This window comes from Desmodus rotundus, unplaced genomic scaffold (assembly GCF_022682495.2).
Source record: "Desmodus rotundus isolate HL8 unplaced genomic scaffold, HLdesRot8A.1 manual_scaffold_176, whole genome shotgun sequence".
Classification (NCBI taxonomy): domain Eukaryota; kingdom Metazoa; phylum Chordata; class Mammalia; order Chiroptera; family Phyllostomidae; genus Desmodus; species Desmodus rotundus.
In genome coordinates this window covers 1-57,834 of record NW_026527232.1, presented here as the reverse complement: position 1 = coordinate 57,834, position 57,834 = coordinate 1, and the positions used below count along the sequence as shown (strand labels likewise).

Here is a 57,834-nt window from a genome sequence, read left to right as displayed (position 1 = left end):
TATGACTTGTCCTCCCTGGCCAGGGTCAGCGGTGGGGACAGCAGGTTAAAAAGGGAATCTGCTGGCCATGGGCTCCTGCTTGCTGCTCCTTTGGCCTCAGTTGTCTTGTCCACCACTTGCCCTTCATCCTCCCTGTTCTTGCTCAGGCTGAGAATCTTCAGCCCAGGCCTTCACCATTGTCCCTCAGTTTTCCCATCTGTAAAATGGGGATATGAATGGTACCTCCCTCCCAGGGAGGTTATTTGAGTTAAGTGAATTTATAGAAATTTAATATATGTAAAGATAATAACACAATAGCACATAACAAATACCAAGGCATCTGCTATCATTATAGGAAGTTAAGCAATTTGTCCAAAGTCACATAGTAAGCAGCTCGATTTGATGCCAGCCCAGGCTACCCTGCTCCAGAGCCCCTGCACTTGTCCTGTGCTGGTGAGACTTTGCACTAGCAGGATTAGGAAACCGTATTCATGTACATAGCTCATCCGTAAAGAGGGGAAACAGCAGCTGCTAGCGGCTAGGAGACATTTCTAGGGAAGAGTCCATTCATAATGGTAGTGCCTGAACTCGTTCCCACTTTGTGGCTATTAGAATCACTTGATAGTTTGTTCGTTTGTTTTTTTAATTGCATATGTCAATCAAGAGAGTGATGAGAATCAAATAATCACCTTGACTGGAAAAAAAAAGAAAAGAAAAAGCAAACTCCAGGTGCTTCCAGCACTGATGGGAATCCTGCATTTCTTCGTTCTGTATTTCCCTCTTGCACTGCACCCAGCGCTGTTGGGGATGCCGGTGGGGCGAGGGGCAGGGGGAGCACTCTTAGCAGGGAGACACTATGTGCGTCCATGGAACAGTGACACCTTTGGTTGCCAAAAGGAGTAGTTCACTTAACTCACGGTTAATATCTGACAAGGACTTTGGTGACAGACTCTGAGATGGTCTGTGATGCCTCCTCCTGGCCTTCCTGTCCTGTGCAACCCCACCCCTGCGTGAGGGTGGGACCTCTGTGGGCGGGACCTGTGAGAGGGTAACTGGGTTGGGATGGATGGGATTATGTGCACTTGATTATGTTACAAAGAACTGGAACCACGTCCTTGCCAGCATACCTCCCCCGCCGCCCACTGGCGGCTCTGAGGAAGCAAGCTGTCATGCTGGGGTCTGCCTGCGGAGAGAGATACTGAGGTACCGGCTGACACTGAACAAGAAACTGAGGCCTCTCCCTGCCATCCAAAGGAACGGACCTCTGCCACCCACCACGTGAGCTTGCAAGCAGATCCTCCCCCCATCAAGCCTCAGATGAGACCTCAGCCCTGGCCAGCACCCTGATGGCCGCCCTGTGATGGCCGCCCTGCGGCAGCCCCCGTCCAGCCTGTCCAAACTGCTGTGAGAAACTGTGGTACAATCAGTGTGTACTGTTTTAAGCAGTGAAGTTTGTTATGTTGTTTTACAGCAACACAGAACTAACATAAGGTTACTAACACTAACATGTTAGGTGAACAGTCCTGCATGGAACCGTTAAGGGATACAAAAAAGCGTAAGGAACCCAGCACTTCAGGAGCTTTCTGGCGACAGTCAAGGTGAGAAAGGAAACAGCATGGCTTCACTCTTTGACAAAAAGGAAAGTAATCTTCTAAAGAGGCAGCTTGGCTCCTCATTCTAAAACTCATGTGGACTGTAGAATCTATGAACAGAGCCTAGTGTCTGTAGCGTCTGGACCGACCTGCAGTTCCAGGTCCCTCCCCACCCTGCCTTCCTTCCTGCCTGACCTCTTGCCACATCATGCCCTCCTGTTCCCTGCCCTCCTCCTGGACTGCTCTTCTTCCTGCTCTGTCTGTTGACTCCTATGTTTCAAGGACCAGCTTGGACCTGTCATCTCTTCTGCAAAGCTTTCTTTAGTTCCCTAGCAGAATTAACAACCTCCTGACCTCCCAAATATTTGTTAACAAAGGTATTGTGTCGTGTTATTCGTTTCTGATTTTTTGTTGAGCACCTACTAAGTTCTAGGCCTCCTGTTAGGTGCAAGAGATACTGTCACAAATACAGCACAGGGCTGTCCTTGGGGCCTCCAGCCTGGGGGTGGCACCATAGTCATAGGCCCACCTTCTCCACATAGGGCCAGGCCCTCTCTGCGTCCTTGGCACTCAGTACCCCACACAGCAGTCTCAGTGCTGGTTAAGTGAGTGACTCAGATTACCTCATGACGGGCTGCTGGCTTCTTGACAGGCTTTTGGTGATGAGTTAGCTGTAAAATATTCCCCAAGTGGCTGAATTGGTTGGATATTATCAATTAGTGATGTCATGGGAATTCACCGCTCAACACGTAAATGCCGGCGAAAACTGACTTAGTTTGCCCATGATGGATAAAGGGCCTGGGGCACGGGCTGACCATAACTGATCAATGGGTTCAGCAGCTTTTTCAGGTGGTTCCCAGCTTACCCAGTCTCAGCCGCATGGAAGGAGACGGAACAGCCTGTGCCAGCGATAGGAGATTCACGCATCTAATCGATGTGAAAAAGGAAGGACTTGAGCCGCAAGTTAAAAAGAAAGGGGCCAAGTCATGGCCCTGTTCTTTCTGGTTGCTTGGAAGCACCCCTAGGTGTTTAGGAAGTGGGATACTCCAGCCCCTCGGAACCAGTGGCAGCCCCATTTGACAAGCCTGCGAGGGTGCTGCCGGCACTGCCAGGTGGTGTTGGAAATGTCTGAGGGTCCTGGAGGGCACAGGCTCTATGGCACTTGCCTGTTGCCACGGGGAGCAGCCCACTCCACCCTCCCATTGCGCACCCCCCTGGCAACTCCCTGGCCATCCTAGGCAAATATATGGCCCCCTGTGCTCGGTGTCCAGGAGAGTCTCCCTCCCAAGCATCTTGACCTGAAGGGAGGGATGGGACGCTGCCACAAGGTCCCCCAGAAGAGGGGTCCTGCCAGCCTATTCTGAGGCCACCCTCCATGTCCTGCATCTCCCTACACCACAGCTCGGTTTTCCTGGCTGTGGCCCATCTCTGCACCTGGGGCCTCCACTATCTCGGCTCAGATTTCCAAGCCGCTCCAAAACCCTCTGGTGGGAACCCCTGCCCCTCCCCCAGACACTGCCCAGGCCTCAAGGGGTATGAACGAGGGTCCTGGAATCCTCCTGGAGTTCTGCTTCGTTGCCTGGAGCTTGTTTACTGTGGACTGTGGCCTCTCCCTGGGGAGTTGCGGAGAGCCTTCTCCCTGGTCTTGGGGAACCCGTCTCTATTTATTTCCTCACCTCCCCCATCCAGTTTGCCCTCCTTCCCTGCTGGGTGGCGCTGATGTCCCCTTTTAATTTAAGCTGCAGGGAAATGGTCTCAGGAACGTCCTAAAGAGCCACCCAGTATAGCCTATGACCTAAAATACCTTCCTGTGAGGCAAGCCCCTTGTATTAGGTCTCTGCCTCCCCCACCCTCCCTAGAGATGCACCATTTCTGGTGTCCTATCTCATACCCATTTTTCTGTTTGGTTCTTGTGGTTTGGTGACCCAAATCTTGGCCTGACATCTTGGCTGAGGGCCCGGCACTACTTTGGCTCCCTTTTCAGACCCGGACGAAGTTCGGGAAGGGCTACCCACTGCTGCACTCCCCACTCCTCAGGTTGCTGGGGGCGCCCTGCCCTGCCCAGCCCCCACTCCTGCAGGAAGTCTGTGATCTTTTTCTTTTTTTTTAAAGACTTTAATTTATTTCTTTTTAGAGAGAAGGGAAGGGAGGGAGAAAGAGGGGGAGAGAAACATCAATGTGTGAGATAAACATAGACTGGCTGCCTCTCGTACACACCCCAAATGGGGTCGGAACCCACAACCCAGTCACGTGCCCTGACTGGGAATCCGACTGGCGACCTTTCAGTGTGCCAGGTGATGCCCAACCAATTGAGCCACACCAGTCAGAGCAAGGATTTGTTCTTAAAAGTTCTCTTTTTAAATAAAGTTATGAACATGATAGAAATTTTAAAACAAAATGACTCTCTCCCAAACCCTTGCTTTCCAGGCCCACTCTGCAGAGGTAACTATTTTTGGTTTCTTGTTCCTTCCAGATAGTATTTTCTAAACACTGACCACCCCCACCCCCACCCCGCCACCCAATGAGAAGCCCTGATTCATCGTGTTTGCCGATTTTCGCTGTGTAAGTGCTCCCACCATGGCTGATTTCCAGCTACCAACGTGACATCAGTGAATGTGGCATTAAGGAGGAAGGCGGGCATTAGCTAGGGATGAGAGCCAGCTCCGGCACACCATGGTAAAATTGTGTGTATGTCATTAAGCACACAGCCAGACACACACAAATGGAATCACAGGGCCCCCTCCCCTTGCTTCTGACCTTGCACTTGACCAACTTGCAGGGCAGAAGGATGAAGGCAAATACAGCAACCACAGCAGAATGGATGCGTCGGCCCATCTGTTACTCATATGAGACCGCCGATTGGAAGGGTCTGTCCTACTGAGAAGTGAGCAGCAGAAAACTATGACACGTCATCAGGTAAACTATGGGGCAAAGTGATTTTAAGAGCTAGTTACGTGGGATGACATTTTTGAACAATGAAACCGTTGGTCTGAGTAAATCCTATCTTGAAGAAACAATATCTTAATTTCGAATGGAGTACTTAGGAGTTAAGAGAACACTGATTCAGGACAGGATCTAAACTGTTCTGCCGCCGGGGGGAGAATCTTCACCTAGTTCTCTTTATAGCTTCAGATGATTGATCAAATTTCCCATTCTCCCAGCCAGGGAGACTTCAGGAATCCACAAAACCTGGAGAGAGGAGTCTAATGAGAGACATCAGGTGCAGGCGTGTGACTGTGAGCGTCCTCAGTCTCTTCAGAAGCCATGACATCCACCCAAGGATCCGCCTTGGTGGCTGCCCAGGAACCCCTCTGAGTTCCATTAGGAAACATTTGTTTTGAACACGGGCACAGGGAAGAGGATTTCAACTCCCTGGGTTTCCGGGTGACTTCCTCTGTGGTTGGCTTGTCACTCCGCCTCCTGGCGCCTCGGCAGGTACTTTGCTCTCCCAGCAGTCTTTATCAGACAGAGGACAATTAAGGCTGGTGTCCCCCTGTGCTCTGTTGGTCTGGGTTATTCTCTGGAAAGCTGCTTCTGATAGGCAGTTGAAATGGGGTTTAGCACACTCTTTACATGACAGAAGGTGACCTCGTGACCCAAAAGAGCCTCAGGCCACGCTGGCCACTGTGAACCTCTCATCTCTGCTGCAGTCCCGGACTGCTTGGACAGGGGGCACAATGTTGCGCACTAGAACCACAAACCACTTGTTAACAAGAAAATGATAGCTCATCTCGCCCTGACCGGTGTGGCTCAGTTGGCTGGGCATCATCCTGCAAAGTGAAAGGTCACTGGTTCGATTCCCAGTCAGGGTGCAGGCCTGGGTTGTGGGTTTGATCCGTGGGTTGGAGTGCGTACAAGAGGCAACCGATCGGTGTTTCTCTCCCTCTTTCTCCCTCCCTTCCCCTTTCTCTAAGTTTAAAAAATAGAACCTAAAAAAAAATAAAGTGCCCATCCATGCCTAGAGCCAACAAGGGATTCACTGCGAATGTGCAAGTCTCAGGGTCCTGGACACTTCCCACGGCAGGTCCTGCAGCAGGAGGCCACAGACCACTCAGCAGCAGCCCCTGGGGCTCTCCTTGAAGCAGGGGGCCTGCCCCTACCTTGGGAAGCCATCCCGAGGGCCTCATCTTTGCCAGGGGTGCATGTCAGGCAAAGCCATCGCTAATGGGCATATGAGAATATACAAGATGGGTGTACAAAGTTCAAGAGACTATCAGGTTGGAACCAGATAGCTGAGAAATCTCTTCGCTTAACACAGATACAGGACACCAGTGTCATTTCGTTTGTTGAGGGACCAGTGGGAGGAGAATGGACCCTTGGGAGGGCAGGTAGCTCAGAGGTGATGTCCCTGCGTTTAAGCTAGGTGATGTCCCACTTAAAGGGGGGCTGAAAACCTAGAACGTGAGACTGAGACTCGGAGTCTAAAAGCCACAGCTGATAAAGAACCGAGGCTCCCTGGGAAGAAGGGTCACAGTCTCTGGACGCGTGCCTCTGCCCTACCCTCAGGACAGCGCTTTGAGTCACTGGCCGGTGTGTTTCAGAACACCCTTTGGGATGGGAGAAATGCAACTTTTCTTCCTTTTGGAGTTCAGAACCGAACAATTCTCTAAGGGGTCCACTCACATCAGGGTAGACGTGCCTCATTCACTTAGGCTGAGGGGCAGTAATGCAGAAGACTCTACCCTCCCAGTGGGAGGGTCCTCATACATTCCAGGGCTTTCTGTGGGGGCAGCAGGGGGCTCCAGAACAGAACTGGGCAGGGGGAACTCTTCTAGGGCTGGTGCAAAGGAACCAGCATGGGCAGAAGCAGAGGGGAAATCCACGGAGAGGGAATCTGGGGAGGGGGTGCCCTTTGGAGCACAGAGGTTCTGGGTGGATTTATCAGTCAAAGTCAAGATGAAGGAAAGGCCCAGCTGCATAAACATCAAGAAAAAATTGGGCCCTGGCTGGTGTAGCTCAATGGATTGAGCACGGGCTGTGAACCAAATGGTCGCCGGTTTGATTCCCAGTCAGGGCACATGCCTGGGTTTCAGGTCAGGTCCCAGGTGTGGTGTGCAGGAGAGGCAACCACACATCGATATTTCTCTCCCTCTCTTTCTCCTTCCCTTCCCCTCTCTCTAAAAATAAATAAATAAAATCTTTTAAAAAAAGAAAGAAAAAATTGGGAGCAGAGCAGATTGACCAGAAAACACGTAAGGAAAATCAGTTTTTTAAAAAAATAGTAAACCTGAAAGTGCCGGATGCCAGTGAGGATGTGTGGGGAAACGGATACTTTTAGGCACTGTGGTTGGGAAGTACTTCGGGGCCACTGGCTGGGTGTCTCCCACTGAGGTGTTGGCACAGGTGTTCCAGAAAAGAAGTACAAAGATGTTTATTGAAGCACAGTTTGTAACAGCAAAAAAAAGTGAAAACAAAGGAAGGACGAAATGAACTCCGACTTGCTCGGGGAGGCAGTCCACACTGCAGTTCAAAGGCACGGGCGGGGTCTCCAGCGGTCACGTGGATAGCCTCACAAAACGTAGTTTTAAAAGCAGGCTGCAAAACGGCCCACACAGTGATTCCTTTCACATAAAGTGTCAAACACACACAATGCCATTACTCCGTTTAGAGATGCGTTCATGGCACGTAGCAAAGAACAAACAAGCGTGGGGGCTATTTTCACCAGTCTCAGGGGAGGGGCTACCGCTGAGGACTAAGAAGGAGGGAAAAGCACAGAGCTTTAGCTATTTCTATAAAGCTTTATTTTAAAAATCTGAAGAAAATAAGGCAAAGTATTAGCATCTATCAGATGGTGGTGGTGGGTACAGATGCCTACTCCTATTACATTTCGTACTGTGAGAGGCAGAATAACGGCCCCGAAGATGTCCATCCGTGTCCTAATCCCCAGAACCTGTGAATATGCTGCCTTATGTGGTGAGAGGACTTGCAGATATAATTAATTTAAGGATCTTGAAAGGGGGAGACTATTCTGAATTTTCTGAGGGACCCAATGTGATCACAAGGGTCCAAGTAAGAGGGAGGCAGGAAGGTCAGGGTCAGAGAGCGGACACAGGACAATGGCAGTGGAAGTTACAGGGATGCGCTTTGAAGACAGAAGGGGCCACCAGTCAAGGAATGCAGAATGTCCCTAGAAGCTGGAAAAGATACTTCTGACCTAAAAGAACAAACCTGTGAGGGGTTCTTTTATTGTTGTTTTGTAAAGATTATTTATTTATGTATTTATTTTTAAAGAGAGGGGAAGGGAGGGAAAAGAGATGGAGAGAAACATCAACGTGTGGTTGCCTCTCCCTCGCCCCCCGCCGGGCCTGGCCGGCAACCCAGGCATGTGCCCTGACTGGGAATCGAACTGGCAACCCTTTGGTTCACAGGCCAGCGCTCAATCCACTGAGCCACAACAGCCAAGGTCTAGTTTGTTTTGTTTTAAGTCACTAAATTGGTGGTAACTTGGTATAGTAGCAACAGACAAATAATGTAGTACTTTTTTAAGACTGTTCATAATTTTAAATCGTTTGCCTTTATTTTATGCCGTTAAGTTAAGAGAATGGTGGTAAGGCCTACAGCCCGTCTTCCTGTTCCCCCTCCTTCAGAGGAGGAAGAGCTGTCCAGGAGCACCACTCTCAGCCACCGCTGTACTGAAAAGGCCGCACTGCATGCCCACCTCCAGTGGGCCCTGGGATGCTGGGAGCCCTGGTTGTCAGAGCATGTCCTCCTGGCTGTTGGGGTGAGCCACGCCCAGGAGAGCCTCTGGAGCTGGTCCCTGCCTCCCTGGTAGGTCAAGCTGCCAGAAGCTCACGGAAGTCCGAGGGTGACCACAGGGACAGACTGGAGACACTATGCGAGGGGCTCCCCTAAGGACACTTCTCACCCCTCCATCCACCTCCTGATAAGGCCAGAGAGACTGCCTGGGGGCTCAGCCTGCAGGGAGAGTCCAGGTTCTGGATGGGCCAGGCCCTCTTCCAAGGCCAGAGCACCTCAGTGACCAGGGAGGGGCAGCATTCTGCTTGGCGGAGCCTGGACTTGGGTGGGTGGCCTCCCAGGAGGATCAACTGGGGGGCAGGAGAGGGGGGCGGGGAACAGCATGAGCTGTTGCAAGTGGGAAGTGTCCAGGAAGGGAGACCATTTGTTGAAGAAGTTGGGCGTGAAGGGAAGGAGGCTGATAGGAGAGGGGAGTAAAAGGCAACTAAGGATCCTGAGAGAGGTCAATTCAAAAAAAGAAATATCTGTGTATTTGTGTGAGTGTGCGTGTGTGTGCGCGCATGGGCGTGCAGACGGATGCACACCCACGGGCTCCAGGTGAAGGGCTGTGGCCGGGAGGGAAGCGGGAGAGAGGGGGGTGACCCAGGCCACAGGCTCTGGAGGAGGCTGCAGGGCCCAGAACTTGGCACAGACAGAAAGGGGTGGTCTCGGGCAGGAGAAAAGGTGGCTCTTCTCTTCCCAGACCTGGAAACTAGGCAGAAAATACAGAGACCAAGGTCTGGAAGAGCACCCCACCTGCCCCGGAGTCCCCGCTGTGGGAGTGGGGGACGAGGGAGAATGAAGGGCTTCACTCCACCTGGATTACCTGTTTTACAAGAGCGGTGTATTCCCACATTACTTGTGAAATTAAAAACGGACTCCAGTATATCAGCCCCTAAGAGCAGCGCTGACAGTAAGTGCTGCCAGAGTTGTTCAGCAAAGGCTCAGGCAGGTGTGGGGCTCGCTGAAGAGTGTCTGGGACGGGGCTTGACTGGTGAGGGAAAGAGCTGAGGGTTAAAGGGAAGGGGTGGCAGGTCTTGAAGGCACAGAGAACCCCATGGCCAGAGCAAGGCCCCACTGAGGAGGAAGGGGCAGCTGCGGAGATGCAGACCAGCTGCTTCAGAGCCTCCTCAAGGCCTGTTGAAAGCCCAGCCCCACCACCCCACCCTCCCGCCCCCGAGTCTGAGTCACGAGGCCTGCGGGAGGCTCTGGAGCTCCCATGTGCTTCAAGTTCCCCAGATGATTCTGATGCGTAACCAGGTAACGGGTCCACCTGAGGAAGGATTCTGTGGGGGCCGGCGTGGGGTGGGGTGGAGTGGGGAGATTGCAATGTGAGGAGAGGGACCTGAGGCCTCACCCCCCTTCAACCAAGGCAGCTCAGCACTGATGTTCTGCCTGGGAGCACCCCAAAACCCGAATCAATCATTGAAAAAATAAAGTGTGAACACCCCTAGACTAGAATAAGAGAATGGAAGTGACGTCACTTCGAAGGAAACGGGGCCATACCTGGCACGACCATGCTCCTGACCAGCCAGGCAACTCTCGAGGCCCCAGGGTGAGGCGGAAGAGAGTGGGAAAGAAGTGGTGGGGCAGGGGCTGTGCTAGGAGGGGAATCTGAGGACTGACTCTCGGGGCGGCACACGGGGGAGAAAGAGAACCACCCCTAGGCCTGCGCCCCACAGTGGGGCTTTGCCAGGGGGACCTGGGGTGCTGCAGAAGCAGCCACATTGTGGGAAGGGTTCCCAGATAGAGGTGACAGCCAGGGTAAATCTGCTTTCATGGCTGCCTCGAGGACACAGGTGTCTTGCTGGGGAGAGGGCTGGAGAGCCCCGAGCCGCCTGACGGAACTGCGGGAGGAGAAGGGAAGGAACAAGCTCAGTGAGCTAATGGAGGAAAGTTCTGGTGAGGTGGCAACCTCCTCACGAAAGTGTATTCTCCGGGTCCCCTTTCCCTGTGGCAATGGTGTGGGACAGCGTAGCGCCAGGGCACCAGCAGGGTGGGTGATGGGGGAGGCAGAGCAGTCTGTTGTCCCGGTCCCCTCCTGTAAAGGATTTCTCACCCCAGACATATGGCTCAGCATCTGGGCTCTAGTTACCTGTAACCCAACCTCCCAGCTACTCCCCTGGAGCCTGCCGCCTGTTCCTCTGCCAACTTCTCTCCACTGTGTCCTTGCCCACCTCCCCGGCCTCACTCAGCCCAGGTCCCACACACCTCAGAGCAGGGAACTGAGGGGAAGGAGGGCACCTTCTGTGGGTCACATGGCTGGGGAGGGGCCGAGTTAACTCACCCTCAGACTCAGCTCAGCTCAGAGTATTTCTTATCAACTGCAGGGTTTTTTTTTTTTTAAGGTACTGCAGTACAAAATAACATTCTGGCACAGTGTGTTGATAATTTAAATAAATATAACATAAAACAGGCCCAGCCCTGGCTGGTGAGGCTCAGTAGATTGAACACTGGCCTGTGAACTGAAAGTTCGATTCCCAGTCAGGGCACCTGCCTGGGTTCTGGGCCAGGTCCCTGGTCAGGGGCGTGTGAAAGGCAACCAATATCTCACACGATGAAGTTTGTCTCCCTCCCTTTCCCTCTCTCTAAAAATAAAGAAATGAAATCTTAAAAAACAAACAAAACCAAAAAAAACCCAAGAAGAACAAAACAGGCCCAGAAGAATTGGGCATATTCTCAAGAAAGAGGGAAAAATTAGAAATGCATTTTTTCTTTTTGTTTTATCAACAGTAATGCAATGAGCACTTTTGTAGCTACGTTTTGGACACCTTAAAGATTCCTTTCAGTAACTTCTAGACGTGAAATGGACAGGTCAAAAAGTACTGGTAATATTAAGGCTTAATTTTCTTCCCAAAGGCTGCCCTGGTTACCGTGCATTCCTGGAAGGAGCTCATGAGAAGCCCTGTCCAACGCTAGGTGTTCAGCTGCCAGTCTGACAGGCAGTAAGAGGGAACATCACCTCGAGTGGCTTTATTTCGCCTCGCTTTGCGCATTAAGGGGCTGGAATTTTCTTCTTACTAACCCTGGGTCTCATCGCGTTGATTCACCTGGCTGCTCGCACCTGCCACCTTTCTCTTCTGCGCTGTGCTTTACAAAAGTCACTTGACACTGAGGACATTTGCCTCTGTTGCCACATCTGTCTTCCCTTCTGTCTGGGAAAATGTATTCTCTCTCCCATGCTTGTAGTCTGCCTTTTCAATTAGTTTTGTTTGTGGTTTTTGACATATAGACATTTTGTATTAAAAAAACTGAATCTAGTAGGCTGTTTTTGTTTATTTCTGTCTTGGGTGAGGCACCCATTAATCTTTTCAGTCATAAACAGTAAGAAAAGAAAGGAATGTTTTGGGGGGGTGGGGGAAATTTAAGCTCTGGGAGGACAGGCTGACAGGCTGAGCACGTGAGGCCCCAGCTCACTGAAGGTGACTGGCCCAGGTCTACACTGGAATCCCTGTTGGGGGCGGTGGGGGAGGGAAAAGGGACACGGGCAGAAGGACCTGCACAGCCAGCAAGGGCCTGGCCAAACCCAGGTGTAGAGGGAAGACGTCTCTAGGTGGGTCCTGTCTGATGACAGCATTGGAGAGCAGCCTGCCATGGCCGGGGAGACCATGTTATCTCACCCAAAAAACCAACACAGTGTCTGAAACGCCCAGAGAAGGGGACAGAAGCAACACAAAGGAGCTGTCCTTGGACCCGACTGAGGTCCCAGCTGCCACTAGACAGACAGGCAGCCTGAACACCACGCCTCGAGTTCTGCTGACTCCCACATGAAGTCAGAGATACCAGGTCCAGTTTATACCCTTTCCTAGGAACTGAGGACTGCTGCCAGGGGGCGGGGTGGGGGGCATCCGCTCCTGAAGTTCAGGCCAAAGACTCCGAAGTTGCTGTTGGCCCTGCTGGAACTTTAAGAATCACGGAAAGGTTGATTGACTTGCCTTTCTCCTACGTCGGAAGTGCAAAAGTCCTCCAGCGTGGCTTGTCCTTGAAATTTTAAAATGCCCTCGCAGTTTTCACGTTGTGTGTTTAGTGTTTGCATACTGAATTAGAAATCGAAGGTCAGAGGCATCCTTGGTAACTTACTGTGGACATTTCAAAAGAGCGCTCTCTGGCTGATAGGAAGTAGTGACAGAAATAGACTGTTAGGTCACCGGCTGATTGCGGTGGAAACGCAGAGGTTTTCCGAGAGGAAAGAAAGGGAGGTAGGGAGCCAGACTGACCGCCAGAGAGAATGAGTGTGTCGCTGAGCGGCCCGGCACCAGACGGGAAGTTTGCCTAGCCGCTAAAGCTGGGTGAGCAGGCGCCTGAACTACACAGCTGTTTTGACTTGAAGGCTTTTCCTGGCGGGCCTGTTCGCACAGGAGACCGAGAGGGTCTGCACTGAGCTGCCTGGGGCGGCCCGGCATTCGGTTGCCGGGCAACCCGGTGTGTCTGGGTGTGTCCCCTTCGTGCTCGCTCTCCTGCTGAGCAGTCTGTGTGCCGGCTTCTGGGCGGTGACCATGCCCACATGCTCAGGTCTGTGCCAGCCCCTGGCCTCTGGGCTCCGTGCACACACACACAGACACACAAGCAATAACGTCGCTGCGGTTCTTCCAAACTTCTGCCTCGGGAGGCTGTGGCTGAAACTGCAGTTTCCGTCTGGCGGATGGTGCGCAAGTCCCTCTGTGACTGGGTGTTGGACTATTTAAGGCTCTAGGAGGACCCTGCTTGTGTCTGAGGGTTTAGAGAGGGGAACTGGCCCCTCCAGGAGCCGCACGCCTCTCTCTGGGGGCTGGCCTTGGACATCGGTGGCTTGGCAGTAGTGATGACGCCTGCCGGACACACTTTACACTGCCCTCACAGGAATCTTGTGAACTGGGTATTTGGAACCAGCCCGCAGTATCTTGGCACCAAGGACAGGGACCCCTCTAGGCACAACGGAAATGTCAAGGACTGGAACACTGCCCACGTTGTGAGCGCCTGACACTGAAAGGGGTTTCTCAAAAAAATTTTTTTTAAATATTTAGAACAATGAAAGCATCTTTGAAATAGAGAACTTTCTAGGGGGACTCCTTTAGAGTTCTGTTTGGATTTTTAAGAGATCTATTTTAATACTGTAAAGGTGAAAAAATGGGTTATTAAGGGAGATATTCGCTCAGGCCTCTGCTCCGGCAGGTGGAGCCAACCGAGACAGACCTGGGCCCAGAACCGGCTCCCAGGCCCCCGGGGTTTCCCAGCCTGTTTGCATTTCTGTTGACATCTGTGTGTCTAAGGGCGTGTCCTCCCTGCTTTGTGCACATGCTAGCTCTAGGTGTGTCCCAGCAGCTCGGCAGTGGGTGTTTCTCCACCGCAGGGAAATTCCAGGGGCAGATCCTGCCTCAGCTGCTGTGAGACAGAGTTTCCTTGGGAGGAAACCGGCTCTCAGAGCCCAGAGCAAACGAGTTTCCACTCCTGGTGCTGGGAGGGGGGAGGCAGGAGGGAGGAGGCTGGGGGAAGGAAGAGGGAGGAAGGAGGAAGGTGGAGCTCTCCTTATAGACAGCCCCTGCAAGGGAGCCGCCCCAGGGCCCATAGTCCCGGGGCACCCTGGAGCCTTCAGACACAGTTTAAATTTAGACCTTCTATTCCAGTCCTTGCAGCTTAGCCTCACCCTGTATCCAGGCAGCCTGCCACTTTCCCCAGACACAACTCCTCCTGGACCCTGGGGGACCTGGGGGTAGAATGTGGAGTCAGTTTTTCTCCCAGGGGCAAATTGTGCCCTAATAATTATTTTGTGCGGCTGTGGAATTGTGATGGAGAGAGGTCTGGAAAGAAGATCAAAGCCAGAAAAATCCACCACCCTAACTCCTATTTCCAAACCTGGGGCCTCCCCCCCATATCCACACACCCTGAAATGCACCCGTCCTGCAGGCGTCCGTGCACCACTGGAGCAACTGCGATGGGACCCAGGCAGCCCCATTCACCATTCAGTGGAAATTCAGACAGGAGACTGGTTACGTGGTGGGGAAAGTGCTGTGGAGGGTGCATGCCAGAGGGGAGGTGGCTGGGAAGCTGGGTGAAAAGGTGAAGGGATGAAGAACTAGAACTGGTAGTCACAACATAGTCCCAGGGACGACAAGTACAGCACAGGGAGTGACACTGTAATAACTATGTCAGTGCCGGGTGGGCACTGGAAATATCAGGAGGACCACCTTGTAAATTGGATCATTGTCTAACCACTATGCTGTACACCTGAAACTAATACAAAATAATATTGAATGTAAACTAGCTGGAGAATAAAATTTAAAAAGAGGTTAAAATAAAAAAGGAAAGAAAATACTCTGGGGACAGGCAGGGAGCATATCAACACACCGTAACCCTAGTAATTCTCTGGAAAGGAAGATCCAGGAAAGCACGCTGCTGCATTCCCCCGCCGAGAGCCGAGAGAGGTTGGCTGTATTAACTGAACACTCACTATGCACCAGGAACTGTACCCAGTGCTTTAAATGCATTATTGAATCTTATCCTCACACTGTTGAGTCACATTTTTCTGTGAACTCCCATGCATGTATGTGAATAAAAAACTCATCTTTTCTCTGGATAATCTACATGCTGCCAGTTGATTTGAAGGCCCCCAAGTACTGCACTTAAGAGGGTAGAGAAAAAGGTCCCTCCCACAACCTGGAGGGAGAAACACTGGTGGCGCCATCCTCCAGGTGGGAGGGGACCTGACCCGTTGGTGGTGGTCAGGACCGATTTGTGCTGTTTTTTTCTCTACTTGGTTGCTGTGCATCCAAGGACACTATAATTCTGCAACTGCGTTTCTTCCACACGAAGCAAACATACACTGGAAACTGCTCCTTAGCCTCATCAACACGCTTCCAGCTGAAAGAAGGGCCCTACCAGGAAGGGCCATGGCGAAGCAGTGGCTTGGCTGGCCTTAGAGGGCAAGTGGGGGCGCTTACTCTGGGGAATGCCCCGTGGTCCGCAGTCCTGCCCTGCGCTCTGTGGGCCAGAGGGGATCCCTTCAGGCAGGACTGACTCACAGTAAACACACCCATCAAGCACTGATGTAAAAACCAGAATGCTCTCTTGGTATTTTAGAGAGAAGCCTGTCTGGCCAAGCAGATACTCACGTTGGCGGGACAGTCTCTGTCCTGGTGTGTGAGTCCGGTAGGAAACTGCACACTCTAGTGGGAAGGTTGCTGGCCTTTGTTGGTGTATCTTGGTGGCCCAAAGTGATGAAGGGCTGAATTTTCATGACAAGAAAGCCCCTACTAGCCCTGTGGATTGTTGGGACAAAGCACATGTTCTTCAGCTGAAAGCTAAATAATGATAAACTTGGAACTGCTCTGAGTGGGGGGAGAGGGAAGCCTGCCTACCCAGCCCGCCCCAGGGCACTCTGGGGAACAGTTGGAACTCTTCTAATTCTTACCATGATTCTTTTTTTTTAAATAAAGATTTTATTTATTTATTTTAGAGATACAGGAAGGGAGGGAGAAAGAGAGGGAGAGAAACATCTATACATGAGAGATACATCGGTTGCTCTCACATGTCCCCAGCCAGGGACCTGGCCCACGACCCAGGCATGTGCCCTGACCAGGAACTGCACTGGTGACCTTTCGGTCCGCAGGCCAGCGCTCAATCCACTGAGCCACACCATTATGTGGGTTTAGCGTCATTCTGAGGTGTCCCTGGCTAATGTCTGCTGCCCTGCCCAACACATCTCGTGAGAGAAGCTGGGAGGAGAGCTGCTTGGTTGCAGGAGGGTTCAATATTAGGAAGGTGGCTTTTTTTTAAAAGAGACCTCAGGTTAGCTTGGGAGGGCAAGGTGGACAGAGATCCAGAGATCTAGAGCCTATTCTGGCTCTGGATAGACAGAGATCCTGGAATTCTAACACCTGGATTTGGGGACACCACAGATCAAGTCTAGCCAAAGGCCAACCTATCTCTGATGCCCCTGCTCAAAATTCTACCATGTAGTCCTTTTTTGGATTAAGATACTATAGTCCTGTGAGGCCCCTTCTGAAATGCAAACCCACCTAAAGAGGAATACAGAACTACCTCACCCAGTATCCCTGGAATTTTGGAGGTGAGGAAATGAATCCAAGAGTTATCCTGAAATTTCTGGCTATGTCTGGGTACTCCTGTTTCTCTGGAGAGGCATTCTTTTTCAATAAATTCCTTGGAAATGACCAGAGAAATAAATATAAAGAACAGTAGTAGGGTAAAGTTATTTATATATAAATAAGGAACAATTTCCAAGACAATACTGTTACATTAAAAAAGCCAGGTGCAGACCAAGTGCCTAATATCTTAGTATTTAAGTAATAAAAGGCAGTGCCCCAGGGCACCTTCAGTTTGGCTGTAAATGTGCACAGCTCTGGAAGGAAAGCCTCTGCAAAGTCTGAGGCTGAGGGGCAGGGAGGGAGAGAACTTTCTCATCATATTCTCTTTGCAACTTTTCAATGTTGTCCCATGTGCTCATTTATCAATCCAAAGAAAATTTTGTTTTCCTGCTCCAAAAATCCAATCAACATGTTGTCCTCAGATAGAGGGTGCATCAGACACTAAGCTGATAAGAACAGATACTACACTTGATCTGGGCCAAAAGGCCGATAACAATTTGTTTTTAAAAATGCATTTGGCCTGATAAGAAACTGCAGATGCTCCAGCTTTAGCTCAACCCAGTTCTGTGCTCTGCCACTGCCCTGCTCCCAGGTCCTCATCACGGGCCAGGAAGAACCGCACGGCAATGGCCTTGGGACCAAAGGACGCTGGCAGGGGAGCAGGTGCCCGTGGCAGTGGCCCATGGGATCCTCTGGCAAGAGTCTGAGACGCTATCAATATCTTCATTTACACCCCATAATGGCCAGAAAGAATAGAAGGACCACAAGCCTCAACCCCAGCAGATGGTGCCAGCCACATACAGCAAAGGGCTGGCAGGGTGACAGTGAAGGCTCGAGGTGCCCTCGGGAGGGCTGGGCAGGCTTGTTCATCCTCTCTGTACCACAGGCCCCTCTGGAGTCTCTTGAGGCTTCTTAACTCTTTTCAGAGTGAGGTTTTATTTTATTTTTTAAAATTTTTATTTATTGATTTGAGAGAGAGAAAGAAGGGAGAGAGAGAGGTGGGGGAGAGAAAGGAACATCGATGTGTCGTTCCACTCATTTATGCATGCACTGGTTCGTTCTTGTATGTGCCAGGACAGGAGATCCTATCTGCAACCTCGGCACATTGGGACGACGCTCTAATCAACTGAGCTACCCAGCCAGGGCTCTCAGGGTGAGGTTTTCAATGCATACAGCAAAACACCCAGGATTACAAAAGAAGCAAATTATACTGAAATACAATTGCTATGTATGACTGGTAACTCTATTAATGAATTAAATCAGGACAAGATCTGGCAGCAGGCCTGATAACTACTGATTTTGAAATCACGGTGAGTAACAGAAAGCAGTTTGCCACTCCAAAATATGCCTTTTAGGATACTGATTATTTTAAGATATTATTTTCAAGAAACACGAAGAAACTTTGACCTCCCCCCAAGTGCCTAAAAGAATTTAGATGGAGGACCTGCTCCGGGAAGGGGGCTCTCATCACAGGTGACTATAGTTTAATAGGAACTACTGTGTAACAGACAGGGACGAGCCTAGCAAGGTTCCTCTAATCAAAGTCCTCCTGGTGTTCCCTCGTTAAAGATGGCCCCGCAAACATTTGATTACCAAGCATTTGCTTTTCCATCTCCATGTGAATTACTTCCTACCTTTCAAAGTCCCAAACCACACTCCTCAACCCCTGTTCCTTTTTGGCTCAAGGGGGCTTGTAAGCCCCAACTGCTAGATTTGTCCTAGGGTCTCACATTCCTATGGGACCCCCATATGTACATAAGTAACAAATTTAGACATTTTTTCCTGTTAATCTGTCTCACGTCAATTTGAATCATTAGACAAGCCAGAAGAATTTAGAGGGATAGAAAGAAAACTATTTTTCCTCCCCGACACAAGTGTAGATGAGATTTAAAGTATCTGTCGCAACTGAGGTGTGACATGAAAGCAGCTGTGACTTCTGTTGGTGACAGAATCCCAGGAGCCACCTAGGATACTGTGCTGTGATACCTGTGCACACAATAGAAGGAAATGTCAAACTTCACTGAAAGACTGGGGACAAGAGGCGTAAATTCTTCCCATCCAAGTTCACCAACTCCTGGAACCTTAACTGCAGGCGAAGAATCTATGGAGTGAATGTTTGAAGCGGCACCAGCACCAAGTTGGGTGGAAAACATGGATTTCTCGACCATCTCCCCAGACCAGTGTTTACTTTTTCCATTCCAAGTGGGTGCAGCGGGGAGCAGGAGCAGGGGGTGCAGGGAGACCTGGGTGCTAGTCTGGGACACTGTGCCCTGGGAGAAAGGCCTTTCACAGGAAGGAAGAGGAGATGTTTGGAAAACACAGGTTGTCCTGTTAGGCAGATAAGTTTCTCAGGTAAAAAGGTATCTATGGTAACAGCTCTCTTCCTGGTGCAGGCCTCCCTTTCCAATGTAAATTTAGACAGATGAGCCTTTCCTGAACCTGCTGGGTTTTGATGGCCTTTAGTTCAAATAATTCTCATACCAAAGTGACATATTTTGGGGTGGCAAATTCTGTTCCCCTTCAGGTCCTACATATTAGGTGTGCCTCCCCCATCTGTGGAACAAACCAGTCTGTCAGGAATTGAAAAATGGGAATAAATGTTGTGGAAGGTACATGGGGAACCATACTCTTCTATTTTTTTTTTGTATGTTGAAAATTTACTTAAATTAAAAAAAAATTAAAGCAGCTTGTTCTCAAGGTAATGATCTGAAAAGTACATGTATTGGAAAAGTCCCTGGCTCACCATCACAAACATGTGGAATGCTGCCGAACTACAAAACCCTAAATGCCCAAGAAAGGTGTAGAAACCACCATTTTCAATTCATTCCCTCTGAGTCAGACCTGATTGTAATTTCCAGTTTTAGGAAGTAGCCATGCAGCCATTGGAAGATTCTAGAATAAAGGTCAGTGTGCTCACTAAGAAATCAGTAGGGGGTTCTGCATCTGCTGGCCTTTTTCTTCCTCTGTGGTGACAACTGAACAAGCCCTTCTCCAAGCCTTTTAAATCTACTAGCTCGTTTACTCATGGGTCCTGGAGAATTACTACTGTTGTCCCCATTTGTGAGAGGACAGCGAAGGGTAAAGCAAGCGATCCATCCAGGTTACACAGGCCGTGATGGCAGAGCCAGGTCGCCCGTGGACATTGGAAGCACAGAGCTTCTCACACTGTGGCCAGACCCCAAGGCACATTCCCATCACAGGTATGAGACTCCTCTTTGTAAGAGTCTTCTGAGACACTCACACAGTGGAATATTATTCAGCCATAAAAAGGAATAGAAAAAGGATATATGCTACAACCTCGATGAACCTGGCAGCGCGGCTCGGTTGGTTGGAGCGTTGTCCTGTACGTTAAAAGGTTGCGGGTTCGATTCTCAGTCTGGGTACACGCCTCAGTTGCGGGTTCCATTCCCAGTTGGGGTGCATACAGGAGGCAAGTGATCAATGTTTCTCTCTCACACTGATATTTCTCTCTCTCTAAAAATCAATAAAAACATATCCTCAGATGAGGATTTAAAAAAATGCTAAGTTTATTGTGGATTCCATTCATAACAACATATGGAGTCCAGAATAAGCAAATCTGCAGAGACGGAAAGCACATTAGCAGTGGAGCTGGGGAGAGGGACAGACAAGGAGTGACTGCTACTGAGTTCGAAGTTTCTCTTTGGGGGTGCTAGAACATTCTGGAATTTGTGGTGATTGTGGCTCAATTTTGTGAATATGTGAAAAACTATTGAGTTAAACATACTTTTAAAGGGGTAAATCTCATACTACATGAATTACGTCTCAAAAAATAGTCTTTTGAGGATTCTCAATAATCTGCTCTAATGAGAAGAATATTTGATTTTAGTAAACCAGAGCTAGTGAAGAATAGCAGAATATACCACCTGCAAATATGCCCCTTTGGCATAAGGATGATTCTGAGTGGAAGGCAACCGAGAAGAAGCAGATACGGGAAAAGCTCTCTGCCCTCCTCCTGTTTGCCCAAAATCAGGATGTAAATTTACATAAAGTGTCCTTCCCTCCCTCTCTAGCAGGAAGGACAGAAGTTAATCACCAGAGAGTAAACCCTATCAGCCTGGAGATGGCACCAGAGGAACCTACATGACAACCCTGTGAAAATGAGCCCTTCCCTGCATCAGTTGCCCAGTACGTTTACACTCCCATAATTTGCCACCCTTTTGTCTAGTCACTTCTCTGAAAATGCGTTGTTCTTTTGTTAAGATGTTATATCAGGGGGAACCAAAATACCCAGAATATGTTAATAAAAAAATTTATATTTATTCTAACATGTTTAAACTTCAGTCACCTTCAAAGCACTCTCCATTTGATGCAATACACCTATCAAGACTTTTTTTCCACCGCTCAAAACAGTTTTTGTACTCGTTAATTTTGATGCCTTTTAGTTCTTCTGCCATTTTTTGTTTCACCTCTTTCTCATCAGCAAAACGTTTCCCTGTGAGGATTTTTTTCATCTGAGGAAACAAAAAAAGGTCTCTCAGGCGAGAGATCATGTGAACAGGGAAGGCTGGGACATGGGGGTCATGCTGTCTTTGGTCAAAAACTGCTGAAGATGCAGCGCTGTGTGGGCAGGTACATCCATAAATCACCTGTCATGAAAAGGGCAAACACACTGAAGGAGTCTTAAAAAAAAAAAATTCACTGAAGCGGAACGCAGCCTCTCACACCACCACCAGCTGGTGCACCGATACAGATGGGTTCCTAGAACACTCACCTAGTGTGGGAAGCCTGCAGTACAGGGGGCCTGCCCTCCAGATTATAATTCCGGGTCTTTTGGGGCGGGTCCCCTCAGGTATTGAGCCCAAATTCTAACCACCCCTTTGAGTTACTCATCACTGGGTGCTCCCTTGTGTATGTGTGATGCACACTTTAGTGAACAGTTCTGTTTATTTGTCTCCTAGTAATCTTTTGTTAGTTTAATTTACAGAGACCCAGTCAGAGAACCTAGGATGAGGAATTTGTTTCCTTCTCCTCCTACACTCCTAGAGAAATCTCCATGGCCTGGCTCCTTTCTGTACTTCAGCTCCCGTCTCTTTTGCCACTGAGCTCCCATGCCCAGACTTTTTGGACCTCAGTTTCTCAACTTTGATGTACCTTTTCCCTCTTCAGAGTCTGAGAGAGTGCTGGGCTTAGCCAAAGCATCACCGCCTCCAGGAAGCCTCCCTGATCTTCTGCCTCAGTCAGGGCCACTGCCATCTTGTGTAGCACCCCACAATCCTACACTCACCAGCCTGGTAATTTCCTCAGAGTCTGGCTTCCTGAATAAGCTCTAGGCTCTCTGAGGGCAGGGATGGACTGTTTTATTCACTTTCTATCTCCTGCCACCAGCATCCAAACAGAAGCAGAACTTACAAATCCACTGAGCAGAGCACACAGGGCCCAGACGCAGAGAGACTCCTGTGGCTTTCAGAGGGCCCTGCAGATTTGGGAGGGCAGGGCTCGTTCCTTCTTGAGGTCCCAACTGACATCCAGCCCCCGCCTTCAGGCCCTTTCAAAGATGGGAGGGCCACCTGCATGGGGCCAGTTCACACAAGCCCCTTATTCTTTACTCCAGATCATGGATGTGCCTGATGTATCATGTTTTCTTAAGTAAATATAAAAATTGCTCTTTCCTTGATTAAAAGTATTAAGCTGTCCTGGATGTTGTTTGGGGTATAAGTGGGCACACAGTTGTGATCTCGAAGGGGCTGTACTGACGTTTTTCAAGGCAACCAACTGCCGGCTCTGCTAGTTTGGAAATATAGACTAGCAACTGGGATGGGGGGAGGGGCGGAGAAGAGAAAAGGGGCCAAACACTCAACCTGACAAGCTCAGGAGAAGCTGGCATGGCGGCATTACAAACTCAGGGACCGAAAGTAAGCACAAAGAATTGTCTGAAACTAAAACTTTCTAACAAAAAGCAGGTTTTGGCAGGTAGCCCCCTCGTCCAGAGGTATCTTCCCAGACAAAGGTCAATCTTAACTGAACCTGCCTTATTGTCTTCTTGCATCTACTTAACATACCTTTGGAACAAACGTCAGTGAAATTTCCTTTATCCAGACCCCTCAGGGCACAACGACCTCACAGGAGCCACAAAACCCCTCATTGTTCTTGTGTTCATTGTTAACTGTTAGCCATTCTTATCCACCCATGTAAAAGAAGTCTATTTTGGTTTACTTTTTATCCAATCCCAGAGATTTCTGGGCTTTGCTTTCTCCCACCTCCCTAATCTATCACCAATGGATTTCAAGTAACCTCCTTAAGCCTCCCCCTTTGCCGGTTATGTATAAAATAAGGCGCAAACGTGCCATTTTTTGGAGCCTTTTTTTCCAGTCCCTTGAGAGTTTGCTTCCTGGTAATTGTCATCAGTTTAGCTCAAATACACTCATAAAAATTCCCTACAGGTTTGACTCTCAGGTTGACAAGCCAAAAACAATCACTGACACTTATTTATGGAGCACCTGCTATGGTCTATAGTCCTGCATTTTACAAAAATCATCTGCAAACTCCCCACCTCCTGCCCAGCTCTGCCAGGACAAATTCTTTTATCCACAATTTACAGATGAGAAGACAGGATCAGGAGTTAAGTAATTTGACAAAGCCACAAGCTGCTAAGTATTCAAAGACGTTCTTTTATAAAATTTGAGAAAAGGCCATTATCTAGAAAGCTTTTCACAGTTGCTGGAACTTCTTTGATTTTCCTACAAACATTTCAATATGCTTATTAGGAATTGTGACTTAATAAACAAATGGAGCAAGAAGACAGGATGCTGTGTGTGAGATCTGAAGTCATATTCTGGTTTCATTTCTTACATTTTCCACTTCTAAAAACTAAAAGCACTTGTTTTTCACCCTGGCTAGAGCATCATCCCGATATGCCCAAGTTGTGGGTGTGATCCCCAGTCAGGGCACATGCAAGAATCAAGCAACAAATGCTAAAACAGTAACAAGTCAATGTTTTTCTCTCTCACTCTAAAATCAATAACCTTAGAAAATTAAATAAGAATAAAAGCACTCATTTTTCCTCATTAATGAAGTAATAATAAATAGGTGACTTCTTTACTTGATAAAGAAGAAAAAACAAAATCATATTGCAATAAAATAATTAAAGGACAGGTGATTTAATTAGTAAACTAAAAATGGATAAAAATAGTTTTGATATACAGATGAAGGCCTAAAAAATTAAGAAGGGCAGTGAGGGCCCTGGCTGGGTAGCTCAGTTGGTTAGCACATCATCCCAGCACTCCAAGGCTGTGGGTTCAGTCCCTGGTCAGGGGACATACAAGAAGCAACCAATGAATGCATGGATGGGTGGAACAAAAAAAGGTCATATTTCTCTCTCAATCTCCCTCTCCCTCTTTCTCTCTAAAGCTAAAAAAATTAAAAAGAAGAATGAGGGTGAGGGATGTGCTGGCTGCATACCCCTCTCCTGTTTGGAAACGATGTTCTTTCATCACACAAGAGAAAAGCACCTACCATTTATCAGCTAGGCTTTGGGATCCCCATCTCGTTAAAGTTTAAACTTCAAAAACCAAGCAAGCATGGACATAATTACAGATCCTACGGAAGCCAAGGACTTGGAGACTGAGGTTGCTAGGCAGCCGCCACAGCTTGGATGAAGCACCTCTGCTCCACTGTTAATGGATGAACTTGGCCCAGACATATCCCCGAATCTCAGCCGCTTCACCTGTGCACATGAGGAATCATTCCCGCCCTGCCCGCTCTACCTCGAACTGACTCGACCCTGATCTGTGAAAACACGCTCCTCCGAGGCTCAAACGAGCTTGGGAATCTGAAGGAAGGCGGTTAATAGCCCGAGAATGTGCTAGAGTAGGGGGAAAAAGAAAAAAGGAGAAAGGCAGGAGGCGGCTCTTCCTCCCACCCCCCAGGAGGGATGGCAGGAGTCAGGCGAACTCTCCGGGACCACTAGAGGCCAACCCCACGCAGAGGGCGCCCCCAGCAGTCGCTCACGGCGCGCGCCCCGCAACCGCGCTTCCGGGCGGCTGCACGCGCGCAGGCTTCCCGGCCCGCGCAGCCACAGCCCTGCCGGCTCCCCAGGGCCGCCCCAGGTTACCCCGGGAGCGCGAACCAAACTTCTTCCCGCACAGAGAGCGCTGGCGGCAGCCAGGACGGCTTGTTAAATAGTGGTTGTCTGGGAAGGTCGGTTCCCCCCCTTTTCTTGCTTTCCTGTACTTTTTACTATTTTTGTGTACTGAACCTTTTGGGACTCGTTTCTCCATCTGTACCTGGTTATAAAAATTAAAGCACTTTTAAAAGGGCCTGGCATATAAATACTCAGGGAACATCAGTCATTTCTCTTCAAACTGTCTACCAAGAGCATGTATGAAAAAAAATTTAGTGTTTTATTGCTGCTTTTAACGGACGTCTCTTTAGCGAAGGAAAAAAAGCCCCACTTTTTTTACATCAGTGTCCTCACCCGTCCCCTAAATCCACATGCCCAATTTGAAGTACCAAATTGCAAGATGTAATAGTAAATTTGCGGGGTCTGCATTTTCTTTATAAAATCTCTGGAAATCACTCAAAAACTTTCTACAGAGCTGCGTCATTCTCGTTCCCAAGCGCTCAAACGAAAGAAGGAATTTGGGAGAAGGCCCCCGGCTTTCGCGGAGGTAGCCCCCTGCTCCGCAACAGGGGAAAGATCCGCCATCAGGGCGCGCGAGGGAAAATGGACGAACCCGGGCCTCCCGCGGCCGCCGCGAGAGCCGGGCGGGCGCGCTGTCCGCCCCACCCCAGCCGCCCCACCCCAGGCCGCGAGGCAGTTACGGCGGTTGAAGAGGGGCGAGGGGAGGGGACAGAGCGCCGCTCCACGCCCACCCCACGCCCGAGCGCGTGGTTCCGGCGAGCCCGGCTCCAGCCCCAGGACTCCGGTCCAGACCGCTCCGGGCCGCTAGCCGCTCCGTAGGCTCTGGACGCGCTCCGCGCTTTCCCTCCAGCCCTTTGTGTCCTGGCGCGCTTCGGGGGGAACGCGGGAACGCGCGAACGCGCGCCGCGTCGTGCGCCTGCGCGAGGAGGCAGGGGGCGCTCCCGGCCGGAGTCTGGAGTGGGCGCTGTTCCCGGCCGCCCCGCCCTCGCCCCGCCCCGCGGCCGCCATTTCGTGCTCCGGCGCGCGGGGCTTCAAAACTGACGCGTGATGGACGTCCGGAAGCCCAGACAACAAAGGCCCGAGCGCAGAGGCTGAGTGACTGGAGGTCTTCCCGTTGCCCGAGGAAGGAAGATGGCGCCCGTAGAGTGCAGCTCTGCCCGAGTATGGCGGAAAACGGGCGCCTCTACCTTCTCTGAATGGGCCTACGACCTTGCATACGCTCTAGTATATCCCAATTCGTGTTTGCATCTGGTATGCACGAGTCCGTGGATTTAGACGTATTTCTGTACACGGCCTCGAGGATGTTCTCACACTTGAGAGTGCGCGCTCTTGTGTTTGCACTGCCTGGCTTATACAAGTCGGGTATGCATGGACGCGTGTTTGCACGAGTTTACAATGTGCACGGAGACATGTATTCACGAATCTGGTGTATGCACTAACCTGTGTCTACGTTGGGATGTGCGCGGACCTGGAGTACAAGCTTTGCCTCCCCGAGTCTGGGGCACTTGCGAAAAACAATCCGATTCTGGCTTGTTTGGGATTCGTTTGCTCTCGCTGAGTTTACACGCAAAGCATAACCGCCAGCCCATTATCCTGGGCTGTTCTCACCCTTGCTACTCTCCTTTCCTCCCACTCCCTGAGCTCCTGCTGGGGCCCCAACTTTGCGCTGGGTGCAAAGGTGACCCTCCACGGGTGAGGGAAACAGACCGAGAGCACCGCAGTTAAGGACATCATGATGCCGCTGTGAAGAAGGAGTCTGGCCTGTGAAGGTCAAGAAAAGCTTCTTGGAGAAAGATGTGAGCCAAGGCGGCGTAGGTGGCCAGGACCAGGCCTCAGAGGGCATCAGGGACCAAGCCTGAGAACTTGGTTCTAGGAGGCATTTAAACTGGAGGTGCCAGCAAATTCACATTTGTGGGAGGACAAGGGTGAAGCAGAGGGAGCAGGCGATGGGGAGGAAGGCGTGTGGGAAAAGGAGGCCTGTTTGTGGGGCCCAGGCGGCAAAAGACCTTGGGGAACAGGTTCAGGGGGAAGTGGCCTCCGGAGGGAGGGAAGGGGGAGGAAAAGCTGGATGGGGGACTGTGGTTGGTCCGGCTGCTTCTGGTTTTTCTGTGTGGAGCGCACTCCTCTCCCCAGGAGAGGGACACAGACTCAAGTCCTAGTACTGCCCTTTACCAGCCGGGTACCTGCGCAAGCACCTAACATCAGCAGGGATGGAGGGAGATGCTGCCTGGGGAGAACAGCCAGGGCATGGGGAGGGTGTGCAGTAAACATGGGGTGTTAGCACTTGAGCTGGACTGGCTTTAGAAGTTACCTTGTTTGGCCCTCCTCCCCCATCCATCAAAACCTCCTCCTCTGGCCCTGGCTGGTGTAGCTCAGTGGATTGAGTCCTGGCCTGTGAACCAAGGGGTCCCAGGTGGGGTCTCAGGTGGGGTCCCGGGTTGGATCCTGATCAGGGCATATGCCTGGGTTGGGGGCCGGGTCCCCAGTAGGGGGCGTGCAAGAGCCAACCACACATTGATGTTTCTCTCTTCTTTCCCTCTCTCCCCCCGCAAATATAAATAAATACAATCTTTAAAAAAAAAAAACCCTCCTCATCTGTGTCCTTTTCATGTCATTATGGATACCCTCTTGTTAAGCTAGCTCCTTCTAAGTACAGTTCAAGGGCATACAATTTACCTCTGCATTCCCATTGAGACCCCTCTACAACATCCCCAATATGTTGCCAATGAAGCTCCATTTGCATATGTCTCATGACGGAGAACTGGCCACTTCACAGGCCAGCCTTACAAACTTAGGATGTGAAGTTTATCTTATTTGGCCCAGATCTTTGCAGTCTGAAATGAAGGCTTTTAAAATTTTCTGTCACCCAAAAGATACTTTCTGAGCACATGCTTTGTGTTAGGCTTGGGAGATAGCAGCCAGACAGACTTCCTGCTCTAGGAGTTTTTAGAACCAAATTGTAAGACACTAGGGTCCAAGAGCAGAAAATAGCTCCTTCGTACTCGATGCCATGGTGCTGGAAGTCTGCGCAGTGCATCTTGAATTAAACCTGTAGGGCCTCTGAGGGTGGGATTGGATTGGGTGGATGGCCCCTGTCCACATGGGGTGTGACCTTTGTCAAGCACAGCCTAGCTCTCCTCCACTTTCCACAGTGGCTCCAGGCCTGGGCACGGTCCACAGTCCATGTTCCTGGGGATGGCCGAAGCTGAGCCTCCTACTGGGAGGCACCAGCCACTTTTTTGCAGAAAGAACCAACAGGGACCCTTCTCAGAAGGGGACTGCAGGCACGGAGGATGCCCAGAGCTGTCCTTAGCGGTGAGGGATCCTGCGGATGAGCCCTGTCTGGGCAGCCCTGCCCACCCGGGAGGTGGGGGTTTGGGGGTAAGTGGCCACCCTGTTCTTCCTGTGTTACTCTGGAGCTTCCTAGGAAACTGAACCCGAGGTTAATCTAAATCAAGTCTGCGTGACCTGGAAGCCGGGGAGGTGGTCCTACTTCCCCTCCTGCCGAACATGTGCAGTTGTGCTGGATTACTGCTGCGCCTGTCACCCTCTTCCCAAAGGCCCTGGGATCTGGGTGACGTCTTCCTCAAGGCCCCTTTCCTGGAGTCTGCGCTCCGAGCTGAGCAGGGGGCCAGAGCTGCCCCCTCTGACTTCAGCACAGGGTTTGGGGTCCTTGCCCAGGGATTACCTGGTGGGGAGTTTCTCTGGCTCCCAGGAGTAAACCACAGGGACCTAGAAGGCCCCGCCCTTAGGCGGCTTCTTCCCTCCAAAGAGTTACAGTTGAAAGAGGAGGGGGTCCCTGGAGAAATGAGACTGTTTGCAGAAGAATAAATGCCACCTTGTGCCCGCTGATTTCCTGCAGAGACTGCGGGCTTGTTCCGGGCCTGTGTAAATAATTTAATGGAAAACTCCAGAAGACGGACGGGAAGCCCACGTGAGCCTGACCTTGCCTGCCGCCAGCAGGCAGGTTATAAAATGTTTCCTCTCTGAGCACTGGCGCGGGGGGCGGGGCGGAGGCGGGGGTGGGGGGGTCAGGATACCTCAGTCACAACCGGGAGAAATGAGAGGTTGCTCTGGGCTCCTGGGGAGGACAGCTGGGCGGGCGGGACTTCTTCAGGGAGGCCGTGTCTCCATGGTCCTGGCCTTAGACTCCAGAACGCGGTGCCCCTGGGACAGCAAAGCCAGGGTCCAGGCTGTCCCAGAAGTGTCCTGCCCGCCCCGCACATGGCAACCGGGCGGCGGGGGGCAGCAGTTTGCTGGGGGTAGGGGCGGGGAGAAGGTTTCCGGCCGGCCGGCTGCTGCCAGGCTGGGCAGGATGTCCCCCTCGCACAGCAAGACAGAAGGACCTCAGAGCGCGACCCCTGCCCACCCACTTCCCAGCCCGATGCCTCCCCGCCTTCCCCGCCTTCCCCGCCTTCTCGCCAGGCCCTGGGCGGTTGCTACTGGGTCCAACCGCCCCAGTCTGGCCAGTCGGGGAGGAGGGAGGAGGGGTCGAGCGAGAGCGGAGCCACTGCCCAGAGGCAGTGCTTGCTGCCGAAGCACAAACATTTCCTTATGTGGTGGCTCTGAGGGCCCAGCGCTGGGGCGGCGCCCTGGGGGCTGTTGGACACGCCCTGGGTGAACGGCGTCCTGGCTCACACAGGCAGGGCCCCTGCCCAGTGGGATCTCAGCTTCATCATGTGGACTAGACAGAAGTTAAAGTCCCCCTGCCCTGTTCATTGTACCCTGGAGTGTGTCCCATGGTCCCCCAGGAGGAAGTGGCCATTGCTTCTTGGCCAGACCCCTCTCCCCAGCTTCCCCAGCATTTGTGGGAAAGTGTCTCTGAGCTCTGAGGTTCAGGCAGAGACCTCAGGCCTGGGCCAGGTAGGGGAGGAGGGGTGGGCTGCCTGGGCTCCTAGCCTGGGGCACCATCCTGGCCCCTCAGTGGCCCTTTCCAAGGATGCAGCCCTTTGGTTTGCCTTGCAGCTATATTTGGCCATGGGGATAACAGGGTGACTCATGGGAGGGACAGCCCCAGGTGGGGAGTGGACGAGCTGCATTGCTGAAAGGCGGCTCTTTGCTGTTCCAGGCCATCTTCAGGCCCTAGCCCCTCAGAGAGTGCTGGACAAGAAAACGCTGACCAGGCTTGGGGGTGGGGGCTGCCTTTCAGGGCTCTAGCACCGCTGGGGGCGGGGTGGTGACCTGCGCAGGTACCAGAGCTTCCCAGAGCCTGATTAGTGCAGCCCCGGCCTTGACACCCCCCTCTGGAGGTTCTAGGGTATCTGCTCTGACCCCCCGAACTATTCTAAACTTGGGCGACTGATAGCTCACTTCTCCAATATTTCAGCCTTTTAGCAAAATTTAATATCTGATAGGGCAGGTTCCCTATGAGGTATTTGTAAGTGGGGCTTTTAGCAGGATATTTGCTCACCCCGGTGAATCTCCTAATTGCTTTCATTTCAGGGAGTACCATTTGATGCTACATCTGCGAGAGCATTCTAGTCTGAGAGGCCGATGAACGCAGCAGCAGCCCCACAGCTTCCTGGTGGCTCCCATTCCTCCTTCTATGGCCCTGGCTCCCTGGTTCCCTGGGTCTGCTCCTGAGCCACAGGACACTTGTCCAAGCCACCTTCCCCTGCCACTGCCCTTACTACCCAACACAGAAAATCACATCCAGCCTCAGCGACCCCCTGGGCTCCCAGTGCACGCGCCTCATCCTGGCTCAGTGGGGAAGAGGCAGGACTCAAGCCCTGAAGTTAAACCTCTCTGCTGTAAGATCTGTGGTCCAGGGAGCTGAAGTCAGGAATCCTGCCAGCAAAGTGACAGCAGTTTGTCCTTGCCCAGTGCGTTAGAACAACGTCAGTGGGCAGACCGTCCGATTTTAACATTCTTGTTTCACACTGGGGAGAAGTCCCCAAGGAGCCAGAAGAAGGGAGATAGGGAGATGGACCCTGGAAAGCATGAGACAGTCTGTGACCTGCACTCTGACGGACTGGCCTGGCGTCAGAGTCAGAGCCAGTCTCAGTGGCATCTGTTCACCCAGCCACCAAGGGCAGAGCTCTCTTCTCCTGCACAATTCCTGGACTGCTGAGAGTGGCGGGGACTCACTACAGGGATGTGCTGTGTCTTACACGGAATAGAAATCCACCTCCTTTGAAGTCCATCTTCACGGCCCTGGCCTGCGCACCTGTGTTCTCTGAAGGCAGGGTCCCACGGAGTCCCACTGCCTCCCCACAGCGGTGTTCAATGAAGGTGGGGCCAGGATGAATAATAAAGCAACGTTAAACGTTTGCCAAAGTGCCACCTCAGAGCCGTCCACTCTGGGCCAGACTACACCAGCTTTTCCCACAATCCCACATGTGACACGGTGTCCTGAACACTCTTCATCCTTTCCACCTGGACACCACACCCAGGTGGCACTGTTTCTTCCAAGCAGTGGCCCTGGAAGCACACTCCGGACCCCAGATGTGCCCGGCCTGGCCAGGCACAGGAGCAGAGCGGGGTGCTCTGTCTCACCGCCTCCTCTGTGCTGTCATCCCTGCGCTCTGGCCCTGCACTGCCTTATTTTGGGCGCCCTGCTGTGGCTGCAGCTCTAAGCCCCAGGCTGGTCCTTTGTGTGGCACAGCTGGAACTTCAACCGTCACAGTTTCTCACAAAGACGAGGCTCCTTGCCGCGTGTGGCAATGGTGCCTTGCCCTGGGAGGGGCCCCAGCTGGCATCACGGGGGGGCCAGGCTGGGGAGTGGGCAGGCCCAGTCCTCCTAGGGGGTTCCTGCTCATGTGGTCAAAACTAGCCATGGGCAAAGAAGATGCCAGAGTGTGCCCTTTGCTCAAGAAGCAAAACCTGCCTTTGCGGCTCTCCCCAAGGCCCCAAGCTAAGATCCGTAGCTGGGTAATCAGGTGCCTGACCATCGTTAGGGCCCCGGTACTCCCAGATATTGTGGCTCAGCCTTGCCCTCTGAATACTGAGTAGGTTTGGGGCAGCTGTGAATACACAGCTGTTGGTCAGTGTGTTTGTTGACTGACTCCTCGATGGGTAAGGGGTGGGGAGTAATCCCAGGGGCATGTCTACACCCTGGATAGCTGCTGCTTTTGTCCCCTCTGCAGCTGGGGGCCAGGGCAGACCCACCCCTCTGGCCCTCAGTTTGTGGACCTGATGAAGTGTGGTGAGAGGAGGCGCCGGCCCTGAAGCTGCCGCGGGTAGACCCGGAGTCTGGAGGGGACCAGGCCTGGCCTGACTTGCAGACCAAAGGCGGGTGGAGAGTGAAGTGCCCGAAGTGCCCCCAGGAAGGATGGAGGGGCTCTGCCCAGAGGGCTGTCCTCCCTGAAGGGCTCTATGCCACACCGAGTGCCCACCCTCTAGAATGACGTCATCAGCCAGGGAGGGGACAGGCATGCTTCCAGGTCACAGCACCTGTTGGTGTGGGGGACACAAGGCGGGAGGGGCAGGACCCTTGCTCCTGCTGAGCCCCACTGAAGATCATTGTGACAGAGGACACCCAGAAACCAACAAGGCCAGTGCAGGGCAACCGAAAGGGAGATAAAATTCGCCCGAGTCCGAGAGGAAAAGAGGGCTGTGGAGAGGCCCCCGGGGGGCTCAGATATGTCAGGGAGAGCAAGAGCCCATGCCCAGACCCCACAGTCCCATCCCTTGCCCTCCACCCAGCTCCTGACACGCCTTCACTGTCCCTGCCCTCCCGCTGTGCTGACACTGGTGGGGGTCTGAAGAGATGCTTAGACCCGGACCCTGGGGTGCTGTCCCAGGGCTTGGAGACCCTAAGAGAGCCCCCCTGGAGCCCCACGCCATCTGTCTAAGGCGGAAGGCAGGCTGCGTGTGTAGGGAAAGAACCCTGGATGGGTTCTTAGGGCCATAGTTGAGGTCCACCTCTGACCCTAGCTGGCTGGACGACTTTGGGCAGATCCTGACTCTGTTGGCCAATGTGTCATTGTTGTCATTTTCAGAGTGTGGGCCATTTGAGTGTCCCTGGGTGGGAAGGAGCAGGGAGGAGAAGGTCAAGGCCAGACCTTGAGTGTGAAATGCAAATGAAACCCAATATGTAAATCAGTCAAAGTTTGTTCCTTTTCTCCTGACAAGGCCCAATGTGACCCAGATGTCACCCCAAAGTTGCTTGTGACCTGGTGCCTGAGTATCCTCACAGAGAGGTGCAGTCTGGGCACCTGGGGGGCCCAGGCGCATTGACCTGCTGGGGACAGGGGCCCAGCTGGAAGCCAGCACTCCCGCTGCCTGAGCCCCGCTGCCTGAGCCCAGGGCCCGTGGTACCCTTGCTCAATGAAATGCACAGCACTCTGCCCCTTCTGCTTGTCACTTGTGTCCTGCGTCCAAAACAGACTGTCGGAGAAATCTGTCCCCCAGGCTCAGAGCGGAATGTCTCTCAGTCTGGGGGCTGACGTGGCAAAGACCTCTGAGGGACACCCACTATAACAAGAGCAGTTGTAGCTTTTGGGGGGGGTCTCTGTAGGCCAGGCCCCCGAGGCTCTTTCTGGCATGAAGTACCTTGGGGTGAGATGGGGCCAAGCTTGGGACCCTGCCTCAGAGGACGCTAGGCACTCAGAGGGTGCTGGGCAGGGGAGCGCCAGCATTGGGGGGAGGGATGGCTGTCGCCTAAGGCTGCAGGCCAGGCAGCAGCTGGGCCACTTGGGCCCTGGGGAGACCCAGATGTTGTCTCTTTTCAGCTCGTTGCTCCCCAAAGTGGATGGGGGGTGCTGGAGAGGCCACAGAGAGGAGCCACGGGGCCCCCAGGGTTTACTGAGGAGCAGTCAAGGAGGGAGAGTGGGGGACATCTGTTCCCCAGGCTGCAGGCTTCAGGGACTAGCCTGGGCCCTGGGGCGGGACTTCACTGCGCCAGCATGCAGGCCTCCAGGACTGGGCTCCAGGGGGTCCTGGTGGGGGGGCTGGGTGGATTGAGGAAGGGGTGGGTTCTAAGACCCCTGCACAGAGTGAGCCCCAGTCAAACCCTGGGACTTGTTGTGGGGGACATGAAAGCAGGGTAAGCCCCCAAGGGCAGACAGAGGGTCCACCCCCCAGTTCCTTCTCTCTCCCTGCCTGCTGGAGGTCCTAGATGAGGCAAGAGGCCCCCATTTTACTGGAACTTTTGTTTTCCACCAAAATCAATGAGCCTCAGGTCTTGAGGGTCCTTAGAATCCCCCTGAAGAGCTGGGTAAGAAAGAAAGAGGCATGGGGCTGGGGCCACGGACTGGGAGGCCATATCTGTACACTGTCCCCCTAAGGCCTGAGTCAGCTGGAAGCCCTTCCCTCCCCTTCTTTCACCCCTCCCTCTTCCTACTCTCCAAGTTCCAAGAAAAGAGAGCCCCTCCCCGCAGGGTAGCCTACTTCCTGCCTTGGTCACCTGCAAACAGCTAAGATCCCTGTTCCAAATGAGGAAGCAGGGTGGCTCAGGTACTGTGGTGGCCCAGGGCATCTGACTCCACATTGCTCCTAAATGTTGGGTCCTTCCCATCAACACTGAAGCCACCAAGTCTCCTGCACACCCCCTCCCTCTTGGCTCCTTTTCATCACAGCCACCCTCTTGAAAGAGATGTCCCATCCCCACTTCCTCCTCACTGCTCATTCCTCAGCGCGTGGCCCTGAAACTGCTCAAAGGCCGGTCTTCACAGCGCTGTGCCCGCGCCCATCCCCTCCGGCCCTTCCTGTCCTCCCTGCAGGTCCTTCTGTTTGCCTGGGTCTCAGTGCTGGAATCTCTCTCCCAGAGTGGCAGAGGGCAGGGGAGGGGTTGGTGACAAAGGTATTAGCATCAGACACCTGGGTTCAAAGAGGCCTCCCTGCCTACCAGCTGGGTGGCTGGGGGCAAGTTCCTTCACACTCTGGGCCTCCATCTCTTCCGCTGTAAAGAGGGGCCACCTCCCTGGCTGTGCAGATTTAGAAGAACATGCTCTCTGATAGCCTGGCTGTCACAGGGCAGCCACTTCGCAGAGGAGCCAGAGGGAGCCCCGGTTCCAAACCCCACCTGGTGGGCCCAGCACTGCAGCTCTCTGACAGCGATGGGTCGGATAACCAAGGCCAAGGGTAGCAGGGGCCTGCAGGCAGTTGGGCTGATGGGAGAAGTTATAATACACACTCTCCCACATGCCATGGTTACTCTTCCTGAACACATTTTGAGGGGCTCCATCAATTGCAAGGAATACCATGTTTCTGTCCTCTGCTACCAGTACCCCCAAGGATATCCACCCCGCCACAGTGCACCCCATCATGGGCATCTTCATCCAGAACCAGAGGCCCCTGGGGCATAAAGAGAGGAGGTTGGCAACTGATGGGTTAACTCCTGGCCTGGCTCCCAAAAGGGACTGCTTCTTAAGGCACCTCCCCCCTCCACTTCTGGCCTTTCTCTGGTCCCCAGAGCAGTCATCATCCCTCCCCTCTTCATAAGTCCCCCTCCACTCTCTCTGATTGAAGGGGACAGAGGGCTCCCCCAGGTGGCCAAACATGCCAAGGCCAGGAGCTGGGGAGTCTGCAAGGACCTGCTTCAAACCTTTCTCCCCTCCAGCCTCATGAATCTGTCCGCCAGGTCAGACCAGGTGATCCAGCATGGGGTTGGGAAGATCAGGTCGCCTGCGTAGGCGTTCATGTCTGAATGCAAGGGGCGACGTGTGCAGTCCAGTGCTGCGAAGTGTTCTGAGCCAGGCTGCGTGGGGTTGCTGGCAGCCGTGCCTAACGCTGGTGGAGGATGTCTGCAGGGCCTGGCCTGACACTGCCTGTGTCATGGGTCACAGGACGCAGAGACACGGGGACAGGAAGCATAGCGCAGAGGCCCAGCTGGAAGCCAAAAACACAACAGCCCCAGTAATCACCACCATCTATCACGTGTCTTCTGTGTGCCTGTCACCCTGTCCCAGGCTTTCCAGTCTTTGTTTACTTCTCACAGCAACATAGGAAAGAGGCAGTATTATAATCCCCATTTAGCAGATGAGGAAACTGAGGCTCCGTGAAATTAAATCCCTTGTCTAGAATCACACAGCTACGTGAGCCTGAATTTGAACTCAAACATGCCTGACTCCAAATTCCTTCCTCTTAACGCCAGCCTGCCAAAGCACAGGAAGGTAATTCGGCGCAGTAACAAGGAGAGACATGAACATGTGCATGAGATGCCCGTGAATGAAGATCCTTCCTGCCCCAGGAGCACACCCAGCAGGTGCTCAGCGGAAGCCAGTGGAATGATGACTGGCCAGTTACAGGAACCATGAACACACACGTGTGAGAGAAAGGGAGAGGTAAACCAGCGGCCCTCCAAGGTGCACACCCAGGCCCCGATGCGTACAGATTGGGTATTTGTCCTTCTACAACATGGACACCTAGACAGCAGAAAGTTCCAGCAATGGGCTGCAGCTCACCCTCAGCTCATTGGCAGGCTCAGGCCCAGCCTTCTCCACCCAGATAAGTTCTAGTGACAGCCACAGGCATGCAGAGACACGTGGGCCCGACCACACATTCCCCACCACACATACCTCTTCTAAAGGCAGCCTGCCGCTGCTGTGCGTTCGGTGAAGACACAGGTGAACTCTGGGCATGGTGGGCGCACACCCAGCTCACACCAACGAGTAGACACACACACACACGGCTCTCAGAAGACAAAGAAGGTCGAGTTGGCTGGGAGGCTGAAAATCCCTGCAGACACGTGGGGGCTAAGTCCTGGGGTCAACACCCTGGGTTCAGTGTCTGACCGCAGGTAGAAGTCTGCCCTCGAAACTATAGTGTCCAGGCTTCAAATAACAATGCAGTGCCTCCTAATTTCAATTTGATGTATGCAGAATTCTTTCGTTTCCAATGTCAAATCCTGAGTGAAACACGCAATAAAAATTACTGCCTGGAAAAAAAGAATGTCTCTCACTTTACCAGGAAGGGCCTGGGATTGTCGTCACCCTCCCATTTTAAAGGTTGGACCAAGGCCTGGAATGCTCATGATGGCCACCAGGGGGCGCGTGAGCATCGAATAATCCCTCCAGCCCAGCTTCTTCCCCCCAAACCTCATCCATTCATTCCTCAGTATGTGTAAGTCCTCAACCTGTGTCATGAGATAGGACACAGAAAAGCCAGAGGGCTGGGGAGAGGAGGGGAAGAGCGGTGGTTAGGACAAGTGAAGAGGCACATGCCAGTGAGACTGGAGGTTAGTTGGGGGAAGGTGTTTGTAGGATGGGCTGGGTCAAAAATACCAGCTAGAATGTACGGATCACCAGCTTTGTCCGAGCTCTTCTAGATTTTGATATGAATTAACTAATTTAATCATAACCATATGCACTAGGTACTTGCTCCCATTATTCTACTTTTATAGTGGGTATTGTGGGTACACAGTAAAGCAGGCATAACGAGTTATTTACTTCAGAGTTGTCGGAAGGATTAAATGGATCCGTGATTATGTGCAGAGCACTCGGAACACTGCCCAGTTGTTATCTTCACCCCCATTCTACAGATGGGGAAATCAAGGCACAATTAGCAGCAGCGGCCTCGGGGTTTAATTGCCAGCAGGCTGGGTCCAGAGTATGTGCCCACCCAGTTACTAGACACTCTGACAGATCCAATCAGGGGGCAGTGGGAGCCACTAAAGAACTTTAGCTGGAAGGGGCAAAACCTGGTTTGCATTCCATGCTGTCACCACGGTACAGCTGTGTGACCAGGATGGCAGTGGAGGAGTAGAGAAGACAGATCGGAAAGGCATTGAGGAAGCAGTGTGGAGGGTATTGGTGATCAATTTCATGCCAGAGCTGGGGAAGGGAGGAGGCAGAAAACCCACAGATGGTGAAACCAGTGAGAAGGTAGTGTGGGGTGTCAGAGGTGAGAAATCTGAGGGCCTCCAACCTGCCCTCTGGCCTTCACATGGGAGATGGCTTCAGCTCCACACCCCAGGGCTGAAGATAAAGGAAAAGCAGACCCTCGATCCCTCGGCCTGCCCCTTTTTTTCCTGGAGAACCTGGGGTGGTGTGAGGGCCGGGAACCCTAAACTCTGATTCCCCTCTGTTCAGGGCCTGAGGGGCTCTGGGCTCCATGGGAATGGCACTGTGCCGATCTCTCCCATCCTGCTTGGCACCCTGGCCCTTGCCCACCGGGGCAGGCCCCGGGAGTCCCACCCACCCTCTCTGGCTGTCCCCAGCACTGGGACAGAGCGATAATATCCCCTCCCCTCCCACACACCCAGTGGAAGCTTCAGTCTCATAAAACCTCGTCTGCAGGATCACTTTTAACCCTCACAACTACCTGACAGTAGGCCCTTATGATCTGTTTCACATCTGTAGGAGTCACCTTTGGGGTAAGGGGCTTGCTCTGGGTCACACTACTTGTGCCTGGACCAGTCCTCTGCCAGGACTTTGCTGCAAATCATGGGCTCTTACCCACCCACTCCCAGCACATCGGGCCCTCCGTAGCCATCTTGGGGAGATGGAGGCAGCTGTGCTCTGCAACGTGTCTCTGCAGAGCTGAGAATGGAGCTGAGAGAGGGGCATGGTTTGGAGTCACCATGGCACTTGGGCAGACCCAGGGTCTGTCTCAGCTAAGGGAACCAAGAGAGAAGGGGAACCAGCTGGGTGCGGCAAGGCCTCCGAAGGGCGGGGGTGGAGTGGGACATGCCTGGGCAGGCAAGTGCGGACAAAGAGGACGCCAACACACCTGGCAGCCCGCAGCTGAACCCGCCAGCCCAGATTCAAAGCTGAGCTGAGGCTGTGATTGGTGGTCCGGGTCCCTTGCTCCACCCCTTCCCTCTCACCTCCCAGGCAGCTGGGAAACAAGGATGGAGTTGAGAAGGGTCCTCACTCACCATACATCCTTAAGCACCAGCGGTGGCTTGCCTGGCAGAGAACTCAGTTAACTCCCTCTCTGCCCCAAGCCCTGCATGAACCCTGTCTGGCATTCTGGAGCAGCTATCAGCCTCAGTGACGCCGCAAGTTGCCAGGCTTGAGTGGCCCGGGCCGCAGGTCATCCAACCACGTTTACTCTGGGATGTCCTTCAGCCCGCGCCCTCCTCCACTCGTTACACCTTCAGCCAGTCCCCTCTGAGTGTCCCCTGTTCTCTGACCCCTCTCCCAGTCTAGCCACGAGGCCCTGGCCAGGCTCCCGGAAGGGGCCCTAGGTCCTTTCCACTTGGGCACCCTGACCCTCCTGTGCCCGGGAATCCTGCCATTCGGGCCTTCCTGTCCGGGCTCTGGGGCACCCCACGCGCAGCTGGGCCGGGGTCGGCGGTGGGGGGATTTGGGAGCACAGGTCGCCCGGCTCAGGGCGGGCCAGGCGAGGGGGACTGGGCAGGAACCCGACGCCGGCCTGCGCCCCGCCCCGGGGGCAGATGGCGGGGGCGCGGGCGGGTCCTGGGCCGCCGTTTCGGGCTCCGGTTTCGGCCGCGAGGGGCGGGGCAGGCTCGAGGGGCCCCGCTGAGGTCGCAGCCAATCATCGCCAGGCCGGGATTTCTCGCCGCCAATCACAGCCCGGCTCTGTTGCCCCCGCCCCACCAAGTCCTTTGTTCCCTGTCACCCTGGCGGTCTTCGGCGCTGCTCCCACGGCCCGGCTCCCGGCCTCGGGTCCTGTGACTTCCGGCCCGTAAGGACCGGGCTGTGTGCAGGCGATCGTGTGCTTGGTGTGTGCACGCGCGAGTGTGCGGGGCCCGCCCCTCCCAGCCCCAGGGCGCTCGCGGCCCGCCGCCAGGCACAGGCCTACCCGTGGCCTTGCACACTCGAGTCCCCGACTGGGCCCCAGGGACCTAGCCAAAGCCCCCAAAAGCTCTTTTAAGAGGCTGAACTTTGAGCACCAGGACCCGGACAGTGGCCCAGCCCAGGCCCCACCTTTCCTTCCTGGGCCGCGGTTTTCCTCCCTCCCTGGGACTTACTTGCCTTTTCTCGGGCTCTTTCCCGGCCTGCTGCCTTGCGGATACATCCACCCAATGAACCCGGGTTCTTCCTTCCAGACCTACCTTGGGGGTTGCATCCTCTGTGATGCCCGCCGGGGGTCACAGGTGCCTTCTCCCTCAGGTGTTCCCCAACCGCCACTCACCTAGCACATGGTTTCTCTAGGCTGGGTTTGGGCATGTCAGCACCGAGGCCCTGAGGGACTCAGTCACTCCAGCTCCTAGCAGAGCGTGAGGCTCCATCAGTCTACTCCAGAGGCAGCAACGAGCCTTCATCCCAGACACTTTGGTGGTCACACAGCACCTCAGGCCTAAGCTTGGTTGCACCTGAGACAGGCTTGTTGTCCCAGGCCTGTTACAGGTTAAAAGAGCTAAAACCTGTGACAGACAGAGTTCGTGCCTGGTAAGGAGCCATGAGCCCACACAGGCCACGGCCCCTGCCTCTTCCAAATTCCCCAATCCAGTGGACACTCCACTTGTTGTCCCTCCCATTCCTTGCAGTCCCCTCCCTTGACCTCTGAGCCTGCTCAGGACGTCATCCTCAGCCCCTTCTCCCCATATTCCCTCCACTTTCCATGAACTCATCTACTCCCAGAACTCCTCCTGCCCCGCCCCAACCTGTCTCCAGCACCCCCTGGAGACCACGGCCCAAACATCCCTCCAGCATCTCACACCCAGTTTGTCTCAAACCCAAGGTCCTCATCCTGCCACGCCAGCTTCTGTACCTGTAAAGGATTCACATCCTCACCGTTGCCCAAGCCAAAGCCTGGGTGTCATCCCCACACTCCTTACTGGCCATCCACAGTGACCAAGTCTCTCAGATCTGGCTGCCCCAACCCCCCAGGGCCAGTGCCTTGGTCCACACACTTCTACTTTTTTGCCTTCTCTCCTAACGGGCCTCCACAGTCTGCAGGGCCTGCTGCTCACAAGGTTCCTTCTCCCGTTGCCCCGGCTGAACATCCAGTCTCAACTCCTGGGTATAACCGGCAGGGCCCAGCCACCCAGCCTCGCCTGCCTTCCTGTTTCAGCCGCACGCAGAATTCTTTCAGTTAAAACCCTTGACACAGGCTGGGAGGTCTTTCCGGAGCCCCTGGTAAAAGGGATGCTAGGTCCTGGGGGGACTGGAGGAACAGGTAAGGGGTGGGGAGCAGACTGGCTCAGCAAACAGACTCTAAAACAGGAACACGGTGGCTGGGCCCTGGCTCAGCACTTGTCCACTTGGCCCCGTTGCTCACCCTCTCTGGACCTCTTGTCCCACAGGGGTTTTATATCACCTCTTTGAAGGGTTAGAGGAGAACTTTGGACCCAGAGCCAAGAAAGGACAGGGGACACCTCCCCTCTCAGGTACTCCCCAGAACCCCAACTTCTAAATCACCTGGGGGAGAGGCAGGACCTGAGATGGATGAGCCAGTTGGGAGGCACTGGGGAGGAGGGAAGGTGGGGAGGGCGGGAAGGGGAGGTCTACAAAAGAGACCAGCTGCTGTTTGCACACAAACCCCAAGTTGATAATGAGTGGAGGGCTGAGGCGGGTTGGGGCGGGGAAATATCTTGGCAGGAGCCTCTGCCAGCCAAAGAGCCTACCCAGAATCCTCGTGCCCCTCCCTCTGCCACCCCCCACTCTAGGCCCTCGCTACTCACACCCACCCATACATCTGCTCCTAGGACTGCCGCAGGGGAGGGCAGGGAAGGCCAGTCAGGCTGATCTGGTCCCCTCAGTCCAGAGCTCAGATCCTCCCCTTCAGGCCACACACGTCCTGAGCAGCCCCAGGGAAGCCCCCGGAAGGGCCAGAGCTGACTGGAGTCCGTGGGCATCAGAGGGCCCAGTGCAGACTCAGGTTCTGAGCTCCTGGTCAGAACCAAGGCCCAGGGAGGAGCTCTGAGTGCCCAGAGCTCTGGAGAAGAGAGGGGGCTCCCAGAGGTGAGCCCTGGAAGGGTCCTCTGCCCCTGGGGCAAAGGGGCATAACCAGGGCTGGGGGGTAAGCCAGGAGGCTCCCATCAACCCCTTTGCCCCCAGTAATATCAGGAGGGCCCCTGGGTGGCCCAGCAGATAGGATGAAGCTAAACAAGGCCATTAGGAAGACTGCTGGTACCCTTGGTATCAGGACTGGGAATGCCCGATCACCTTTCGGTCACCTTTGCCTGAAGGGTTGTGGAAGGGCTTCCCCTGCTGTGGCCCCAGGGTCCTGCTCCATCTGTACCATCTTCCCCTACCCCTAGGGTCTGGCTGGCCTGTTGGCATCTCCCCTGGGCACCCCATGCCCACAGCCAGCTCCTGCCATGTGGACTGTGGGTGCAGCTGACAGGCTGTGCCTGCTGCGACGAGACTGTGCTCCCACCGCTGCCATGTGCTCGCCTAGCAACCACTCCCAGGGGCCTGGAGAGGCGGCATGGGGAGGGGTGGCAGCGCTCACACTCCCTTCCGCCTGCTGCCTCCTGTTTCCCTCCATGCTTGAGCTCCCTGCCAACACCTGCTCCAGAACGGGGGCAGTCCAGCACCAGGTTCCAAGGACGCAGTGGGACTGTGGCATACTGCACATCACTGGGCCTTGGGCTTCCATGGGCCAGTCCCTAAGGAGCCAGGGGCCGAGCTGTGTGGGGAGCATCAGAGAGGAAACCACTGAGCGGACCCCGAGGCCTGGACCAGGGCCTGGTGGTGGTGAGGACCACCGTTCCCTTTGGTTTCCTTCTCACCTGTCCATTTCTCAAGGCCAGAACTGGATGGGTGCAGCAGGAGGGAAGTGAGGGCGATCCAGGGAGGTGGGAGAGCTGGGCGAAGTCTTGGAGATGGGAATGCCAGGGGCACAGAGGCAGAGGTTCACAGTGAGGAAGAGGCATGTGGCCAGGCGACAGAGGGGCTGTGATTACCCAGGTGAATGACAACTTCATCCCAGAGTCTGTGGGAGCCACAGAAGATGCTGAGCAAGGAGCATCTTCTTGCTGGACAGGGCAGTGGGGAGACCATGGCCACAGTCCAGTGAGAAGAGGCCAGGTGGGTCTGCGTACAAGGGATCAGAGGCCCTGGTGCAGAGCTAACACGAGGGGTCTCGGGGTCAGGTGGGCCTGGGGTTCGGTCCGGACCTTGGCCCTCTCTGGGCCTCAGCTCCATGGGCTGTCATTTGGAGGCAGCTGGGTGTGTTGGGAGGGTTAGATGGTGTAATGCACACACAGCACTCCTGAGAGTGGACAACCATCACTAGTGGGAAGGAAGAGTGGCTTGAATGGAGTCACGGGGCGGCTGCCACAGGGTCAGAGTGCACTGTGGATCACGGCCCTTCCTGGGGGTTCCGGGGAGCAGTGGCGCACATGAGGGTGTGGGTGGGCTCTCGGGGGGCCTGGCGCAGCAGTGGCCACTCGACTGGGGTTCAGAAGCACAGGATGTTTCCCTTGAGCCCAAGTGCAGCCTGAGCAGGCATGCAGCAGCCATGGCCTGCAGAAGGAACCATCTTAGGATCTCCAGGGCCCCCCATGCAAAGTCTGGGTACCACCAGGGAAAAGGTGGGGTTGGGGCAAGAAGCCTGCATCCCAAAGGCCCTAGATGGGGCTTGACATAAAAAGGCCACTGGTGCCCTAGCTGGTGTGGCTCAGTGGATTGAGTGCCAGCCTCTGAACCAAAGGGTCACCGGTTCAATTCCCAGTCAGGGTACGTGCCTGAGTTGCAGGCCAGGTCCCCAGTAGGTGGTGTATGAGAGGCAACCACACGCTGACGTTTCTGTCTCTGTCCCTTCCCCTCTCTCTAAAAATGAATAAATAAATAAAATCTTTTCTTTTCTTTTTTTTTTAAAAACAACCCATCAGTGTGTAGAAAAATAAAGCTGAACTTCTCCACTACCTGCCTGTCTTGTTGACCCTGAATGACCATGTGTTCGGGGGCATTTCCCTGGAGCTGGATTTCACAGGTGAGCATAGGACCAGCCTCGGCAGGGACTTTGGGACACCGGGCCCTAAGGATGGAGAATGCCCACTACAACCCCAAGGCCAGTGCCGAGGAGGCCAGTCCGTGCCACCCTGAGAGAGCACCAGGCTGGCTGGGGCCCAAGGCCTTGCCCAGCCCGCGCTCCCAGGCCCAGGCCACAGAGGAAGCATTGATGGCCGCAGAGGTGCCCAGAGGCTGCTGCAGCTGGCACTCCATGGCTGGGCCTTGGCGGGGCAGGGTGCTCGTGCAGCCCTCAGGCCTCCCTCTGGGCTCCAGGCCCAGGTCTGAGCATCTGAGGTCAGTGTGGGTGCCCCAGGCATCCTCGCCCAAGGTGCTTCTGTGCAGCAGGTGAGACAGCCTGACTCGGTGCCTGCATCCTCAGGAGGAAAAATCCCTAGGCCTTCCTTCCCGGGTGCTGGCAGGAGGCGGAGGACCCCCCATCCGCCCGCAAACCCCACAATGGATGGTCTCCGCCCTGCCTAGACTCCTACAGTGACCTTCTACCACCAGGCAGTATTGGGGTACCTGTGCCTGCCCACCTCTCTGGCCTTGCTTCTCACCACTGGACTCCCAGTGGACCTTGGACTCACTCGGTTTGCCCTTAAGTTCCTCTGATTCTTTGCTCTCTGTGTCATAAGCCTATCAAGCCACCCACATCCTCACCCACCTTGCCTACCTGACCAATTCCTGGGTTTTACTGTCCCCCTAAGCCTCAGCTCAGGCTTGCCTCCTCCGTGGAGCCTTCCAGGATTTTCCCAGGCCTTACTTAGGCCCTCCTGGGCTCCAGCATAGTTATCATCTTCATGGTCAGGCTAGATTATAACTGCTCACGTGCGTAGCTCCATAGCGATGGAGCTCATTCAATATCTTCCTTCCTTTCTCCTCATAGGCACTGAGTAACATTAGAGCGGCCAGTGGCCAACTCTGCCCCTCCTGGCCTCCAGCTGGTGCCCACATGAGCTTTTCCCACCAGGGCCCACTGGCCAGGTGCTTTCAGCTGAACAAATGCAGGTGTTGCAGCTGCCACAAGCCAAAGCCTGGCTCCATTCACACCCCACACACCTGAGGCCAGGCGGACAGGTGTGTGCACGGACACGCATACACATGTCAACACGAACCCACACACAGACACATGCACACTCAGACAGACAAGTCTCAGACACACACCCAGACTTGCACACACACGGACACATATTGATGCAAGCTGACACGCACACAGATACCTACACATAGGCCTGCCACGCATAGTGCCCTCGGCTCATGTACAGACATGTGCACACACAGACCCACTCCCACTCAGGCATACACTCACAGTGTGTCCATACACTTGCACACACGGAAACACATGCACACAGAGACACCCACCAGGGCACACCCAGCCAGGCCTTGGGCACCCGAGGCTCCCTCCCTCCAGTCCCAGCCCAGGTGGGAAGAACAAGTGGCCGCCTACCCTCCCAAACCAGGTTCCCTTTGTTCCTCTGCTCAGGAGGGGCCACCATGCTTGAGGACCAGCCATCCAGGTGTTCCAGGACCTGTTTGGTCAGGCACGTTCCTGCCCCAGAGATGAGCATGGAGGGGCTGTTTGTGCAGTGAGGGGACCAAGGCTCTAGGCCCGCACCAGGCATGAAGGCAGTGCACATGGGTCGTTGGAGGCCCACTTCTGCTGCTCACAAGTTGGAGGCCTTGGGCGAGTGATCTACCCTTCTGAGCCTGGCTTTCTCCTCTGTAAAGCAGACATCCTTAACTGTCCCTGTCTCGCAGGTGACGCGAGGCCAAACGGGGCAGCGCGTGCACAGCGGGCTTGGGGCTGGACACACAGCGCGCCGAGGTGGGCTGTTGTCACTGTGGGGGCCCCTGTGTGTTGGGCCCTTGCCTGGCTGGGTCTTTGGGTGGTGTTTGGACCCCAGCAGAGAGCCATTCAGTATGTGCTCACTAAACCGAGGGACACGCACAGGACGGGGTCAACCCTGGAATGTCACACCTGTGCCATGGGCAAACAGCATACGTCAGAGAGCACTTGGCAAGATGCCAGCCCTTGTTTTCCAAGTGGTTTGTTTCTTAGGGACTGGAGTGTCTATTCCTGGTGAGGCTGAGCTCACGACCTGGCCATGTGCCCTGGCTGAATGAGGTTCCTCCTCACAAGAGGGGAGGACTAGGCTGGTTCTCCCTGTTCACTTCCCCCATATTCCCTTCCCTGTTGTCCCACCGTAATTAGGCTCTTTGTCGCCCAGGAGGGGGTGTCTGTGGTTTCCTTCCACCCCCATACTCAGGTTGGCCCAGGGTTGGGGGGTATCTTCCCTCCTTCAGGGGCATCGCTGCCTCTCCTGAAGGCAGGTGGGGAGCCTGTGGTGGGGGTAGGCCCTCCTGAGCCCTGCTGCCCTGCCCCTTGCTCAGTAGTCAGCTGTGCATGGGGCTCCATGGGGCCTGGGCAGGCTGCTCTCATCATTAGCGGTCCGGCCTCACTCCAAGTGAATTAGCTGGTCCTCAGGGAACAAGCGCTGAGGCCTGCAGGCTCCTGGCACAGGCCAGTGATTCATTCACCACAGCCTCATCCCGGCCAGAGGCCAGCCGCGTCCCTGTCCCAAGCCCACTGGCCTGGTTGTCTGCTGGGAGCAAGAGCCTGGAGCCTGGAGTGGCCCTGGCTGCTCATCCATCTGCCCCTATCATCCTATTAATCAGGCTGCCCCCCCATCCTACGGCCCCTCCCACATACAGGTCTGGCCTCCCACATACAGGTCTGGTGGCCCTGGATCCGCTCCTGGCCCAGCTTCTGCCAACCTGGCTGCCCTGCCAGGCTCTGTCTCCAGCTCCCTTCATCTCCTAAGCACCTTGAGTAACCCAAGGGAGGCCCCCCTCAACCGCTCACCCCCTCCTTCTGTGCTTCCCTGCCCCCTTCAACAGAAGCCCTAGGATCCACTTAGCTGGTCTTGATGAAAACCAGAGGCCCTGCCTGTGCACCAGAGGCTCCTGCTGATTGCCTGGGGTTGGTCCCTGCTGGCCTCAGGCAGGGGTCTCAGCTCTCAGCTCTAAGGAGGATGAGGAAGGCACTGTGGTCTCTGCCACACAAACCCTCAGGAACCCACACACTTCCCTTCCATGACCCCCTTCTTATTTTCATTTACTCAACAGGAGGTGTTGATGAATGAATAAGTGAAGGAATGAATGAATGTCCTTCCCCACAGCAAATGTGACTTCTCTTCATCAACTCACATGACTCACGGCGGCTCAGATGGCTCGGGCACATTTTGCTGTCAGAAGACCGGAATTCCGGACCCAGCCTGTTGTCTAGGAGCCTCAGGGTCTTGTGGGGCTGACCCCCACCCCCAGGCTGGCTGTGAGGATTGGAGGCGGTCTATCTTGTTCAGGAGTGCTCACAGAGATAACCCCCCAAATGGCAACCGCTGGAGGACTCCACCCCAGTGCTCCCCTAGGGGGCCTCCCTCGCACATGTGAGTGCAGCCCCCGCCACCCGAACTGTTCTGTGATCAGTTGCCCTCAAATGGTCTCGTTGTAAGGAACATCATCTGCAAAGCAGTTGACAGTTTACAAACTGTAACTCCTTCCTCATCCCCTTCTCACCTTCACAGACAAACCCTGAGGCTCAGAGAAGTCCATCCATTTCTCTAAGACCACACAGTGAGGAGCCATGGGGCCTGCTGGTCCCCAGGCCACTGCGTCCCCAGCTCCAGGCAAGGGAGAGGCACAGGGAGGGAGCTCTGTGGGTGGCAGGGAGGCTGCCTGGGGTCTGGTGTGCCTGGAGGTGAGTCAGGCCTTTCACTCAGCACCGGCCCCAGGCCGGGCGCACAGCCGTCTGTGCGGGATTGTGTGCTCCCCACGCGCGCAGGCGTCCAGGCTAAGAGCACATGGCCCCGAAGGGAGCTTCTGGAAGGCTCTTGCCTCCTAGGTGGGATGTGGGACTAGGTTAGTTCCACAGTCCCTTCTGTTCTTAGACTTAGGTGACTCAGACACTTGCAGAAAAAGACTGGGCCAGATGAAGTGTCTCTGCTGGAACCGAGGGCCCGTTGTCACCGGATGAGCTGTACTATTCACTGTTTGTCTGATTCACTTGTTTCGTTGTTGCTGCTGCTTGGTCTGAACACAGGGAGGTGCACAGAGGTGTGCCAGAGGCACAGTGAGGTGAGAATGGGGGATGGATACAGCAGAGCAAGGGACCACGGGAGGGATGGCTCAGCCCCAGGAGAGGGGATGGAGGCAGGGAGGAGCAATCAGCAGGGAAAGCCTGAGTCGACCTGGAGGAGCATTTCTCTTCTTTGAAGGACCAGCTCAGAAGATGCCTCCTCTGGGAAGCCCTCCCTAACTGCTCAGGGAGTTCATTTCTCTCCTCTGGTTCCTGCTGCTGTGACCCTCAACATACTTAGTGTGGACCTTCCTGACTGTTCCTGTTTCTCCCTTGGGTGTTGAGCTGGGCAGGCAGCCTCTGTGTGTGCGTATGCTTACATTTGGGAAGGTTTAAAAAGCTCCAGAAAAGTACAAAGCAGAATGGAGCAAACATCCACGCACCTGCAGGGACCACTTTGTGCTCCAGCCCCTAGATGGGGCGGGGGTGCTTGCCAGACTGCCGGCATCACAGGCACATGCTCATGTCTGCACATGCATGAACACATGTCTGGCCCCCACTCATGAAACACTTCCGATGGACATGCGCACCCATAATCGAGATGTGGAAGGACTGGGAAGGGGCCTGTTCCGGAGAAGAAAGAAGCTGGGGCGTGGCTGCCGGGTGCTGGCTGTGTGCCCGTCTGCCACTCTCACTCCGTGCTTCTGTTTGGATAGGCAAGACAGGCTCCCTCATCCGCGGGGAGCCCTCGGGGAGCCAGCGGGACTGGGGCTCCCTGACCCTATTTCCGGGGGTTCAGGCTGCCACACCACTCTCCCCCTGCCTGTCCTGCTGGCCCCTCTGCCAGGCCTGACCAGCAGCAGCCAGGAGGCAGCAGGTGGTCCTGCTCCTGGATGACTTACCCTGGGGTTTGGCCAGTGGACAGATCAGGACTGAGGCCCCTGGGAGGGGACCCGAGGGCAGGCTTCGGAGCCCTTAGGGCAGTGCTGGGTGACCTCGGAGCCGTCACCACCAACGGCACTGCCGCAGGTTCTTGAAGAAACAGCAACCATGAGCCTTGGTTGCTGAGAAGGGAAATTACCACCAAGCCCTAGTATTACAAATTACCAGCAAGTTCAAAGTTGTGGGTTGCTTCGTCACTGAGATGTGAACGAACTATCCTGGAAAAGCTCAAGTGCCCCCACATTCTGCAGAACAGTTCAACTCTCTCCACCCAACCCCCAACTCAGCTCCCGGGCCACGTAGGCTGGGAGACCACTCCCTGAGCCAGGCCAGGGGCAAGGTGACGCCAGCCCTGGGCGGCCTGGCAGCATGGGATGACCTGTCTCCACGCCACCTGCTTGCTCTTGGGGCCTCTGTTTCCTCTTCTGTAAAAGCAGGCACCTACCTGGATAGCTGTGAGGCTTAAATGGCACCACCTGTGAGAAAGTGCTTTCGGTATAAATGGCCCCAGCTTGTTTAATTAATTACCATTTTAATTAATTTAGGCCTCAGTTCTAAAGTTTATAGAAATACTTAAAGGCCAATAAGAAAAAAAAGTCATTGGAGAACTTGGACTAAGGGAAAAGAGGGTAGGAATCAGAGAAAGCCAGGGTTAGGGTTAGTCTCATCCACCTGAGGTGTGTTCCGGAACCCAGAAGTGCCTTCCAAGTGGGTGCTGAGCTTCTGGCAGCTCTGACAGAGAGGTAAATGTAACTAGTTACAAGGTACGGAGGGTCTGGCCCTGACCGGCGTGTCTCAGTTGAGCATCATCCTACAAAGTGAAAGGTCGCCAGTTTTATTCCCAGCCAGGGCACATACCTGGGTTGTAGGTTTGGTCTCCAGTCGGGGTGCATGCAAGAGGCAACTGATCAATGTTTCTGTCCTTCTCTTTCTCCCTCCCGTTCCCTCTCTCCCTCTAAAAATCAAAACACAGAGGTCTAAAAACAAAAATTCAAGAGAAGTGATTCAACAAGTGATTCAAGAGAAGTCTTAGACAGTTGTTCCTGAGTCCCATTTTACAGGTGAAGACGCTGAAGTTCGCTGGGGTGAATCTTGCCCAAGACCCAAAGTCACCTACACAAGGCACTATAAGCCATGGATGCAGGTGTGACATGGTGTGTTCACAGGAGGGCAGGAGAGGCTACCCAGAGTTTGTGCTCCTAACCCGCGGGCAGCACTGCCCTGATGGTGCAGAGGCCAAGAGACATCCGTCCCATGGGTCACTGTAAAAGGGAGCTGGTGCCCTGGCCAGGTCGGTGAGCTGGTTAGAGCATCGTCTCGATACCCCAAGGTTTCAGGTTAGATCCCGGTCAGGGCACGTACAAGTAGCAACCAACGAACATATCAATAAGTGGAACAACAAATCGATGTCTCCTTCTCTTCCTCTCTCTCCCTTCCTCTCTCACTCTCTCTAAAATAAAAACCATATACATGAAAAGGGACCTTGTGCAATGTTGTATTTCCATAGCCCAGAGCCAGGCCATGGTAAATGGTTGCCTAGAGAAACATTCGAGGCAGATGTTACCAATTGTCTTCTGGTCCATGAGAAAGCACAATGGGGCACCCTGGGAGCTCCTGGCTTTTAGTAGGCTAACATTCTGGTGAGCCTTTAGCAACCAAAGACACAAAATGCCCTTCCCTGAAAGTCACCAGGTCCCACCAGAAAAATCCTGCCTCCTAACCGGAAGTCACTTATTTGGGAAGCCTTCTCTGTTGCCCCCGCAACCTGAGAGGCACCTGCGGGGGCGGGGCTGAGGGCCTCAGCTGGTGAAAACAAACTCCTTACCAATCAACAGAGGGAACCCCAGGTCCCCTCCTGGCCAGGAGGGGGCTGGGCAGAGGCCGAGGGTGATGGGGCTGCTAATGCCCTGTGAGTTTTCCCTTTGGAAGCTGAGGCTGCACCTGCAAGGGCAGCTGGTGTGGGGCCCTGGAGCCAGACGCCTGGCTTCAAATCCCAGCTCTGCCTACTCTGGGCATCAGTTTCCCTGCTGTAAGGTGGGGGTACCAGCAAGTCTCATAGGATCGATGAGTTCACGTGTGTCTAGAACTCAGAACAACGTCTAGCCCAGAGGTTGCTCAGTGAGGAGCTGCTCCCGTCCTCACGCGGCCTCTCTGCCTCTTGTGTGGAAATGCGCTGTGCTGCAGCTGTGGCGGGTCTTTGGGGTTCTGGCGCCGGAGCTGAGCACCAAGGTGGAAGGGCACACCTGGAATGTCTCTGCGCGGTCCGGTGAGCCAGGCTTCAGAAGTGCCCCTCTTCTCACTGACTGTCCAGCCGGCTCAAGCGCACGCCTGGCTTGCCCCCCAGCCAGAGCTGCCCAGGCTCTGGCCCCTACTCTCCCCCTCACATGTCAGTCACCCTGACTCTCGACTCATGCCAAGCCCTACTTGCTCCAGGAAGTGCCCCTGACCTCTTTGGTCTGCCCTGGTCTGGCAGGCTGGTGTCAGCCAGGGCCCCAGTCATTCGGTGAGAGGGAGTGTGGGTGGCACGGAGCTGTGGCAGCCAGGGCCAAAGGGGCTCTGTTCTTGGCCAGGGGCCAGCCTGCTGGCAAATCAGGCTTCCGTGTTGGGTCCCAGTGTCTCCATCTGTAGAATAAGGCTCTTGCTCGTCCTCTCCATCTGCAGGGGGTCTTGCCGTATCTGTCTGAAGTGTGTTCAATTTTTCTCTGCTCCCCTGGCCCGGAGCAGGCGTCAGCACCCCGGGGTGGGGGGTCAGTGGAATGTCCAGCCCCATTCCATCTGATTCAGAGCAATTGAACAGTTATCTACACAAGGCACAGGGCCGCACCAGGTGGGGACACAGCCAGACCTGTGCTGCGCCCCTACTGCTCACAGCGTCTGCAGGGAGGTGGGTGCTCACACGACTGGCCACGCCCAGAATGCCCTCATTCCAGCCCAGGTGACGGGAGCAAGGTGGGGAAGGTGAAGGGACTTGCTTAGAACCAGTGTCAATCAAGCCTAACAGTGGAGTCTAGTCTTTTGAGGGCGCCCCCTATTGGTGGCCTGGTAAGGAAGAGAGAAAGCATGGGGAGCCCCAATACAGTCAGGGGCCAGCCTTCCACGAAACTGAAAGCTTTAAGTTGCCAGAGAGGCTGGGGTTCTCAGCTAAGAATGTTTGTTACCACTCGCCACTCCCTGGTTTGAGAGCTGTTGCACGTCTGCTCACTTACGAACATTAATCATTCATCTCTCATTTCCCTTTTATCTGGTTCTGCAGGTACTGAGAACACATCTTTCTTTCCATCGTGAATGCCCCTGAATCCAGACTCAGCCTTGTTTAATAGTAGTTGTGACTTCTGAAGAACACTCCAGAATACATTTTAGTGTCCTGACAGTTAAAAATTTTTTTTTTAATTCACTGATTTGAGATAGAGAAAGAGGAAGAGAGAAAAAACACCAATTTGTTGTTCCGCTTATTGATGCATTTATTGGTTGACTCTTGTATGTGCCCTGACCAGGGATTGAACCCTCAACCTTGGCATATCAGGGTGATGCACTAACCAACGGAGCTACCTGGCCAGGGCTCCTGACGACCTTAATTGAGGAAATCTCCAACTTATTACATATGGCCCAAGAGGGGTCTCCACACCATGTCTTGGCCAAGGACTTAGCACCTCAGAGCACTGTGGCCCTGTGCACAGCCCAGGACAGAGCTGGGACAGCTATGCTGGCCTCTCCCGGGGAGGTGGGCCATATTCTCCTCTCCTTTAGCAAGTGGAAAGACTGGCATCTTGCTGGCAGCCGAGTGCATGGGGAGGTGCCTTTGAGGTAACACTCTCAAAGCACCTAAGTAGCAAGAGAGAGTGGCCGGGAGAAGGCTGCCAGAGCCAGTCATGTCGCAATTCAAGGCCTGGCTGGCCACAGCAGCACATGGAGAGGTCTGACGTCCTCTCAGGCTTTAAATGCAGGGAGCTCACCCTTCCCTAGAAAAGGTGCCGCCCCTCCCCTCCCCTCCCCTCCCCCCCTCCCCCTCCCCTCCCCCCCTCCCCCTCCCCTTCCTTCCCCCCTTTCCTTCTCTTCCCTGGGAGGCTTGAGTTCTGGGGTAATTCTATATCCCATTTTGAGATTTTCTTATAGAATTGTCCAAGTGAGAGCTTCACTTTTTTCCCCCCTGTGAGTCTCAGAAAACCTCCTGGGGGAGAGAACATTTCTAAAAGGAGCCTGAGGGATCTCCTCCCCCAGTTCTAGAGACTCTTGCTCCCACCTGGATCTAGAAGCTAACAGATTCCCATGCTCTCAATGCACGTGGCAGGCATCACCGCAAGCAGCGGCCAAGAGCCCAGCGGGAGGTTGCGGAGCGGCTGTCCCCAGGCCGCCAGCTTGCTCTGTGATTTCGTGGAGCCCTTCACTCCTGCTCTGCCGTGTGTGAACCGGATGCTCCCTGGTTCCCAGGGCAAAGAGAAGCAGAATCCAAGTGGGAAGCTGTTTTTCAACTGAGGGTCCCAGGACCCTTCTTCTTGGCAGTGGTTACAGATTTCTTCAGAAATGCCACTCTCCCAGCACGTGAATAAGGCCTGGACAGTGTGACCAGCGTGTCCCAGTGTGTCTGGGAGTTTCCTGGTTGTAGCCCTGGGAGCTCTGTGTCCCAAAACAACGTGGACAGTTGGTCACTCTGTCTACTCCCCGTTGGTGTGAGAAAGTGAGCAAATCCTGGCTGGACATGTCCACCAGCCCTTACACCTTCTCCCCGCAAACAAGACTGGGGGTGACAGGAAGGTAGAAACGACTTGTTTGAGATGAACAAAGAAGAGAAACAAGGAAGCTTTGAGATGTCAGAGAACCTACCTCTCCTCAAATTCAAGCTTACCCGGGCACACACACACAGGTCCTCAGCTGGGGCCCACTCGAGGCTCCTGTCTGCTGGGTTCCTCTGTAGGGCTGGGTGGAAGGAAGTGACAGGTGTACAGGTGCCCAATAAAATGCCTCCTGACAGTGACAAACAGGTATTTAATGTTTCCCAGGGTGCACTGCTCTCTCAGGCAAGGTGACTGGGTGTGAGCCCGTACACGGGCTCCCCCAGCCGGCACCTTCACCTGCCACCATGCTTACGGGCCCATGCACCCCTAATGGGTAACTAGAGCTTAAGCAAAACACCCACACAGCTAGAGCTATGCAAATAGGCACACACACCCTGGGGTGGATGCAGGGAAGGGGGGCCTGGAAGTGGCACAGGAGGCAGAAGATTCCTGGGACTCCGCAGGGGGGCACATGTGCAGGGAGTCCAGAACTGGCACCCTTGCATGGGCGTGCTCAGGGGGTGGGCGGTTCACACACACTCCCCGCCCCCCCCCCCCCCCCCCCCCCGCCTCCTCTCCTTGTCTCCAATTAGGGCTCCAGTTTGGCATTAGTTTAGGGGCAGGCCCCGAATATCAAGAGATGTTCCCCACCCTCTCCCTGCCAGGCAGGAGCCTCTTGGGGCAGCCAGACCTGTGTGGGTACCAGGGCCTCTGGTGCAGCTCCCTGGAAGAATGGGCAGGCCCGGGCGTGCTGCACAAGGGAACGAACGGGCGTGTGGGGGGGGGGGTAGCTCTGACACAACCCAGCTGGGCTCGGCAGGGCGGGAGAGTGGAAAGGCCCCTGGCAGCTCCCCAGGCCCTTGTGCCTGGGCAAGGAAACCACAGCCTAAAACTCCTGGTTTCTGAAGGGCAGGAAGGCGGGAGTTTTTGAGGCCTGCTCCATTCAGGCTGCCTCCCAGACGCTGTCATTCCTCTGAGGCCACAGGGGCCGCTAAGGATGTTGGCACAGACTTCCAGAAGCTCAGCTAGGCTGGTGCCCTCATTTCCCACCTAACATGGGAAGGATTTGCTGAAGACATTGTTCCTTTGTCCAGGGGTCCCACAAACACTGTGAAACCAACCCACTTGGGTTCAGATGGCAGCTGGTAAATGGGGTCCTAAGAACACTGATGGTTTTCCTGGAGGTGCCAGACACTATTTTAAGCACTTTCTGAATATTAACCCCTTCAGTTTCCACCACACCCCTAGAGAGTAGGAACTCTTATTGTCTCCATTTTTTAAAGGTGAGGAAGTAACTCGCCCAAATTCACACAGCTAGCATGTGGCAGGGCTGGGATTTGAATCCAGGAAGTTTTTGATCATTTGGGAATCAAGCAGAATTGTGAGACAACCATTTAGGAATAGGATGGAAATGACTTAGGAGTAAATGCCGAAAACTTGAGGACCTATAGGGCCAGGAGGGTGAGATAAATGTGTGACTCAGGCTGAGCAGGGTGAGGCCTGTGCTCCAACTGGAGAGCATGCAGGCAACCCACAGATGTCCTTACGAAAATTCCCTGAAAACAACACTTGCCTGAAGGCCATTTGGGGGCTAGCTTAGAACAGCGGTAACCTAAGCTCAGTGCACCTGGGACTGGGAACAGACCCAGGCCAGGAAAATGCAGCCACGCAGCCTACCAGCGCATTTCGGCTTGCTCTGGGGAATGGTCTGAAAGGGCACAGAAGCACCAAAGGGCAGAGACAGATCAGGGAGGAAGAGTGGGGAGTTGTCTGTTACTGGAGGAACAAGGCTCATGGTAGCCTGAGTCAAGTGCCACACTCCCGTGGCCAGGAGGAGGAGGTCCAAGGAGGCTGCTTCAGCCAGGGCTCATCTAACAACACAGATTCCTCCATTCTAGGATTTCAGCTTCAGCCTAGTCACTAACTCACTTGGTTGCTCCAAGTTCCTAGCTATAATCCCTTGGTCTGCTTTTCTGACTTGGAGAGTCATAGCATATTAAAGGAGAAGTAATATCATATGAGAAGCTGAACCTACACATTTGCTGATTTTTCAATTGGTTTTGACCTACAAAAACATCAATTTCATATGATTCAGGCCTATAATTGTCCTACCTACCTTGCAAGGTGCAGAGAATAAATGAAAATGCTTGAAGCCAAAGGCTCACTGCCACGTAAATAGCAGGCACTCAGTGAGTGCTTGGGGAATGCGGTTCCACAACCAGGTGGGCATGAGCCTTTCTTACTTCTAGCCAAAGCCAGCTGCATGGAGACAGGGTCAGGCAAAGCAGTTCTTTGAGGGAAATTCACATTCACCCAGCTCCTCCAGGATGCACCTTCACCGCCCCCTCCCCTCACATACACATAATGGCCAGACTCCTGAACAGTCACGTCCAGTTTTTAGCTGTGGACACAGAGAGGACTGCCCAAGGCCACTGTCCAGGCTGGGAAGATGACTCAAATCGCTTAGACCAAACTCACGCTGCATCAGGTTTTGAGGAACGCACAATCCCGTCGAGTGTAACCAGAGTTTAAACAGACGCGCGGCAGGTAGAAGGCGCTCTCCTGCGCTATTAACGATGCCACAAAAACTTGTCAAGAGAATGAGGCACAAAAAAAGCGGGGCGCGGGGGTGGGGGGGGGAGTGCTGGCGGCGGTTGCGGTCAAGCAGTCCCTTCCTTTTCTTAGGCGTAGGGCGGCACCAGGCCCGCGTCTTAATAAAGACAGCTGGCGAGGGTAGGTAGTGGACCAAACAAAGAGTTGGGACGCGCAGTCCTCGGGGACACCATTGTGAATCCCTTGGATTGGCGCGCACTGCCCCGGGGAGAATCCCTCCTCCAGCAGGGATTCTTGGGCGGGGCCGAGACCCAGCGGGCACCACCTCTGCTGCCGCTTACTCGGGCTGCGATGGCGACCGCCGGCCATCGAGAGGTGGCGTGGTGCCCCCGCCCTGTCCAGCACCTGACCACGTTTTCTACTGGCCAAAGAACAGGGCGTGCGGGCTTCGCTCCCCGCAAAAGACGATTCTATCGGTAAAACCCCACGGGCCAGCGAGCAGGCTGGCTGATGTGATTTGGGGATGCGGGACTGACGTGTGCGGGACAAGGTGAATGGATTGGGCCCAGATCCGGCTGGCGCCCCGGCACTCCAAGCCTCTTCCCGTCCGGGCAGAGGAGGCCCGGGGAGGCAGCCGGGATGCTGCGTGGTAAGGTCAGGGGGTCTCGCAGTGGGAATGGGGCCAGCTGGCCCCCGACCTAAGGAAACCAAAAAAGTGAGACTCAGTCTCTCCTCTCGCCCCAGACTTCCAGCCCTGCTGGATTTGGCAACCGTGCCTCCTGCACAATTCCAGACTCCGGGTTTTCTCCATTCCTAGATCGGCTGCCCCAAGAGACAGACAGCTAAACCTGCCAATGGCAGGACGCAAAGCGTCAACTTTGTGTTCGCCCGCCACTCTCAGCCAGTGTGCTCTCGTTTCTCCGGAGTCCCGCCTTCCGTGTCGGGCGCCCCCTGCTGGCAACAAAGGGATGAACCCTATCTGTCGCCATGTTGTGTGTGGCACAGGTATTTTTTTTTTTTTTTCTGGAACATATTTACACCTCTTCTAATCTTTCCTTCTACACAGCTGGTTTCTTAATTCGACAGCCAAGTGCGGTGGCGATATGGAGGATGTAGCCTACGGTTTTCCGATCCCCTGCGTGGGCTGGATCGACACGGCACGCCACAGTAGCCGAGCCCAACGCCATCTTGAGTGTGGCGGCTTGATGGTTCCCTCCTTGGGGCTCCGCGTGGTCCCCTAAGTCGCGCCCCAAACTTCAAAGAGCCCCCAAGGACTAGCCCAACTGGTCTAAGGAACGATTACTGTCCCCCCCGCCAATATCCCCTCGCAGGTCATGGACCCCTTGCAGCCTATTAAGTGGGATGGGAGACGGGTACACTAGAAGGCCGAGCGCTGGAAGGAAGTTCCCTGAGGCTGTCGCGACGGCAGTGGCCGCTCGGGGCAGGCCCTATCCAGAAGCCTGTAGTGCGAGGCCCGTGGGCTCTCCTGCTTGAGGGGAGTTGTCCGCCCTCAAGGCCCCTCTAAGTATTAATCACCGAGTGAGTGTGCTTGGCACGGTGCCTGGTCGTCGGCTGGCTTAGGGGGCGCGCGCAGGGGCTAGTGGAGGGCAAAGGGGTGACGCACCCCCAAAGACTCGGGGTCCCTGGGGCTGTGCAGAGGGGGTAAACATGGTAAAGAGACGGTGCAGCCCAGGTGCGGGGGTCTCGGCCTCGCGCCCTCATCGTTCGTCGTGGGGCTTACGCCCACTTGCGCTGGGGCAATTCTTTGTCGAAGGACCCCAGGCACGGGGGCGCCAGCGTCTTCGCGGGCACCACGAAGGGCACCGCCCGGGGCGAGCGCAGCCCAGCACCCGGCCTTCCCCTCCCCCTCGCTGGCAGCCGTCGTGCGCACAGGCCTCCACCTCCTCTTTCCTCCCCCTCCCTCCCTGGAACCGCGGGGAGGGGTAAAAGGGGAGGTGCTGGGAGAGCAACTTTGCCGCGCTTTGGCTTATTTGCGTCAGCAGCCCCAGCAAAACAGCGGCGGGAACGCGCGCCCTGACTTCGCGCGCGCGCGCGCCCTTCCCCCACCGCATCGGCGCCGCTGAGACCCGGCAAACTTATGCTCTGAATGACAGTGCGGCCGGCGACTGCGCAGCGCCTGACTCACCAAGGCACTGCCGCTTTAAGCACGCTTGCCCATTGTTCGGATTGGAGCCAATGAGCGAGCACCCGCTCCCAGACCTCAGCCAATAGAATTTGGTTAAGGGAGTCCG

General features: G+C 54.3%; 1 pseudogene; it reads right to left on the bottom strand.

Moving 5' to 3' along the window:
* Positions 1-16,760: 16,760 nt before the first annotated feature.
* On the bottom strand, positions 16,761-16,884 carry LOC112308100 (U2 spliceosomal RNA; annotated as a pseudogene).
* Positions 16,885-57,834: the final 40,950 nt, after the last annotated feature.